This window comes from Nuphar pumila, chromosome 16, assembly GCF_984573655.1.
Source record: "Nuphar pumila chromosome 16, dmNupPumi1.hap1.1, whole genome shotgun sequence".
In the NCBI taxonomy this organism is placed as follows: Eukaryota; Viridiplantae; Streptophyta; class Magnoliopsida; order Nymphaeales; family Nymphaeaceae; genus Nuphar; species Nuphar pumila.
The window spans coordinates 86,006,784-86,078,872 of NC_143264.1; the positions used below are offsets into that span (position 1 = coordinate 86,006,784).

At 37.2% G+C, this 72,089-nt stretch overlaps 3 protein-coding genes across 4 annotated transcripts in view; 2 read left to right on the top strand and 1 right to left on the bottom strand.

Annotated features, from left to right (window-relative positions):
* Nucleotides 1-6,699: 6,699 nt before the first annotated feature.
* Nucleotides 6,700-15,569, top strand: LOC149813971 (casein kinase 1-like protein 10). 2 transcript variants are annotated; one of them, XM_089992190.1, is made up of 15 exons: nt 6,700-6,834; nt 7,023-7,517; nt 7,766-7,806; nt 8,462-8,531; nt 8,611-8,759; nt 8,897-8,992; nt 10,507-10,577; nt 11,211-11,272; nt 11,375-11,438; nt 11,552-11,636; nt 12,210-12,336; nt 12,453-12,526; nt 12,608-12,677; nt 12,778-12,917; nt 14,898-15,569. In XM_089992190.1, the coding sequence occupies exons 2-15, from the start codon at nt 7,442-7,444 to the stop codon at nt 15,183-15,185; spliced, it is 1,413 nt and encodes a 470-aa protein (XP_089848316.1). In that variant the 5' UTR covers nt 6,700-6,834; nt 7,023-7,441; the 3' UTR covers nt 15,186-15,569. The 2 variants fall into 2 exon arrangements, with proteins under 2 accessions (XP_089848316.1, XP_089848315.1); XM_089992189.1 differs by having other exon boundaries at nt 6,703-6,883.
* Nucleotides 15,570-16,232: 663 nt separating this feature from the next.
* LOC149813972 (vacuolar protein sorting-associated protein 2 homolog 3-like) lies at nt 16,233-31,310 on the bottom strand. The gene is made up of 11 exons (XM_089991746.1): nt 31,163-31,310; nt 30,831-30,875; nt 30,329-30,363; nt 30,193-30,243; nt 29,825-29,929; nt 29,653-29,724; nt 29,364-29,435; nt 17,947-18,027; nt 17,834-17,869; nt 17,689-17,744; nt 16,233-16,463 (listed from the first exon to the last, which is right to left on the bottom strand). The coding sequence occupies exons 1-11, from the start codon at nt 31,194-31,196 to the stop codon at nt 16,412-16,414; spliced, it is 639 nt and encodes a 212-aa protein (XP_089847872.1). The 5' UTR covers nt 31,197-31,310; the 3' UTR covers nt 16,233-16,411.
* Nucleotides 31,311-57,945: 26,635 nt separating this feature from the next.
* LOC149813973 (serine/threonine protein phosphatase 2A regulatory subunit B''beta-like) overlaps nt 57,946-72,089 on the top strand; it is a 22,766-nt gene continuing 8,622 nt past the window's right edge. The window contains exons 1-12 of the mRNA XM_089991260.1: nt 57,946-58,554; nt 59,781-60,026; nt 60,121-60,226; nt 60,319-60,418; nt 61,941-62,046; nt 62,226-62,316; nt 64,883-65,024; nt 65,602-65,749; nt 65,866-65,975; nt 66,898-67,054; nt 67,134-67,259; nt 67,397-67,552. Of these exons, the coding sequence (XP_089847386.1) occupies nt 58,405-58,554; nt 59,781-60,026; nt 60,121-60,226; nt 60,319-60,418; nt 61,941-62,046; nt 62,226-62,316; nt 64,883-65,024; nt 65,602-65,749; nt 65,866-65,975; nt 66,898-67,054; nt 67,134-67,259; nt 67,397-67,537 (1,623 nt within the window). The 5' untranslated portion in view covers nt 57,946-58,404 and the 3' untranslated portion in view covers nt 67,538-67,552. The remainder of the gene's footprint in view (nt 58,555-59,780; nt 60,027-60,120; nt 60,227-60,318; nt 60,419-61,940; nt 62,047-62,225; nt 62,317-64,882; nt 65,025-65,601; nt 65,750-65,865; nt 65,976-66,897; nt 67,055-67,133; nt 67,260-67,396; nt 67,553-72,089) is intronic.

Genomic DNA, 72,089 nt, shown 5'->3' on the forward strand with positions numbered 1-72,089 from the left:
TAACGATGGTAGTCACTAATTCATTTTCCCCATATATACCATCATTAGGAGTACTAGTTGGGAGAACCCACTAGTTTTTAATATTTGAAAAAATATTTTGTGGATCAAGCTAAAAATATAGTCTATTACCACCATGGTGGTTACCCGTAAGCTGAAAACCAGGATGGAATCTGGCTGGCGCATGGGGGCTACCGTTGCTTTTTGAGGGTTGGAGCACATAAGGCTGGGTGGTCTTGTCCTAAACTCAAAGTTTTACCTCGCAGGGAGTCAGGCTCATTAAGTGACCCGGTTCTCGCACGCGGGATTCTTTCTTTATAAATAAATAAATAAATAAATAAATATATATATATAGTCTAATAAGTAAATATTTCAGCTCAATTAGCCTTCTCGATCAATTGTTCGAATGGTTATAAATCTGTCCGCTAAAAAAAATTTGGTTGTACATCTAATAAAGTGAACTCGTTGGCAATTGCTGGCAGCATCTCATTCTTGCATAACATCAATGGCGTCCACTAGCATTTGAACACTATATTGATTGCCCCTTATCTCCAAGTTCAACAAGAACACCTTTTATTGTGTAATTTGTGATTTTTAAGCGAGATTCTAAGAGCATCAAATCTGGGATGCACCTAAAACTTTATGTTTATTGAATTAGGTTTTGTTATACCTGAACAGCTTGTCCCCAAGTATTTTTTTGGATTTATAAGCCTACACAAAGGCCGGCTCAGCCTGCCATACCTACGGTGGTCATGCCGACAGTGTAAAACTTCGAGGCTAGGACCTCTGCCTTCGGTAACGCGTTGGCTTGCACAGAGGAGAGACGCCTGTGAAAATCGAACCTTGAACCATGCAGAACACATCTGTGAGGCCAGTTGAGTATACCGAGTTCGAACTTTAAAGCTGAAATTTTCTGCTAGACATTTCAGTACTATCGATGATAGCACAGCATTGTTCTAATGTATGCATGTACTTCACATGGGAGGGACACGTTCATAAAAGGAACCTACCGTTAGAGAGGATTGTGCAGTGATAGTAGTACTTGACCCTGACATAACTCTTTTTTGGACCACTCCCAAACAACTCCAAAACAAAATGGCAACATTTGCAGTTAAGCAGCAGCACACACAGAGTGAATATAGGACCGTGCCAAAATAATGTAACAGTGAAGCAAGCAAACAAAACTTTGCAATATGAGTAAAAAGCAACAAGAAGAAAGCTGTAGTAAAATTGAAAAGAAGGAAAATTGGTAAAATTACCAAAGCCGACTTGAATCCCAATAAATGACCACATCGTTCTTTGACCTTGAAGCTAGTTTTTTTTTTTTTTCTGACAGTTAAGCTGGGGTTAGACAGACCCCTATCAGATAATCTTTTAAGCCCCATGTGGCAGAGAGTTTCGAACCTGGGCCTTCAGCTTGACACAGGACCCTGCTTACCACATGGGATACCACCTCGGTGGTAAAAGCAAGTTGGTATACAAGTATACAGAGTTTATGATCATGATGAAGTTGTTGCAATTGGTAGGAGCTGTCAGTGCACATCTCCTACTTTGCAGGTTCAATCTCAGTGTGGTACCTTGAATAATAACTGGTGGGGTCTGCTTAACCCCAGCCTGCCTTTAAAATAAATAAATAAATGAAGTTGTTGCTAGTACAAAGAGTCAAAGACTATCCATCGAGAGCAGCCAAATCACTTTTAGAAAGTGATTGAGCATCCTCATCGTCCACAATGTACACAAAGGCCATGAGGTCCTTGTGGGATGAAGCAATGAACGGTGCAGATGTCAAATCACTTTATCAGGGTATGAATTCCTTGCTCCAAAGTCGAAGCCAACAAAAAGCTCTCTCCGTTGGGCAAGGTGACTGCTTGCAAGGGCGTAGCTAGTGGGGGGCAGGACTGGGCTGTAGCCCAGCCCTGATTCCATATGAAATAGATTTTTATCCATTTTTGTATCCCAATCCAGTCCTAGCCCAGCCCTGACTGCAGCAAATAGTTTGATTTGTCCATATGAAATAGATTTTTATTAATAATTGTAGCCACTTTTTATTTTATCTCAAAAAAAAAATTTCGGGGCGCTGCCACCGAACCCCCGACTATCACACAAATAAATGTTTTTTTCCTACACCCCTGTTTGCCCCCCCCCCCCCCCCCCCCCTCACATGAATCCTAGCTACGCCCCTGAGTGCTTGTGAAGTTTTCCACTGTGAACACCAAAATAATACCAATGGTTAATGTCTCACCTTTTGGTCCATAGTGGGACATCCAAACCATAGCAGTGGTTTCTTCAAAAAAAAGGAAAAAAAGGCTACCCATCATGTTGCATATCAAAAATTGACAACATGACCTGGTTTAACCAAGGTCCAACCGATTAATATGAGAGACTCAACTAGGCTCAAGTGGGTTCAAGAGCAGGAAACCTACTCGACTCTGGTCTACACAAGCTAAATTTGGTAGGTTAATTAATTCAAGTCTAATCATAGCACCGACTCTCAACACGTTCTATGCCAAATTCGGTTCAAGACACTCAAGCCCTTGATTTCACAGTAGAGTATTGATTTACTCGAGCTGTTTGACTGATTGAGAGGATCTAGTGGACACGATGATAACAAGTAATTTGGCCAACTCTTTGAAGTTTGGATTTGCTATACAAAGAATATATAAAGAGTAGCAAAATGGTACAAACAACCTCTATCAGCCCACCAGGATTTGCTTCCTTGGCTGGTATTCAAACCTGTGACAAAGACCCCAAGCAGTCGTTACCTGGCTCAACAAATAAAATATTCCAAACCCCAATTCAAAGATAATCTAGCCCCAACTGTTTGGCCTACCAAGATGGGTTATGCTTGAAACATAGGCTGGCTCATTAAATGGGCTAGCTTTGTGCTGACCATGAACTTACCTTAACCTTCCATATCCTAACACCCTTAGGGTGCGTTTGGTTGTCACGGAATAGGGTACCACCACACCCCTCCCGTAGATTCCTCTGCCGCGGAAACTTAATCGGATCCCCCCACAGGAATCGTTTTCACGGAAAAGGGGGTTCAGTGTGTAAAATGGCACACCTGTCCAAAAGTTTTCACAATGTCATGTTTGTTTTGGCATTGTGAGCTCTGCAAAAGCGCACACCCATCGATGTGTTTTTACAAAAACCCTAGATTTTTTATGACACTCAAACGCCCCCTTAATGTACTTGGATCCATGAAATTGAGTGGAATCCAATTCCATCAAAATTATTACATAGAGGAAAAGAAACTTTTGATGGAATTGGATTTTGATTCCATTCGATTCCCAAGATCCAAAGGCACAATGTCTGTGCAGTGATTTTTCTTTTCACGAAAGAAAGTAAATTGCCAAAGTGCCAAACTTGTTCATGGTGCTAACCAAACATCATCAAAGAGAGTGTGAGAGAAGGAAAAGTAAGGGTTGTGGAGAGAATAATTAAAGAGATAAAAACAACTAAAAATTAACATACTTTACAATAAAGATGATATATTTTTCAAAAAACCCAATAATTTTTAAAAATCTTCTCGATGTCCAAAGTCACAAATGTTTGACTTCATAATAACCATTTTAACCTTCACACAACAGACCTCCTAAGTTTCGCATGATATATCAGTCTGCTCGTTGACTATTATAAACACAAACTTAAATGTAGATTCACATGTTTTTTGTGGACCTCACAAAGTTCACATAACTATATTTGCCAACCTCCTGTAACTGAAACATATGAAAGTTCACAAATATTTCATTAAATTCGTATATATTGTACAAATATCACATGACCAAATATGTGAACTTTCAGTAACTGAAACCTTAAAACTTCATAAATATTTTATTAAATTCACATATATAGTTTTAAGTTTGCATAGCATCGTGCATATATCATTTGAGTAATTGCTTCTCAAAGAGATCCACAAATAAGTGGTGATTTGCGCATATAATACATTGCAAAGTTTTGTGAAATTCACATAGTAATTGAATCATATATAAAGTCATTTTTGCTTATTTTGTTTTTTTTTCTTACTTGTTTTTTGAAATAACCCTAACCCTTTTTCCTTTATAACTCTCAATATTTTCTCTTTTTTCTTACAGTAATTTCAGTGAATTTTTTTATTGCATTTTGATGAGATTATGCTTAAGATCTCTTTATTGATGTGCACTCATTGGCTTTCCATGACACTTAAATCCGGTGATTCATGTCATATCCTCCAATTTGATAGTCATCTAAATATCTTCAAACTGAAATATGTTAGTTGTTGGATTTCAAAACTATACAATGACCATTAAGAGATTTTGATTGATGTTTTATTTTGTAATATCCAAGAATTTTTAAAATACATTTGATCTAACCAGTCTTTTGCATCCTCGGCTAGTATTATGAATCACTCATGTGTTTGGAACCAATAGAACAGATGCATGCATCTTGTTGGATCCTCTTATCCTTGAGATTGTAGATCCTACAATCATAATTAATTTTGATAAAACCAATCTAATTAATCATTTAATTATACACACTGATATAACATTTTAAATATTGAAGTGCAATATATATATATATATATATGTGTGTATGTGTGTGTGTGTGTGTGTGTGACAATTTTATCATTGATTGAATATAAAATTGACAATTGTTGCAAATATCTTACAAACATGTACATATAAAATAACAAATGAACAAAGCATATATCCACGAGCACCGAAACTTGTTCCTCATTGTGACCCTCTCCTCGAAGCACCGAACCTTGTTCATTGTTGCATTCAATCTTGTGTACTCTTTACCGTAATCTCAACCTTTGATTAAGCATCTGATCCACCCACTTTTACTTCCCGAGGACCCTCACTCACCTCCATTTTTGGAGAACCCTCCATATTAACCTCAATCTTAGGGTTCACATCAGTGACCACATCTTCAGCTTCCTCTATCTAGAGATTGTAGTTAGCAACAACCCCAGAGTCAGCTAATGAATGAAACTTCTTCACCATTGAATCTACCTCTCTCTTCCTCCTTAAATGTTTCTACAATGAGAGACAAGACGGTAGCTACATGCTCATTAACAAATTTGTTACATTCATCCTTAGATTTAGACAATGCTTTAAGTGCTTGTTGTTGTTTGGCATGTATTAAAGGCGTTAGTTGATGTGGGTTTGAGCGTAGAAGTTTGGGTCTCAATTTATCGACATTACATTTTTTATGAAAAATGTCAGACACCCAGACTTTTGGCCATGGATCTGGCTTCCTCTCTACCCTTATATCAAGCTTACGTCGTACTTTATAATATGAATTATCACCCAATACATAATTTTTCTTCATTTGTTTTTTTCAGTTATGTTCTAACACTATCAGATGTTGTGGGTATTACCCCCTTCGAGTCAATATTCTCAGTCTCCATATTAAATAAATTCAATTTTTTTTACAATAATGATATAAAAAATATAGATAAATAAGCCGATAATAGAAACATGGCATAAGCCATTGATAAAACACTGTAAAAAAACAAACAGAATAACCTATAAAAAAAATCAACTCGTTAAGAAAACAACCAAAAGAAATAAGGAGTGTTGCCTAATTGTATTTATAATACAATATACACAACATATAATCACATAAACACTCACATGCAAATGATTTAATAAAAAAAAGACAAATTGTGCAAAGATAACTCAAAAAACATGTAATTCTTTCACAACATAACTAACTCATGCTAATGTTTCAAAAAACAACAAATTTGAGCCATTGTCTAAAAAAAATAGGTTCAACCGTTAAACATATGCTTACCAAAAAAAAATCATTGTCGATAATTTCTCATCGATGAAATATTTTTGATGAATCATCAAAAATAATTGCCAAAAATTATTGTCGAGGAAAAGCACACTAGGGACCACTGGTTGAGAACTACAAAAAAACCCTAGTTTATATAAAAATATCCCTCATGTGTGACAATCGTTTTTTATGCAATAAAAAAAACCACATTTCATGCTCGTACAGAAAACTACAAACAAAAATATTTGCAATGACATGAATTGTGAAGTTAGTACCTAATTTATGGACTTTTTGAGGATCATATGCGAAGTTTATATTATATATATGTGAAGTTAATAAAAATATTTATGATGTTATGATATATTAACACGAGGTTCACACTATATCTTACAAATTTCATGTTATATATGTGAATTTAGTATGATATTTGTGAAGTTTATAAGTTTCAGATTAAGATTAACATGAGGTTTGCAAATATAGTTATGTAAATTTTATAAAGTTTATAAAAAATATATGAATTTACATTTATTTTTGTAAATTTATGTTATATATATAAATGTAGTGTGATATTTGTGAAGCCTTTAGGTTTCTATTCAACAGGAGGTTCGTAGAGATAATTACGTGAACTCCGTGAAGTCAGAAAAAAAAAATATATGAATCTACGTTTAAGTGATAACGCTGTGCAAAGGTTAAAATGATTTTTTGAAACTAAACAGTTATTATTTTGAACGTCTTGAGAATTTTGAAAAATTATAAGATTTTTCAGTAAGCACATCATTTTTGTCTTATAGCATTGTCATTTTCCGTAAAAAGCAAGGCATGCACGTTAAGGGAGGGTTTGGGGCATCACCTGCTTAACGTGTCCCCCGGTTTCACCAAAATTGAGATCCGAGTGCTTCACCCTCGCAATTAGTCATTTTATCCAGTCCCCACCTGGCCACTAGGGTACATCAACAAAAGAAATTGAGAAGATCCCCCAATCCCCTTCTCCCCAACATCTCTCTCTCTCTCTAACCCACCACTCACCCCCCTCTCTCTCTCTCAATCCGCACCACCACCACCACCATCACCAGGGTACAGCAACAATTCTATGCACTCACCAACTCTCTCTCAAGAATAATTAGTGGGCATCTATTTTTTCATTATTTTCCTGTTCTTAATTTGCTAATCATTATTTCTTTATTCTATCATCACAAAAAATCAAAATGCAAGATCGCATGCTTTGTTGTGGGGTTTAACTTTCGATTGCCTTCCGTTGCTAGATTTCTCCCCCGATATCCCTTAAACCGTTATCTCCCGATGATCGTTCGTGGTTTTGGCGTCCGATCGTGATTCTGTGGCTCCGATTCTTATGGTGTTTCGTGGTTCGGATTCTTCGTCGTCTGTGGAATTAGGGTTTCGGTCGTCCGGTGGAAAGGAAAGTTAAGGTTCTGGACATGTCGGTGATGGTTGCTTTAAGGTTTTGGTGTCTTGAAGAATCGTGATTCGGGTTTCTTTCTGAGCGTTTGGTATCGTCGGTGATCATCGATGGGCGGAATTTGATGAGTCTTGTGGAATTAGGGTTCCTTGGTGGTGAAAATTTAGGGTTTTCTGGTTGGAACTCGAAGGGAGAGCGCGTGGTGGAAAAGAGGGTTTAGGTGTTTCGAGCTATTTGAATTAGGGTTTTGTTTCCAATTGAGATATGGAGCATGTGATCGGTGGCAGGTTTCGGCTCGGCCCTAAGATTGGAAGCGGATCTTTTGGTGAGCTTTATCTGGGTATGGCTTCCATCCTTGTTCTTTAATTACGCTTATTTTGTATTTCGTTCTCTGTTATTGGAGTTGTTAATTTCGATTTTCTTTCTAATCCTGTTTCAATTTCTGATTTTTTCTATTTGTTTAAAAGCGCGATTTTTTCTCTGGGATGAAAATGCTTTCTTAGATTATGAGTTTTTGCAAAGATTTTAGATTGTTGATCATTCAAAAGCCTGATATTTCTGGGATTTGTGCGATTGAATTTGTTACAGGCCTTAATACTCAAACAGGAGAAGAAGTGGCTATTAAACTGGTACGTCTATTCTTTTGTTTTTTTTTTGGTGGGTGGTGTCTGTTTGCGTTCTGAAACCATCCATATGTTTTTAAGCTGAATTATTTGTGGGGGGGGGAACTGTTGCTAGTAAAGAAATTAAAGATTTCCCATTGCGAACCTGGTTGCTCTTCATTTTGGTGTTTTTCCTGAAGTTGTTATGAACGTTTTATTGGCCATGGAAAAGGTTGTATTCAGTTTCCAAGCGTCATTTTTAGACGTCAGAAGAACTTGGTTGTCAATTTGATTGGCAGAATGGCATATTTTCCGAATTTTACCATGTCAATGATGTTCAGGTTCTCATTAATGTCTATCTTAGGAAAAGGAATAATTAAAAGAAACGTGATCATGATTATGACATTTATAATTATATCTAATAATGTTGTGGACTAATATGCAGCTCTACTTTCATGTATACTATGAATTCATTAAGTGATCGCTGGCCTTGGAGGTTACCCCCAAAATTTGTTTCAAAAACTTCAGGCATTCTGTTGAGGAAGTTTCCATATAGAGCTCTTCTGCTCCCTTTCTGCATATGTGCAGTATGATTATGAATAAAGTGTATGTTTGTTGACTGTCTTGTATGAAATCTTATGTGCTTCATCTTTTTAAAAGAGTTTTTTCTTGTATCTTGTAGGAATCTGTGAAGACTAAGCATCCCCAACTTCACTATGAATCCAAATTGTATATCCTTCTCCAAGGAGGAAGTAAGTATTGTAGCACAGCTATTTCCTTTAGCAACTCTAGTTCACAACCATATGACTTTGTGTGCTTTTGCAAATGAAGCCGGCATTCCCAACCTGAAATGGTTTGGTGTGGAGGGTGAGTACAATGTAATGGTCATTGACCTCCTTGGACCAAGTCTTGAGGACTTGTTCAACTATTGCAACCGGAAGTTCACATTGAAAACAGTACTGATGCTTGCAGATCAGTTAGTAAGTAACTGTTCTCTTGTACCCTATAGATAATACGATGTTAAAGGCAGTGGGGAACTGTTCTTTTCTGACTTCTGGACTGTTGCTGATTTTGTCTGCATGACTTTGAATTATCTGTCATATTTATTTTGATTTAGATCAACCGAATTGAATATGTTCATGCAAAAGGTTTTATTCATCGGGATATCAAGCCAGATAACTTCCTCATGGGCTTAGGGAGAAAATTAAACCAGGTAATGGTCTTACAAGCCTTTTAATGCATTTCAAATTTTCCCGATTACCCTTTCCTATCTGTTTATATCCATCCATCTGATATTTTCAGATACTGTCTTCTTGTTTGCCTTTTGAATGTTATGTGATCTTTTATCATGGATAAGATGTTATGTGTCGTGTTCGTGTAAAACCAAGGGCCACAACTAACAGATTAGACAACAGATGCCCTGGGTGTGAAATTATCAATTTCTATAGCGTAGATAAGTCTATTTCCTTTTAAGTGAATACCTGCTGACTCTTAGTCAAAATTTGTCACTGGTTAGCAAGGGAATTTCTTGGGAGATTTAAAGAAGTTGGTTCTCATCAGAAAATATTAGTGAAATAGAGAAAGTCTATAAAAAGCATATCTTGAAAAAAGCATAAAGAATTGAGTTTCACCAAGTTATTGTTAGATATGATGATGCTTCATGTGAGAATCTCACTTCAGTGATAAGCCTATTTTTACTTAATATTTTGATCATAAATTTATGTTGAAAATATCTAGTAAATGTCCATGGGAAATTCAACTCTAGGCAGTGATTGTGATACGTCATCATATCTTCATTAATGAAATGCATATTGCTATTCATGCTTTATCTCTAAGCCCTAACAACACATTATTAAAAGTATCGCCGGTAGATCTTATGTTACCTTTCTCAACGCCTGGTCATTATGAAGCCATTAGACATTTCATTTTGTGAAAAAACTCGTATACTCAAATCATGCTGAGTGTTTTGCTAATTTGATGAAGAATACTATTGTCTGATATGTGTTATTTCCTTGCTTTGGTTATGAACTTGTGACCCCACTCCATCATATTTGATTGCTGATTTTCACATATTTGTGTATATGCTTATATCCAATGAGTAAGCATTTGTTGTAAGTGAACCCACAAAGATTAGTAAGCTACAATAAAGACTAAACTTAGTGATCTCAAATTGATACATTATTCCTATAAAAAATGCACTTGGTCTTGCTTACTGTGGATATGGGGTTCTACATCTCCCTCTTTCCTTGGGATTGCAATCCCATGTTGGTATAGTGAATATGCCATCATTAGCAGAGCACCGGATTTCTTATAAGCAAACTAATAGATTGCAGATCCATCCATTTCTCATTTTGCAGTTTTAGTTGTAGATGTGCTGGTAATTCTTTTAAGTTTCCGATGTCTCTGATTGTGCATCACTCCTTGCGCTCATTGCAAAGCATGAATAGTCTTGTTGTTTGGTATGCTGATGTTCACCAGATGATGCTTTTACCCTGGTCTTTGTGTTGTTCAAAGGGACATAAATTTGTTGCTTAAAGCTTGGCATGGTGTTGTAGATTGTTTTGTTTAATCTCTAGTAAAACTCTATTCCCATTGTAATTCCAGTATTCTTTTTTTTTCTGAACCATGCAAGTTTGGTACTTTTTGATGGCCAATATGCCAATAGAGTTCCGTATGAGGTTTTGTGGTATGTCATAACTATCTTGGTCAATTTGCTGTCTGATGCAGGTATATATAATAGACTTTGGCTTGGCAAAGAAGTACAGGGACCTCACAACCCATAAGCACATCCCATACAGGTAAATCTGTTTCCTTTCCCCCTTTTTTCTCATTGTACATTTTTTTGTGTTTTTTTTATGATGACTACAATGCCGTGCTTTCTATATTGTATTTTTTCATCTATGTGTTTTTGTGTGGCTCATGTAAACATTGTTGGTTTTGGGAAGTAAAAAATTAAAATCCAATTTTTTACATGTGGCTGTGTAGTTTTTGGAATGACATGTAATTTTTGTTCTCTTTTCATGGAGAAATTTTCTATTGAAATAAATTCGGATGGTTAATGCCTGACAAGTTTGAGAGAAAAATCTTAAAGGCCTGACACTGACTTACAGAAAAAGATTTTTGCCTTTTATGTTGTGCTTGGTGATGTGTGGGATACTGTTATAGTGAAAATAGTTTCCCTCAAAAGTTTCTTATCTTGGCGATTGGTTGGGACACTTCTTGCGATAGAATAGGCATATGAAAATGCATTTTGGTGTAAATAGAATGTGGATCCCTCTCTCTCTCATCTGTTTGTTTATGTTGAGGACAAAGAAAGATTTTTAAGGTAAAGTAGGTTGTTGTTGCTTAGTCTGTCTTTCGTATTTTGTTGTTCCTTTCTCTTGTTTATGATTTCTCCATCGTGAGCGTAGGGATTAAATCATTCTTTGCAGGGAAAACAAGAACCTCACTGGAACAGCTCGCTATGCCAGTGTTAACACTCACCTAGGTGTAGGTGAGTGATGTGTGATCATACTTTGATTTTTTTTCTCTATATTTAGCTGTTATTCATTTGTTTTCTTTGTCATGACTTGTCTTTGCTTTTTCTATGAATCAGAGCAAAGTAGGCGAGATGATCTTGAGTCTCTTGGTTATGTGCTTATGTACTTCTTGAGGGGAAGGTCATTACTGAAATCTAGCTGTTGTTCTTTAGCTTGCTTATGGTCCTTAAAGTTTGATGAACAAGCTCTTTGTGCTGTCTTGCTTTTCTCTAAATTATTGTTTTTCATATCAGCCTTCCGTGGCAAGGTTTAAAAGCTGGAACAAAGAAGCAGAAATATGATAAAATAAGCGAGAAGAAGATGTTGACGCCTATAGAGGTATGATTTCTGAATTAGCACGATCCATTTGTGTGCTTTCTTGGGTATCCTTTGTGGAGAAGGTCTTAGTAGCATAGGCAAAATGTGTGAGTTGATAAAACCTAGTCTAGATTTTGAAGTTTAAATTGTGAAAATAACTCAAAGATCTGAATGGGTTAAAATGCAGACTGGGTTTGTCTCCCACGGCCTAGCAACTTGGCTTATCATGCACATTAAGCATGGTGAATTTGCTAAGAGAGCTACCTTATCCTGATTGTTGAGTCTCATTATCTGGATTGATTGGTGGCATGCTCAAATTTATGTGCACTAGCAAACTTTAAAGTCTTAATCAGATCTTATGTCCTTGTACACCATCATGAAATTTTCATGTGATTGCTGGGCAGTTTTTTGCATCTTATCCATGGAATTTGTATCTTCCTTCCCCCGTGGATAGGTTTCCTGGAGTCCCCTCATTGCCTAGATTGATTCATGACATGCTCAAACTTGTGTACACGGGCAAATTTCCAAATCTTAATCAGATCATCAGTCATCAGTTGTTGTGCACCATCTTGAAATATCCGTATTGCTGAACAGGTTCTTTGCAAATCCTATCCATCAGAATTTATATCATACTTCCATTATTGCCGGTCCTTGCGATTTGATGACAAGCCAGACTACTCATACTTAAAGAGACTTTTCCGTGATCTCTTTATTCGGGAAGGTAATTCTTGATATGGTTGATGCTATTTGTTTGTCTATGTGGTAGTGATTCCTTGAAACTGTAAAATGGTTATTGGTATGATCAATCAAATTGCTGATGATGTTTTGATAGTGCAGGCTTCCAATTTGATTATGTGTTTGATTGGACAATACTGAAATATCCACAGACTGGTGCAAACTCAAGAACACGTGTAAGTGCTTGCAACCTCTGAGCTGGTGTAATTTTTTTTATTTATCTTCTGGCTGAACTTATTTTATTTGTCCTTTTGCAGCCATTGCAAAACACTGGAAAAAGTGGTGCAGCTGTTGGCCCATCGGCTGAAAGAACAGAAAGGACTTCAGGTTTGAACTTCATTCAGCTTCTGCTTCAACTTCATGGTTAGCAAAGTTTCACTTTGTATGTTTCACAACATGGGGATCTGATCTTGTCTTATATTTCCAGTTGGACAGGAAATTCGTGATAGATTTTCAGGTGCAGTTGAAGCATTTGCCAGGAGAAGTAGTGGAGCTTTGGGACAACATGCTGATCATTCCAAGCAGAAGGGTTTGGAAGTTGAAGTACCTCTAGGTTTGAAAGATGCGGTAAGAAAAAAAAAGATGTATGTGTAATGTAATGGAGACCTTCAACAAATGCTCACAAGTGTCTATTAAAGACACATTAACCACAACCCACAAAAGGGCACAAATGAGAAGGCTCAAGAGTAAAATAATAATCTTTATTTAATTCACATAAAATGCTTAAAAAGCATTAATACAATGAGGGGAATCACCCCTATTTATACACATGAGAGGGAGGAAGAAGTGGGCCTTGAAGAGGCTCAAATAGATTAGTTGGATCTAGTCCAATGGCTATATTTCTAGCTGTTGACTAGTTTGAGTCTAGTTCAAAATGAATTAGACAAACTAAAAGAGAAAAATAAAATAAAGAAAATGAAAAATATGTAAATATACATAATATATATGTATGTATGTATATAATATGTGTATATACATTGGTATGTACACATGGTATATATATTACATATATATCATATGTATAACTATATATATACACTTTTTAACAGTATGGAAGGGAAAGATCACTCTCCTTTCACTTGTTTCAAGTTATGAGCTTGCATGGTATTTGGTGGTGTAGGATGTAGGATCCTAAGATATTTTTGTTTTACCTAGTTGTAAGTTCAGTAATTTGCGGCAGTCAAAGTTCCCAAGTTGTGGTCAAATTGCTAAGTCCTAGTTATAAACTCATTCACCAAGTCCACCAGTTTGTAGCTAGAGTTTTTTGTTCATCTATTGGTATGGAAAAATCTTCAGTCATGTTCCTAAAAACCTGTCTTATAGGTGGTGGGTTGGCAAAACTTTCAAACCTTATCTTAATAGCTAGTCTCCATTACAGATTAGCACGGCAACAAAAAGACTGGAAAAAAGTACCTCTTTTTTACCATTATAACCCTCTTAGCTGCCACCAACTTGTGAGATCTGAGTTGATTAGCCTTTGTTTATGGACAGCGTGCATTTGGGATGAGCTTTTCAAATTTATTGGTTAGTCTGATGATTTCCTTTTTCCTTCATGTACTGATGTGAAATTGGTACCTTGTAAGGTCTTTGGTTGGCAAACTCTCCGGGTAGACCTAGTGTGCCACCAGGTTTTTTCATCCTTGAACAATTGTTTTGTGTCCATAACCATGAACATGGAATTGGCTGATCCTTGATTCGTTCTGATGACCATGGAATTCATGGTTTTGTCCAATCTCGTCCCAGTTGGAATCTTTGTGTTCTGGTGATTCTTGTTCTTTTGTATTTTCTAGCATATTCTTCATTGGATGCCATAATGTGATGATGCATACCATTACACTATCAGGAGTTCTCTTTGTACGGATTTTTAAACCGAGAAGAGAGGCAAAATCTGCTTAGGAGTACATGGACCAATGTCACATTGAAACACATAAAGGGCACGAGACACCATTTTTGTGGGGTTTCCATTAAGAATAATAAGGGGACGCAATGCGGGGTTAAGTTGGAGTATTCTCTGTCTTGCTGTTTCTCTGATAAATGAAGGATGCTTATTTTGCTTTCTTAATAATCTTTTACAAAGTTTGCGCTGCTTAATGGTAAACTTATCTAGTTTTATCATGAGTTTCTGTTTTATTCAAATACTACGACAAAAAATGTTGCATGCCCAAGTTCTGGAGTCATTCACTCAAGTTCCTCATCATATGCCCACTGATCCAATCTTAAGTTTCAGGTTTGCCATGTATGGTGACCCTTTAACTTTTCGGAGGGGGGGGGGGGGGTATTAGCCTAGATAAGTGTCTGCATCTTTCAGTCCATAGCCTAGAAAAGTCTTGAGTTGTTGGATCCCTGTTCGGATACCTTTATCTCTCTTATTTCTTATTGAAAATTCCATGGTGTTACTTACCTCTTTCACACTACTGATGATGCTTTTATGGCTCTATTAGTTTGTTTTGCAATGTATTACTTGTCCATTTCACACTGCTGATGGTACTTTTGTCATTGCACTTGAGCCATCTGATTAGATACTGGAAAATGTCTCAAAACTTTCAGGCATCAGATGCTGAAAAAGGCCGTGGCTCTTCATCCAGAAATGGCAGCACCTCAAAGAGAGCAATTGCATCTAGCAGCAGGCCCAGCTCCTCAGGTGATCCTGGGGACCACAGCCGGACAACATCCAGGCTCATTTCCAGCAGTAATGGCTGTCCATTGACAACACAGCGTGTCCAACCTGGTTACGATGCAAAGCCCTCGAGCCTCTCCCGGGATCTGGGGTCAAGGACCAGTCGGGATGAGCTGAGGAATTTCAAGCTCCTCTCCGTAGGTGATAAGAGAAAGTGAAAAAAATAAAAATGAAAGGGAAAAATGGTGGTAAGAAACTGCTCTGACTTATGAAGAGGAAGTAAAGGCCCACACTAGACTAGATTTCTGTTACTGCTCCGAGTTTGAGCACTGTCTATATTGTCTTTTGCTTAAAAATGCTGATTTACATATGTATATGGGGAAAAATCCAAAAGATCCTGTCGTGATATATCTTTCACAGGTGAAATGGTCCTCAGTATCATTGACAGGTGGAAAGGGAGGTTTCAAAGACCATCACACCTTTGTGCTGAGGGGGGTCTCCATTGCTATTTGGTGAACACTGTCTTCTTTCTTCGTTAATTTTTTCCACCACGAACGATTGTGATATACGAGACTTTCTATTATCAAATCATTGTTCTTATATTGCTGATGTTACTAACACTAGGGTGAAATACCTGCAACTGTTGTCGCTCAAATAAGGAACAACAATGTGCCTGCTCTGAAATTTACTTGTTTTGTTATTTCTATCATCCTATGGTGTGGTTGCCTCTTTTCATGTGTCAGAGAGAGAGAGCGACCCAAGTTCGTATATTCTTTAATGTTCATGGTTGAGAGAGAGAGAGAGACCCAAGTTCATATATTCTTTAATGTTCATGGTTGAGTATAGCTTTCACACGACTGCAAGTGGCAATTGCAAAATCACAGCCGACTTCAACAGGGTTTCACATGGATATGTTAGGCAATTGTTACATGCCTCCAACACTGGCAGGATATCTCTTTGCAGTGAAGAGTCACTAAAAAAATAGGGAAACTGCCATACTGTTATGGGAGTGGATAAATTGGCTGAACGGCTGGGAACGTTGCTCAGACCCGGAGTTGTCTGGTAGTGATTTTAAAGTACCTATCTTTGGCGATAACGTGACTTCTCAAAAGTTGAATGATGCCAAAACAAAACCTTTGTCCATTACCCATCTCAACTGGCAGGTTTTGATAGGCATATTCCGGTCTATGGGGCCCTTATTGCATCATTGTATCGTCACTACCAGTTCATTCTTCCATGTGATGTATCGGGAGAGAGAGAGAGAGAGAGCAAAGTAGTATTAACATATAAACTCACAGTTTATCAGTGTTTCACAAATGTTTCTCGATGCTTAAACATGCAACATTACTGAATATACTGAAGGTCAGCTGTTCCTGAGGGCTCACATAGTTGACCAGTGTCGCGCAAATGTTTGCCTTGCTTCGATATGTAACACTACTGAAGGTCAGCTGTTCCTGAGGGCTGACAATCTCTTCTCCAGATCATCCACGTCCGAACTACAATGTAGAAGATATATTACTTGAGCAACAGACAAAATAGCACTACCAACATCAAATTACTCATTTGACTCTAACTTCTGCCTAGAAGAGGTGATGCAAATGACTGATACCAAGGGTATGTTTGGTTGCATTCAAATGTGATTTGGAATCCATTCAAATGAGAGAATAAATCTAGCTTGCACGGCTAACCAAACATTTGATTTGGAGGTCTCGTGCAAATGAGAGAACGAATCTCATTAGCTCAACTAACCAAACATGTGATTTGGAATCTCATGCAAACGAGAAATGGAATGTGATTTGAAATCACATTTGAAGTGAATCTCATGTGATTCCAAATCACATGGTTGAGTATGTGATATGAAATCATGACTTCAAATCACATTTGATCCCATCTCATGTGATCACTCTTTGTTAACTGTTGAATATCATATCTTGCATATGTTATGTATATGTTAGGGGTGGCAAAATCTGACACGACCCACCAACCCGACCCGCCAACCCGCTTCTTAGCCGGGTTCGGGTTTGGCTTAAATGGGTTCGTGTCGTAAATGGGTCAACCTGCCTAACCCGTTTATTAAACGGGTTGGGTTCGTGTTAGGGGTATGCCAACCCGCCAACCCAGCTGACCTGTTTAATAAACGGGTTAGGCGGGCAGGTCAACCCGTTTACCCGAACCCGACCTGCCAACCCGTTTACCCGACCCTGATCCGCCCGCCAACCCGTTTACTCGAACCCGACCCCGACCCGCCCGCCAACCCGTTTATTAAACGGGTTAACCGTGTCGTGTCGGGTTACCCGTTTAATAAATGGGCCAGGTTCGTGTTTGCCACAGCCGACCCATTTAATAAACGGGTCGGGTTCGTGTTGAGGTATGCTGACCCGCCAACCCGACCAGATTGCCACCCCTAGTATATGTTATGGGGACAAATTTCATCAAAATGATTTTCCCTATATCATGCGGCTGTACCCTATCCTCACCAACCATCAGATGAATACTTTGCAAATTTTGAAGTTCAAAGTTTCGACGTGTTTGGGTATGCCTCTGCCTACAACGGCTGAACCCTGACCATGTTAGTAACTGTTAGCAGTGACTAGACATGGTTGCTTAAAGCTCTCCAGGGATTGTCACACATCAAAATCTGAAGTGAAACATAATCTCCCCGGCCAGAACTGTATATGAAATAGAAATAGCTCTTTATTATGTCTAACTAAGAAGGCTTACCTGCTAGCACTTTGAAATGTCTTTGCTGCAAGTTTTCCTTTTGGGGCTGAAGACAACTGTTTGGAAGCAAAAATCGCAATCAACCATCAGCACCTGGAAACTGTACATGTAATAAAGAAAATGACATATAATTTAAGGAACACACCTGTGAAACAATATCGATTCCGATTTCATCAAGCACCTACAAAAAAATTATACAAAAAAGTCAGAGAACAAATAATTGTGTTAGCTACACCTGACTGCTGCCCAGAAGTAAACCTGGTTAGTCAACTCTTCGGATTCCTCCTCAGCCTCATCATCGTCTAGGGCATCATCGATGGAGTCTGACATCATCTCGCTCTGCATCTCAGAAGAACACACAAGCTATAAGCAACCAGTTACAAGACAAAAATCATGTAGCAACTAGATGCAGTTATCTAAATCAACCATGACTGTATCACATACATGCACACGCAATACCTGATGCTATGCACAGACTAATTATATAAGTAAAAGAAAGTTTTCACCGTCTAGGGATTTCTTTCTATTCTTTATTTGTATTTTATACCGTGCATATATAATTTTTTGTATTGTCATTGTTTCATCCTTTTCTACGAGTTTAGGAAAGAATGGATGACCGTTGTCTGCTACCACCTGTAGAGTTATCAAATTTTCCAAACCAAAATCTCCTTCACCTTTATTCAATTCCAGAGATATTCCTGCTTTGCTACAACTGGCAGCCTCGAAGGCCGTTTGGGAAGGAGATGTGAGCTCGTAAGAGCATGATATATCAACAAGGATGAATCTAAATCATTTGATAAAGTACACATCAGATAATCGCTAAAATATGGATACTGTTGAGAAAAAATTAGACCAAATATACAGAACTAAAGTTCTAAAATCAATAAAATAACCACTACAAAGAATCAGAGGTCTATCTCAACTCGTAGGATATTGTTGAGCAAGTAATATGATTAAATTGGACAAATTAAAAGGAAGAACAGTTGGTCACTAAGCCTGATGGCCCACTGCCCAGACTTAGCTAGCAGAGTATGGAGCAAATCTGTAAGCAACGCGCAAGAGTGCTTGCTGGCACTGGTAGAAAGGTCTTTTCTATCTACAATCCCCAGGGCAAAGAAAAATAATAATCTCACTGTAAACACCACAAAAAACATTTCACAAAACCAATAAGGCTCTCTTTGGGAGCCTTGACTCAGAGGGATGTTATGGTTTCCGCCAGCACTCTCATGCTCTCTGCTGTTTAGGAGCAGCAGTGTTGCCAAAACACTGCATTGAGAATGGAGTTGGCAGCCCCAATACCACATTTCTACAACATTCACAAGAGGATGTTTTTGACAACTCCATCCTCAAAAACATATTTTGGAAACACATGGAAATGGTATTTCCATCTCAACGAGGGATCCCAAACAGAGCATAAGATACTTTCTTAAGAAAGCCAGCAAAGGTTCCTTGTACATGCCCATGCAGACAAGTCTCAATGAGAATATCAGCCACAATGAAGCACATGGAATGGAGTGCTGGATATCAGCCCATTCTTTAATTACAATCCATTCTCAGATTTTCTTTATCACCAAACCTGCAGAACTGAAAGGTGCTCAGTCTTAACTAAGTTACAGTTACTTAACTCACTGCTTCCTATTGCACAGATATGGTGAAGAACCTACTTGCCTTCGAGCATCTAAAATCACCCTCTTTTTGCATGTTTTTACAGTATAAAAATCTAACCCCATTCTACCTACTTAAGCAAGCTGCCAAGTTGCTAATTTCATCATAGATTACTTGAAGAATAATAGAAGTGTGCAACCAGTTTCATTGTGACTGCATAAAACGGCCACATGAACACTGCTTCTTTCTTCACAACGGTCACAAACAATCTGACAAAACCTTCTGCTTAAATTCTCTTTGCTGAAACTTGAAAGCCACATGAAATTTAATGCATGCCTGTAGTTAATTGAAATAACTGAACCCTCATCTTTCACAGGATTCCTAATCCTATGAGAAACCTAACATTAATTCAATATATTTCCCCATAGTTCATTCTGTGACAATGCCAGGTTCCAGCTTCCAAAGATCTGGGACGCAGAAAGCACTTGAAACTTGGAAGCCCAAAACCATAGATAACCTTTCATTTTATTTGCTAGTGACAGGTACTTGTCTTTCAACAATAAAAGCTAAAGTAGCCCACCTTGTTTTTGAAGGATGAAGAATGATTTCAGCACTCACACACCTTGGCCCAGTACAACCATAGACAGATGTCACATTAGCTTTGCAGATAGAAATTAGACCAAATTAATAATGGATACGTATAGGATACATAAACTGCATAGATGGTGTGTTTGGATGAACCCATATATCCAAATAGTTGGGATAAGCTGGGATTGCACTATTCTTCCACTATATGTTTCCAACTCAGTATCCATATATATGGTGCATCACAAGGTAGATTAGTTTTCCTTGGTGAAAATCATTATTTCATTTAAAATAGACAAAGCAACTGGATTGTATCAAAACATGCTTAGACATGTGATTGTTAAAGCATGAAGCAGAAGTGCATGATGATGGATTTAAATTTTCAGAAGAATTGAAAGTGAGAAGCAGAAATAAAGGAATGAGAGGGAATCATTTTAAAGGAAGCAACATGAGGAATCAATTTGAAAGGAAGCAATGCAAGCAATTATTTGAAAATAAGCAACATGGAGAATCATTTGTGAAGTAAAACAAGATTTGTGTGAAGTGATGGAAAAGCAGAATTTTAAGAAGTGGATATTGTAATCCATAAGTGGTATTAAGACATATGTAGATCACCTGATTTAAAAGAACATGAAAGTACACATCTAACATTAAAAAAAAATGGGTATCCTATATTTGAGACTAACATGATGCATGACAGTAAGCATATTGTATGCCCCAATGTAATAAATGTAATAAAATGGTGGTCCTTCACAAATGCACGAAGAACTCACAAAAAGGTGTCTATTGGAGACACTACAAGCATGACCCTTGAAAGGGTATAAATGAAAGAACACTTAAAAAATAAATAATATTTTACTCATACACAAAATGCTTAAGAAGCATTGATGTTTACAAAGGAGGGGATCACCCCTATTTATACAAGAAGGAAGAGAGCTTGGAAGAGCTCTTCCAATAGAGTCGTTGGACCTAGTCCAACGGCTCTATTTCTAGCCATTGGACTAGGTCCAACGACTAGTGGTTTAGTCAAGATCTAAATAGATCTTGTCTATGTAGTTCAAATTGAACTACAAAAAGAAAAAGAAGAAAAAGAATAAAAGAAAAGAAAAAGAAAAGAAAATAAATATATATTATATTATCATTTTATTATTATATATAAATATATATATTACATGTTTACATTTTAACAATAAAAAAAAAATATTTTTTTATAATACATATTCTATACTGTCTAGTAACACATTTAAGTAAACATTATAAGATATGATGATTCTTTTTATCAAATAAAAATCTAATAAATCTATGCAACATCTAATTGAGAAATTCCAACTCCTATGCCAAAGAATCATTATTTACAGTAATAGGAGTTGTAATTCCTAACTGTTCCTATTCATTTGGAAGTGTGTTGCTTCTTACTTCTAAATTTTTTTACAGGAAGTGGGCTTCCTACTCTGCCTAGGTGCTTCCTATAACACTAGCTTAGACAACTGAAAGATCTATATTAGTATGGGAAGCACATGATAGTCAACCTCAGTGTTGGAAAAAATCTTAAGTTACACAGAACAACTCCTAGACATCTGGACATGTTTTTAATTCATAGGACAAAACCATCAAAACTTGAGTAACAAGGACACCACTATTTGATGAGTGAATACTGAATACCCTAGATCAGTAATCCACATATTTATAAAACCTTATTATAGTCTTCAAGGATATAACCCAAATAGTTTCTCACAAAAGACCTATTAAAACTGCCTCCAATGTTCCAATTGTTTAAGCAGCATTTCTTTGTTGTTTCACTTTTATGTTATTGAAAAGCAACTTAAATTAAAAACTGATAATATGACTCTCAACTACTCGTGTCTGGAACAAAAGGCAATTGCATTGATATTGACTAACCTTTTCTGTATCAAAAGAATAAGCAAAAGTAGCTAACTGACAGGTGTCTGAAAAAAGATTTGATATGACTATGCAACCTTATAGCTGTACAAATTAAATCCTTATTTGAACATCCATGAACAATAAATTTAAAAAATTAACAAAAGTTGGTCAATTATATCTTTATTATGATCAATGTTGTTAAAAATGTGCCTCAAGGCGCAAAAGGCACGCCTCGCCTTGGGGCTCTAGCCTAAGGTGTAATTGCCCTGAGGCATACGCCTCATACGTTATGAGGCATGCGCCTCAGGGCGAGGCGCACCTCATATATATTGGGTCAAATGGGGGTACCTCATATATATCGGGTCAAATGGGGGTCAAAGCCCCCATTTGACCCAATTTTGGGGGTAAATAGCCCTGCGCTTTCGTCTCTCGGTCTCCCTATCCCTCCTCTATCATCTCTCTCTTTTGCAGTCTCTCTGCCGAGAAGAAGAAGAAGAGGAGGAGGCTGACAGGTACACTCACTCTCTTGCTCATCTTTCTCTCTCTCTTCTCTCTCTCTCTCTCATCTTTCTCTCTCTCTCTCTCTCTCTCTCTCTCTCTCTCTCTCTCTCTCTCTTTGTTTGTCTCTCTCTCTCTCGTCCCATTCTTCTTCTTCTTTTTGAAAGGCAAGCTAGACTGCTAGAGTTAGTCAGACCCCTACCAGTTATACAATTATACCATTGGGTTTTGAACTTGCAATGCCCCAACATAAGGTGATGTGCACTAGCTGCTCCTACCAGACAAGCGGAGCCCCTATTGGTTAGAGATGGATCTTTCCTTATAAACTATTTTTGGCCGCTTTCTAAACATATTCATGATTGCCTTTGATTTTAGCCTCCCTTACTTTAATGCTTTCTTTGTTAGCAATACATTCTAAAAGTTTACTACACTATACCAAATTGCAATTTTTGTGGGTTCATTTGAAGTTTGATTTTTTTTTCATTGACAATCAAAACCTTGTCAAATTATACAGATAGCCATCCTATATTTTTGGATTTAAGTATGGTATCATAACATTATCTTTTAATTAATCATAAGCTTAATCGTATCATAAATATGGCCATTTTGTATGTCACTTTTTCATTCTTCAATTCAAAAGGCATCACTATATAACAATAGGTGCCCTAAGTAAGAAGTCATAATTATGGTTCTCAGCTATTGCATTTTTGTTTATATTTGAATTTATTTGGTTTTATTTGAATATCAAAATAATGCTATTTTTTGTTGTTTAATGTACAATCAATATCGGCAACAGGGAGTCATTCTTTGATGCGACTGCATTAAGATCCCAATTTTTTTCTGTTAAAACTCATTGTAATATATGTTGAATATGAATTTGAATTCATTGGATTATATAAAGCATTGACTTAATTTTTTTTAAGGGTGCCATGTGACTCTTTGAGTTTGTATATATTCCTGTGTTAATATATATTTTCTTATATGCATTTTTGCAGTTGAACAATAGGAAAAGATGTAGGATGAGATCATGGAGCTAAAGTTCTAAATCCCAGTAAAGATCTCAAACTCACAGGACATGTAATTTGCAATTATTGTTATAAAGAGACTACATGAGGCATTAACAGGTTGAAACATCACTTAGCTGACACGAAACATGGTGCAAGCTTGTGCGAAGATGTTCCACCTGATGTGAAAAGGTTTTTTCAAAATCATCTAAGGGATCAGAAGTAAAGAAAACAAAAGGAGAAACAAAACAAGTTAGAAATTGAGATGAGTGCTTATTTTGGATCATCAAAAGGTAATAATGTGAACAAAGAAGCCAATGGATCATGAAGTGTTGCAAAAACAAGTACAGTTGGTCCCATGAACCTCTATGTGAATAAAGAAGCACAACAAACCACAATAAACAATGCATTCAAAAAGGATGAGAGAAAAAACATATGTTGTGTCATTGGTAGATTTTTTTATTTCAATGTCCTATCATTTAATCTTTGTAACAGTCCATATTTTAGTCAAATGGTAGAAGTTATTGCAAATTATGGGTGAGAGTCCAAACCACCTTCTTACTATGAGATCAGAAGATGGATTTTGAAGGATGAGGTAGATTGTACTCAACTTCAACCTGAAGTTATGAGTAGTTTTTATGCTTTTGTTGAAAAATTGATTTTTGATGCAAATATTCAATTGAAAATTACAACACAAATCGATGCATTTAAAAAGGCAACGGGGTTGTTTGGTAGAAAGGCAATCGTTACAACAAGGAAATTAAAAAGTCCTGGTAAGTTTGCAATTATGTTGTTATTTATTAATATTTTGTTTATGTTTTATTTTTTTTTGTTAATTATGACATTCTTAATGTTTTTATTATTTTTTATTGTTTTATTTGAATGCAGTTGATTGGTGGAGTTAATTTGGGCACAAAAATCCTGAATTGATGAATTTTGTAATTCGATTTCTAAGTTTGACGTGTAGTGCATCAGACTGTGAGAGAAATTGAAGTACCTTCACATTGGTTTGTGATTTTGTATTTTGTTTTTGAAATACATTTGTATAAGTTTAATTATTTTATAATTGATTATCAAAGATTTGAAATTATAGGTGCATACAAAACAAAGGAATAGACTTGAACAAGAGAAGATAAATGCATTGGTTTTTGTCATATACAGTATGAAATTAATGGAGAGAAATATGAGGAGGAGGGCTACCAAAGACCCTATATGTCTAAATCATACACACTCAGACGATGAGTGGATTGTGGAGAAGGAAGATCAAGTATTGCCTAGCGATCCCAATTAGTTGAAGGATTCATGGTTGGACCCGAACTTCAATATAAACACCATTGAGAATGTGCCTATTGAAAAAGTCACTTCACATCATGATTCACAAAGTGGTTCTAGGCAAGACCGGTCTTTAAGAGATCTAGGTAAAACTATATTTTTTTTACCTTGCTATGAATATAAATATATTTTTTTAATTAGATACAATACATATTTAATATATGATCTTTTACTGAATGAAAAAGAAAAGCAAAAAAAGTGACTAAGGATGTGGAAAAAGAAAGTGCATATAATGAAGGGTCATAGTGATGCAGAGCAGACTCGGGTCCGGTCCCTACAGAATGACCCAAGAGGTGGACTGGATTTGCACAAATGGAATCGATGATCGGATCCAAGTGGTGGATCGGATCGGATCCAAGTAGTGGATCTGATCCAGTTCACTGAACTGAGGCACGGAGATGTCCTGTTCGTACCTACCTCGGGCGAGCACGAAGGGCACGAGTCAGACGCCCCAGATCCAGTAGCAATCAGCATTTGGATCGGGTCCAAGGACTGGAGCAGAGAACCAGATCCAGCCCGGCATTATTGATACTCTGTCTAGGGTTTCGTGGAGGACAGATTGGAATTAACGCAGCCTCTCTTTTCTTTTTGTTGGTTCCTGTAGTTTTTCTTTCTTTTCAGCAGCCTTTATCATTCCCTTTCTTTATTTTATTTGTAGCCTTTCTTCTGACAGCTTTCCCTTTGTAGCAGCCTTTTCCCTTCTTTGTTTTCCGTTTCCTAGTTTAAATACTTTAGGTTGTTTTGCATTGTCTTTGGTGGTATTATCACTTTGTGTTGTTTTCTTCTACCAGTCTGAATACTTATTTACTGTTTTGTCAGTCGTACGTGAGTATTGATTTATTTCAGCCCAGTGTTGTTGCTTTCCAGATCTACGACTTCTTGTCTTCTACTAGTGGGTCGTTTTCTTGTAATCGTTACCAGATTCTTAAATAAAACTATTGATATGTGGACCGAGCCTTCTGTTACTTCACACTGTCACTGCAATATTGATATCCCATGATTGCAACATGGGAGGAGCCTCCAACGTCAGTCCAGCAACCCAGGAATGTCGATCCTTTCACTACACTAACAATCTTCAACGTCTACACCCTGTGTGAAGGTTGTGGTTCGGGTTCCCTCGCTGCACCAAAGTGTTGACCTGATTTCCGTGTCTTCCACATCTGCCATTGAGTTGTTGTGGTTGTACACTTGAGCACAGGAAAAGCAGCCCCCTCGTTGCCAGCCACTTTCGTTGTGTCACGTGCAATCCGATCTCTTCACTGCAGCACGTCGACGCCCATTAACGTAAAAACTTCGAGGCCCTCTCGCTGCATCAAATAGTATCAGAGCTCAGCCCCTCCTCCTTCGTCAACGACATAACGCAAGGGGCGAGGAACGATCCTACGAACGGAAAGCCGCGAGAGGAGATCATGAAGCGGATGCTCGACATGGTGACGAAGATGCAAGAAGATATGCTACACCTAGAAAATGAGGTAGCTGGTCTGTCGGAGCGTATGGATGGAGTCAAAGATCGGCTTGCTGTCCTAGAATCGATAGTGGAGACGCACCCAACGTCCACGTTGAAAATGAGTGGTGGATTGGGCGTCGATGTGGTTGGCCACCCGAGTGCGGTGACAGTCGACCCATGCCCAGCGAACCTCCAACTGTCGAGCGTGCCATCAAAGTCCATCGAAGCGAGCCTGCACAGGGATGTCCGATGCACGATGCTCCAGCAAGAGGCATATGCAATGTTTGATAACCAGTTTGAGAGTCGCCTTTTGCATCAGAAATTGTTTCAACCATTCAATGACCAGCAGCAACGACAATTGCAAGAGGGTAATGAGCCATTTCATCATGCAAGTAGTCAACAACCACAATTGTCCTTTTTGTTTTCCTTATGCCAAAAGCCTCTGTCTGCATATTCAAGTGATCTTGCGATGGCTGAGGGCCATGTTGACATGTTCGTCATGCAATTTACTACTTCTAGGTTCCAGAATCCTATGCTAAGTGGTTATGGTTGTCTTGTAAACTCACCAGGAATTCTTCAAAATTCGAGACTTGACCCACCTGACCAAACATTTATGAAGGTTTACGAATCTGGTTGTGTTGGGCGATCACTAGACATTACTCAATTTAGCAGCTACCATGAGCTTTTGACTTCGTTTGGGATTGCTTTTGGGAACAAGATCCTGGATGGGTATTCCTCTATGAACGGTGAGCAGAGCCACTATGCAGCCGGGGCAGCTATAGTGAAGTTTTCAGAAGGTGGTCCGGTTTTTTGTAAGCATGCTTGTATTGTTGGTATTCTAGCCAAACCCTTAAGACCGCGTGCTGGAGGGACAGAAATTCAGCCTGTGCCTCCATGGGGTGACATAGCAGATAGCACAAACGGACAATTTCAAAACAAATCTACAAGCTTTGATTTGGAGTCGTCTAGGAATATAGATACATGTTGCCTATCATCAATGTGTCTGATTTATATACATATCGTGGTGACAACAAGTCGTCAGAGCCAACTTCTTCCCAACCAGGGGAGAATGATGCAGAGCAGACTCGGGTCCGGTCCCTATAGAATGACCCAAGAGGTGGACTGGATTTGCACAAATGGAATCGATGATCGGATCCAAGTGGTGGATCGGATCGGATCGGATCCAAGTAGTGGATCTGATCCAGTTCACTGAACCGAGGCACGGAGATGTCCTGTTCGTACCTACCTCGGGCGAGCACGAAGGGCACGAGTCAGACGCCCCAGATCCAGTAGCAATCAGCATTTGGATCAGGTCCAAGGACTGGAGCCAAGAACCAGATCCAGCCCGACATTATTAATACCCTGTCTAGGGTTTCGTGGAGGACAGATTGGAATTAACGCAGCCTCTCTTTTCTTTTTGTTGGTTCCTGTAGTTTTTCTTTCTTTTCAGCAGCCTTTATCATTCCCTTTTTTTATTTCTTTATTTTATTTGTAGCCTTTCTTCTGACAATTTTCCCTTTGTAGCAGTTTTTTCCCTTCTTTGTTTTCCCTAACCTAGTTTAAATACTTTAGGCTGTTTTGCATTGTCGTTGGTGGTATTATCACTTTGTGTTGTTTTCTTCTACCAGTCTAAATACTTATTTACTGTTTTGTCAGTCGTACGTGAGTATTGATTTGTTTCAGCCCAGTGTTGTTGCTTTCCAGATCTACGACTTCTTGTCTTCTACTAGTGGGTCGTTTTCTTGTAATCGTTACCAAATTCTTAAATAAAACTATTGATATGTGAACCGAGCTTTCTGTTACTTCACACTGTCACTGCAATATTGATATCCCATGATCGCAACATGGGAGGAGCCTCCAACGTCAGTCCAGCAACCCGGGAACGCTGATCCTTTCACTACACTAACAATCTTCAACGTCTACACCCTGCGTGAAGGTTGTGGTTCGGGTTCCCTCGCTGCACCAAAGTGTTGACCTGATTTCCGTGTCTTCCACATCTGCCATTGAGTTGTTGTGGTTGTACACTTGAGCACAGGAAGAGCAGCCCCCTCATTGCCAGCCACTTTCGTTGTGTCACGTGCAATCCGATCTCTTCACTGCAGCACGTCGGCGCCCATTAACGTAAAAACTTCGAGGCCCTCTCGCTGCATCACATAGAATGAGGATGAAGGATAACCTGTTTATATGGATTCTTTAGATGATGACATTGAAGACTTGGATATTGATGATGACGAGACACAAGAAGAGCCTAGGCCCTAATTCATATCATAGGACTATGACATTTATATATTTTTTTGAGTCTTTCATTTGCACTTGTGAATGTTAACACTCTCATTTTGAAGAGTTTTGAACAAATATATTAACATTTGGTTGTTAGTGCCAATATGTATTTTCTAATGATGACATGATGTCGTTAATGCCAATATGCATTTAGTTGTTAATGTTAATTTTTTATTGAATGAATACTCATATTTTATTTCTTAGATACTTATGTAGATCAAGTTGTTGCATTAATGTTAGTTTTACATGTTAATCTCATATTTTTCAGTATTTATTTGAGATTTTTTATTTCTTGTTGGTTGTTGCTTCATCAATAAAGCATTTTTTTATTTATTTGTAATTTTAGATATTTTTTTATAGTTTTTTTAAGTTTTCAAAAAAAAATTGAGGCTTACACTTTACGCCTCACCTCAATTTTTGGTGGAACGCCTCCCTTCGCCTCAACGCTTTTCACAACATTGATTATGATTCCATATAAACAATGGAACCAACTTGACTGTCATGAGAGAATTTAAAGTGGAAATTTGGAGCTGATCAGAGCCACCAAAGTAGATATTATCTTGCCATTAAGTATGCCATAGCTACCAAAATAACAGCAGTGATGTGATACTCATTACAGGATGGATATTTGTTCTATTGTAATGAGGAAGGTGAAATTTGTAAAATATTCCTACTACAACTTAAAAGCATTGACGTGGTTTGGTACAGATTATAGAGTGGATGTTTCTACTATTAGCTTTGGAATAGAAAATGAAAGAAAGATACTTGTACTGCAAAAATATTGATTTTGCAGTGGAAAGATGATTCTTGAGACTAGTCAAAAGTAATAAATATAATTTGAGAACGATTAGCTTTGGAGATTCCATCAAGCTCATACAAGTTATATTACAGAAATTATTGTACAGGATCAAGGGAGTGCAACAAGAAATGGAGCATGGCAGATTTAAAAGGCAGATTTCACAAGATTTAAATTCTAATACACCGACGCAGCTGGCAGCTAATATAGCCCATGCAAAACAAAGGGAACCATTGTAGAATCTTACCGTCATATCCATTTGTGCTGACTGCCTCTGGAAATCTTGCATAACCTTCATCTGCTTTGCAGGTGCTAATTGCTGCAAAACAAAACACACGCACAGACAACCATCAAGAGTGGAGAATGATCCAAAAATCAGACAAGAACTTGACTGACATGCCCCAGATCTAATCCACAATAAACAAACATTGCGAACAAAAGAAACCCACTTCGCTAAGCTCTTTATAGGAAGTTAACTTCATTCAGGAAAAAAATAGAAAGTTGACAAGAAATTGGCATTATTAGTAATTGCATACTTTATTCATGGATGTCATTGCTTTGGTTGCACCTTTCATGCCAGCAGCAACTGAAGTGGTGGCATACATTGCCTGCAAGTGGTAAAATCCTATGCGATAAGGAAACAGGTTCCTGTAAAACTTGAAAAAATAACAGAATAATGCAATAAGTGAACAGTTGAGTTGTTTGCACTTGAGTGTGGGTTGCAATCCCTCTCATCTGTGCACGGCTTCCTTGCAAAGCGGCAATTTGTTGTCTCAGCCTTACGAGCTGTCGAGCCAAAACTTTAGTTGCAGCCTACAGATTGCACAAAATACATCCTTCTCAAACAACAAAACCAGACAGAAAACTCCTTATTCAGAATAGATTGTGAAATACAGATAAAATGATGGATGCTAAGCCAGAGAAATCTGTACCGATGCAAAAATATAGTTCCACTTGACAAAAGACTAGAAACGAGCAACCAAATTCCAGACAAACAGAATTATCAAGTTGGTATACATAACGGATGCTAGTTCAAAGTTTAAATAATCGAAACAACATAATTAGAGAAGCCTCGCCTCATTCCCGGTCTTAGCTGTCCGCTTTATCTCTGTAACGAGCTTTTTCTCCTGCCAACATCCAGCACTGAATTAGCTACAAAACAAAACCAAATCTTGAAGAAGATTTTCTCTTTTTTTTTATATCATAACGTACTTCTAATTGTAACCCTGCAATCTCCCTCTCAATACCTGAAACAGAACAAAGAAATCCTAAGAGAAAAAACATAATTTTGTTTTGATAGTCAAGTTTGACGATCAATTACCAGAAACACAGTCCAAATTCCAACAAGAAGAAAAAGAAGAGAAAAGAAAAAATATTGGTGGACAAATCCCACGACCATGTGAGGTTGTAAAACACTTGAAGAACTAAAGAAAACGATCATTCTTCTTTAAATATCACAATTTAAGTACAATCCACGAAAACTATTGACACTGAAAGACAAGATAACTGTTACAATAGTTGTAAATAAGAAAATCAAAATCCATCGAATAACTCTAAATTATGGTAATCAGAGATCAGCAGAAACCCTAATTATTTAATATCCACAGATCGTCAATTCAACTATAATCTTGAAATTTTTAAAAAAATGCAAAAGAATAAAACTAAAATTCTTCGTAATTCATCTGTAATTATAAAATTCTGAAGAAATTCTTACCTCTCGTGGCGACCGCCATCTCTCTCTTGCTAGCACGCAACGCATCTGCAATCGAACATAGAATTCAAACAAAAAATAACGAAAAGTCTAAACTAACTAATCGCGAAAAAGTTAGAAATTCAATAAGATCGAATAAGAGAAAAAGACATAAATCAAGATTGAAATTATAAATGAAAATAATAATAAAAGTAACGGAAAAGAAAATTTGATGGAGAACAGCATCAATCAACAGAATTATAAACCAATCGAACAAAACAATAAAAAGAAGTTGGAGTCTTGAACTTGATCTTATGATGAAACAGAGAGACAAAAATCACGGAAAATTTAAAGACCTTTCGTCGTCGGCTTTTTCCCGAAAATATTCATCGTCGATCCTGAAAGAATCAACTGAACAAAGAAAAATGAGAAAACTTTTGGCTAAATATCAGGAATTCCGATCACCGATTGGAGAAAAAAACTAGGGTTCCTCGATCGAGATCGGAGCTTGAACCGATCGCAACGTATCGGGGTGTATGCCTCGGTTTTGACTTGGTGGACATCGGGGTAGGCTCCGCTGGGTTCGAACCAACCGAATCCCGGCCTAGCTTAAGCCTGACAAAAACCTAGGCCGAGCTTTCAGCAGGCCTAGGTCTGTGTTGAGCCTGTCGGGCCCTTAGGTCATGTTTGATGGCTTGTTCAGGTTTGGACAAAATGAACAAAAAGAACTAAGCAGAACATTGGTTTTGTTCATTATGTAACAATTGTTCTAAGTTCAAGGTTTGTTTGGATTACCTAGATGCATGTCTATTGTTTGATGACGATGTGCAGACAACTTGGATAATCATGGATAATGGGTCAAATTATTTTGTTTTGGATCGTATGACCTAATTTGTACATCATTTTACATGTTTTAACAAGTTCATTATGGTTTTTTGACCGAATATAGATCCAATTACGAAATTATATTTAAAAATTGTGAATGGATTTTTGCCCTAAATATGGATCTCAAATGAGATTTTTGCCTTGAATATGGATTTTTGCTCTAAATATGGATCTCAAATTGGATTTTTGCCTCAAATATGGATCTCGAATTAGATTTTTGCCTTGAATCTAGATCTTGAATGAGATTTTTGCCCCGAATATGGATTTTTACTCTAAATATGGATCTCAATTTGTATTTTTGTCTCGAATATACATCTCAAATTGGATTTTTGCCCCAAATATAGATCTTGAATGAGATTTTTGTCCCAAATATGGATTTTTGCTCTAAATATAAATCTCAAATTGGATTTTGGCCTCGAATATAGAACTTGAATTAGATTTTTTCCCCAAATATGAATCTCAAATTTGATATTTGCCCCGAATATAAATCTCAAATTGGATTTTGCCCTGAATATGGATATCAAATTGGTATTTTGCCCCAAATAGGGTTTTTCAAAAACTATTATACATTGTGCTCATTTATCAAACAAAAAAGGTGAAGAAGATTTTTACAAGAACATTTTTGGATTACCTCAAAGTCTTAAAAATAGTAAAGAAGATTGAAAGAATCTTTCAATTCATAGTATTTGTGGAGGCACCCGCAAGGTTCTTGTTAGTTGTTTTATCCTTTTGTCCCAATGGGTTGACCAAAATTAGCTTAAAACTCTTTTGGGGATATATCCTTTATGCATATGCATTTGTCTTTATATTTTGCAGTTCCACTCATGATTTAAAAATAGAAATAGTGTGTGATCTTTGCCATCATATTCAAGAAGAATTAGACATGTAATTTAGATCAACTTAGCATTGACAATTTAGATCATTTAGTGAAAGAGCAGTATTAATAAAGATGTATTACTTCATGAAAAGGTCCAATTGGAAGCCTGAGACTTGTTCTAATATGGAGTAATTTTACCATCAAACTATTTTATATCCCATTATAAGCATCATTAAGTTGAAAGGTTTCAATCCTTGTCTCAAAAGTTCATTTTCATGAAAAAAAAATAGAAATATTTGAGGTTAAATGCACATGAAAGTAGCATCAATTGAATTATTAACAAAAAAATAAAGCTCAAAGATGTAAAACTTATTACCATGCACTTAGCTGATAGCATGATCAGTTTGCTGATCAAAATACATAACAGAAAGCAACACAGAGATGTAGTTTGTTGCAGCTGTCAACAAATATCACAATGTCAACTTTGAAATCAACAGGATATGATTATCTCCAACCTGACTTGATCAAACATAAACTCTATGCTTCCAAATCATTGTGATGAGCTAGACCGAGCATCTCTGCAATTTCATAAATGAACTGTATTTACCTCTACATAACAAGATCATGAGAAGTCTAGGTTAGTTGCAACCACCATCTACATTAGCACCTCATTTGCTTTTGTCTTTTCTTTTTTTTCATTCAACTACCCATTAATGTTTGCTCTTATAATTCTCCTACTAACTAATGTACAGTCTTTAGTCTTTTATATCCGCTCAAAATACCAATATGGAGGGGTATGTTAAGGAATTTTAACAAATTCTCTTCAGAATCTTCCTGAAGGCACTAAACCAAGGATTCCATAAACATTCTAATGTTCTCAGAATCATGCTCATATTCGACATACCTTTGTGGCTTAAACAGTCGGGAAAATTCAGTTGTCTACCTGCTCTTATGAACCTTTTCTTTGGTCAATTTTTCAAAGATCTTTTCACATTCTAGATACGGATTGATAAAGAAGAATTTGTGCCTGCTAAGTTTCACCCAAAACCTTCAATCCCACCTCAACAACAAGCCCACCTTGTGACCTCAACCATTGAATGACCCTGTATCTGGGAACAATCTGTTTCTCAAGATTCACACCCAGTACTCTGGAACTTCAATCAGGGCACTGATTGGGAATCTGATTTCCACATCTGCTAAATCACAAATGAGAATTCTAGGCTCTCTCCACAACACTTGAATGCATCTCTATGATTCAACCCGTGTCAACCAAGGCAACCTACATTTCAAATTCTTCAACAGATTCACACATCTACCCAATTCCCCCCTGCTTCAATCCAAAAAAATTGTGGGTTGTTGACAGTGTCTTCTTAATCTCAAGAAAACCAAAACCCAATTCCCTAAACTCTGAAACTAGAGGTTTTAACCTGTCCTCCACCCCCAATTCAAGAACCCCTGGGAGATTGTCGATAATGCGATCAATTTCTTCGCTTCTAAATCCAATTTCCTTTAAATAATTGATCCTCGATGCAATCTGTCGTGCACCCAATTTGAACAATTTTGAGAAATCCATCAAAATCCTTGTTATGGCTTCGTCTCCCATGCTGACATCCCTCATAACCCCCACTCTTGGTTCCAATTCCAACCGTCGATGCAAGAAAACCAAACGCCCCTCCACCGACCGCCGCCCAGAGAAAGCTCATCCCTCGACCTGGTTGCCACCCCTTCGCCAGCCACTGCTGAGAGAGAGTGCACCGCCCCTTTGGCCGCTACACAGGAGAGAGAGAATGTCGAGCATCCGAGAGATGGTTCGGCATGCCCGCTACACAGAAGAAACCCTTCTGGAGGAGCGACTTCCTCTGAAGACGCCCTTGCAGGAGGAGCAGGTGGTGCCTGAGACCGAAGAGCTCATGGGCGCGCCCGTCGAGAAATTTTTGTTCTCCTCGTCCCTGTTACTTTTGTAACAAGGGGGAGGGTGGAATGAAAAAACCACGTATATATGGACATGGTGGAGGCGCAGAACGCCGTCCACCGCGTCCAACATTTGTTAGAAAAGGTTGTTCTCAGCGAGATTTTCGTCCAAATCACGCTGGGAACGACGCATCAAACATTCCCTTACGGCCTCAATCCTCCAGGTTCGAGCAACATGGTCATGCCAAGTACTGCAAGTAGGGGTGCAAATGGGTCGGATTCTTCCCAGATCCTACCATATCTAAATCCAAATATGAAATGCAACCAGTAGATTTCAATCCAAATTTAGTGTGGCTATAATCTTTTACACATTTAGATGAAGCGGATTTGTTCATGCTATCGGTAGAGTTTGTAAGACCACGACTAATCCTTAAAGGGAAGGGAATGAACAAAAAAAACAGCATGTCGTACTACAATGCTTCAGATTCAGGCATATGGGCCGAAGTTCTAGCATGAGTTTATCTTTTTTTTTTACTAAGAGAAATTGTAATACATGATAATTTTTTGAAAATTTTGGGCAGATATAAATATTGAATGTAAGAGATATTTTTTATGATCCATTTATGATTTTTGAATGCACGATTGCCACCGCATCAAAATTTCAAAAAGAATGAAAGTGATTTCACCAAAATTCGAGTCTTCACGAAACATGTTTTACAAATTTAGGGACACATTGGTAAATTTTACCCAAATAAGGGCATAATTGGAAGTTGCAAATATTTGAGGGTATTTCTGGAATAAAAAAATAAACAAGATTATAATTATATTTATTTATTATCATACTTTGATTTAATTAAATTTTTTTTTAATAGTTAAGATAACCAAACTAATCTAACTAACTAGTTAAGTTACATTAACTAAAGAGTAACCTAAACTAGCTAGTTACGTAAGGGGGAACTGAATCTGAATCTGTACCAGATCCAATCCCCAACACCCCCATCGTACCTTGTTGTTTTTACCCTTTCATGTGAATGGGTAGGGGTTGCCGCTTGGCAACACCCTACAGACTACCACCCATCTTCCACTATTTAAGGCCCCTCCTCCTTTGTCCTTCAGCCATCATCGAGTCTCACTTGAATTCAACGAGTTCTCTCGCTCCACATCTCACCTCACTTCTTCACCTCCTTGTTTTTACTTTCCTTTCTCATAGTGATGGTTACACCACCACCTGCAACCACCTTCACACCAGCCATCACCCATTGGCCGACTGCCACCTTCCAGCCCACCTTGAACCACCTCGGTGCAGACTGCCTTCCACCCGAGCCTAGCCTTCCACGGAGCCCACCTAGTGCCACCATCCTTCATCTTCCTACTTATCACCACCATCCTCACTATTGGTGCTGCTACTGACCAGACCACCCTCCTTGTGTTGAGCTCACCTTAGCATAACCTCCCTGCAATCGACCACAGTTTGGTCTGAACTCCTGTGAACACCCCAAATTTTTCAAAAAAAATCAAAAAAATTTGTTTTGCCCCTGACTCCATCTTCTGAATAATTGGGTCAACTTTTGATCAATTTTCATTCATTTCTCGGATTCATTGGTTGAAGATCCAAAATCCAAATTCAATTTTCATATTTGACCCAATCTCAAATCCAAATCTGATATCTGAATCCAATTTTGAGCCTGGATCTTCTATTTTTCAAAAATTCAAAAAAATCAATTTTCTATATTTTCTTAGGTATTTTATTTGGATCCAATCTCAATTCAAGATCCAAACTCAATATTTTATCAAAATCTTGGATCCAGACCCATTTCTGAAACCTAATTTCTGAAATTTTACCTTGTGTTTTCACAAAATCTTTTTTTGTAAAAACCTCAATTTTCCAAAACAAATATTTTACAAAAATACTCCAAAAAACCTCGTTTAGACCCCATTTCCTAAAAAAACCTCGTATTTCCCTCTTATTTTTAGAATCTCTACAAAATATAAAAAGATTTTAAAAAATATAGCTTTTACACTATTTTGAAAAAACTTGTAAATCACAACCTTATTTCTAAAAAATTTAAAAAATGAGGGACCACTTTTGTAAAAAAAACCCAATGACCTTCTGTTATAAGAAGAGCCGCAGGGGTCGATCAAAATTCATTCGTTCTCACCTCTCCATTTACTATCTCATCACTCTTCACCCCTCTATTTGCCCATTTGCCTTCTTCTTCCTCTCTATCCTTCTTGTATTTCCCTTGTCTTCTCCCTGGTGCCTTCCCTCTAAGCGACCGAAGGAATCCCAATTTTAGTATAAGGCCATGGTAAGTATCCTTCCTCTTCTCTCTTTTCCTTTGTTTTCCTGGTTTTTCCCATTTTTTTATTAAAGCACCCAAGTAGGGTCGATTTGCATATAGCAAGATCGATCCACACATGTGCAACATCATTGGAATTCTCATATTCCAACATTTTCCGGTTGTCTTTGCAATTCTATGTGATTTTCATGCTTTGATTCTTCGTTTTTACATTTTGATGTTGCATTCTATATTCTTAATTCAGTTTGAGACTTGCATATGTTCATGTTATTATCCTGTATTCATCTGTTCTTTTGTTTACTTTTTTATTTTTGTTGCATCGCATAACAACATTGTGGTTCATTTACTCATCTATATTTCATTCAGATGTTTTGTTTCATTTCTTTTAACATCATCATTTCCATTGGATTCGATCCAGGATTAGGATCATATCTTTTGTGGTGTTCGATTCCACTAACCATGTAATCATCCACGTCTATCTGAATCAGCAGCTCACATCGGATCACCTGCGATTCCAAGTTTGCAGGTGGTCATTGATGTTCTTTTGCTAAAATCATACTACATCCCCTACATAACTTGTTCATTGCATACTGTCATAGCATCGTAAGTCCAACCCAGATCTTGCTTCATTTTAATTTCCTCTTCATATTTTGATTTCTTGTTTCCCCCTAATGCACAGTGACATTTTAATCATCGGTTTGTATTTTGGATTCCTCTTTTGGTTCGATTTTCTGTACGCATTTTTTTCTGATTGTCGATCTCTTATTCTGCTTTGAGTATATATTGATTTTGATTATCCGTTGTGTCCTGATTTCTTAAGTTCACCTTGATTTCCAATCTGCAACTACATTGTTCACGGCATGTTTGTTTATCATTCATATGGGTCACACAGACCCCATGTCATTTTCTTAAGTTCACCTTGATTTCCAATCTGCATCTACATTGTTCACGACATGTTTGTTTATCATTCGTATGAGTCACACAGACCCCATGTCGTCATCTGATTTAGTGTTAGCCCAGCATTTTATCATTTTATTAGTTAATTCACTTGTTATCAGTTAGCATATCATTTGCATGTCATACTTAATTTCTGCATCTCATTATGTATATCAATCTCATTCTCAACATAGTATATTACAAAGCTTCATTTCATGAATCATGCATTTCTGCCCATCATCATTGGCACTCATTTGTTGTGTGTCTTGTATTGCATTTGTGTCGTTAGTGCTCCTGCATACGTCAGCATTCCCTATGCTCTACGGCATCCTCTTCTCCTGTATGTTCTGTAAATCTTTTGATATGCAATTGTGGGGAACAGACTGGATGCCCCTGCTCTCAATGCCATAGTTGCCATCACTGCTGGTACAATTCTCATAGGCTTAGGTACCAAGTCTGATAGACTAACAGGGGTTAGCAGGAAACATTATGTCCTAGATTTTATATGGGACATCCACGGGTCTGTCCTTCATGGCTTAATCTTCACCCTTTTAGAATTATCATCGGTGAAAATGCTCGGAATAGATCCTCTCATGTGGAACTGGAACGACAGATAATTGTTCCACTGTTTTCTTTTGTGTTCACCATAATTCAGGCTGGTCGTGAACACAGTTTTTTGTGCAACGAGATTAGAAGCTAGTAGTTTCCAAGCCAAGTGCCCCACATTTCCTGCTGCGTGAACAAAAAGAACTGTATCGGTATCCAGGTGGTATATATTGCATGTTTAAACATATTTGATGGCATTCTATTATTTAAGAGGTAGATGGACCTATAAGCCCAATATTATTGAAGATGCACGTCTCTACATTTTAAGTGAGGCATGTCGTGCCTTGTGGGTGGCATTGTCTCCCACATCTTCGTTCATATCAATTTCCAAAAACCTTTTTGTTACTCTCAACATTTTGTGCCTAAACTTCTTAAGTTCTCATAGTAATGTTATTTATCAATATGTTATTAACTATTTCGTGCCTAATCTGATGTTGCGCTAAGAATTCTGCGATCCTGTTTGAATCATTTAGAAGAACAAGGTATCGCTCAATCTTGTTTGTTATAATTCATTTACGAGTACTCCTTGTAACATGGGTTGTGCATTGGAGATCCTGAAGTTATATCTACATGGTGGAAGAAGGCATTTTCCAGATAGTCTTAGCTATAATGCACTATTCAGTGGACTCACAGCATGTCACTTGAGGCTATTATAGTGCACTGATGTATATATATATATATATATATATATATATATATATATATATATATATATATATATATATATATATATATATATTTACAACACATCACTAAAGGTTTTCACAACACTTCATTGTCTCACTGTTTTCCTGCAGTGATGCAACACCCTACACTTCTTCACAGCATTTAACTCCCTCTCTTCTCATCATTTATGCACCTACCATCTTCAACACAGCAATACCTGTTGCACATTCATTTAGGCACCACTATTGCGCCTACCACTTCACCTTTGCACTCTTGCGATTGTCTTTTCCTGCATCATTTACAACCTCCTTTGCAACACTTTCATAAGCACCTCCCACACTTAGACATACAATCAGCCACCTGCATCTTTGCATTTTCGCATAATACTCCATCCCTGTTGCACCTGTGCACATCACTATGCTACACTCACCTGGCACACCTGCTGCACCTATGCACAACACTATCCTATACATCACCTGTGCATTTTCACACCAACACTTGTGCCCTTGCACAACCCATACCTTACCATTTTCACAGTATCACCTATACATTTGTAGCCTTTTGCATATGAACTTTGCATCTTTCTATCACCACTACACTGACACTCCATATAGCACCAACCATATCCTTGCTTCACCTGCATCCACACCCTTGTTGCACCTGTATGATCACCTTTACTTTCTCCAAACACTTGTTGTCATCACAGCATCATCTATTGCATATCCCTTGCACATCCACTGAATCATCCTTACCTGCATCTATACATTCACTATCACTCCACTACATTGTTGTAACACCTTGCCATGTACACCTACAACATCACCACCTCCTCACTAGTATTTCACTGCATGTTCAACTCCATCACTTGCAGCATACCTGCACTTGCACACTCACACTACCAAACTGCTACATTTCCATCACCATTTGCATATATGTTTCTCATTAGGCATATACATCTTCTCATTAGCTCAATGCATCACGTATACATCCTAATTAGCTTAGTGCATTACATATGCATTCTAACATATGTTTTCTCATTAATATAATACATTGTATATGCATTTTTACATCTATTGCCTCATCAGTATAATGCATTATATATGCATTTTCATATAGATTCTCTCATTAGCACTCAGGCATAACATATGCATTATTCATTAAAATAGGTATAATTATATGCATCTTTGTTGTCAATATAGTACTTTCCATATTTTGCATTTTCACATTGTGCTAACCCAGTTTTGTATGAAAAACATGGAAAATGTTAAATTTCTTTTCTAAAATTAGGAATTTTATATTTCAATTTTAATTTAAGATTGTAATAAGTTGATATTAATGAGGATTTCTATTTTTTCAGCTTAGAATAGAATGTATGAGCATATAGTGGCAGTTTTAATTCTCATAATTGCTTGTAGCATTTCATTTCCCTTTATTTTTCAAAAAGCACCATGGGATAACATGAATGGCACGTGCACATTGCTAATAAGAGCTAAATAATTCTAAGTAAATGATTCACACTTATGGTCATAGTCAAAATGTGAACAATGCTTAGAATTTTATCTTTTATGAAATAACATTTGATTTCCATCATATTTTTCTGAAATATTCTTTTCTTCCTTTATCAGAATTTAATATGGAAATTATTTTGAGATATATTTGTGGCCATAGTCATGGATATATTAAAAGTTAATTTCATTTTAAATCCTATAGAGGCACAAAATTTATTTTATTCTTTGTTAGAGTTTAAATATAGATTATATTATAATCTATTTGTAACCATAGTCATGAATGTATTATAATTTTAATCTTATTTCAATTCTATTAAAGAATAAAATATGCTTTTAAATTCCAATCTTTAACTAAATTTCAAAGCATTCATCATTTAGGATATAATTGCATTCCTTTTAAAATGATTTTCAAGTTATTTTTTAAATTCCAAGTGATTTTGAGATAAATTTTCAATATAGTTTTCATTTCAAAATTTGAAATCATTTTCAACTCTTATTTACAAATTCAATTTCATCTTTTATTCTCAATTCCCTCTTATTTCAATTTTCCATTTTCAAATATTATTTCCAAATTCTCATTTGTGAATTTCACAATTTAAATTCCAAATTTTATTCAAATTCTTTATTTCTATTTCAAATTTTCAAATTCCATTTCAAATCCTGAGTTTAATCTTTATTTCAATTCTAAGTTAAAGTTTTGAAATTCAAAATCAAATTTTGAGATTGACTCTGAGTTTCTAAATCGAATTTTCAAACTCAATCTTGATTTCGAGAAAAATTTCAAAATCAATTCAAGATTTCCAAAATTCAATTCAGTTTTTAAATTCAATCCTGATTTCAAATTTCAAGTCTAAATTCAACTTTTATTCTCAATTTCAAAATTCCAATTTCAAGGTTTATTTTAAAGTTAAAAATTTTCAATTTATAATTCATTCTTTAAATTCCTATTTCAATTTCAAATTCAAATTCTTAATTCCAAATTCCGATTACATTTCCAAGATCAAATTCTGATTTTGAAATCAATTCCAAAGTCTCAAATTTATTTCAAATTCCAAGCTTAGATTCAAATTTCAGTTTTTCAAAACTAGTTCACTTTTTGAACTACTTCCTCAAGGATATTTCCAAACTTGTTTCAAAATCACTTGGAAAATCTAAAATTTCTGGAGCATTTCTCAAAAGCATACATCTTTGCATTTTCATAAGCACAAGCATGATTCAATGTGCATTTTTAGGATTTTAGAATAATCACTTAGACGAATTTAGGCAAAGCAAAAGGCATTAATTCGATCATTGGTTCAATTACCTCTAGTAAAGGCGCTAGGAATAGTTGAACCTTGTACCGACGAGCGAATCCCGTCTCTCCTTTTTTCCAACAAATTTTCAAAAATGAAGGCGAGTTAATTTTCAAAATTCTTTTCAAATAAAGGTCAAGTGAGACCTTGCAAAAGAGTTTTTTTTTCTTTTTTTCTTTCTTTCTTTCTTCTCTCTCTTCTTTCTTTCTTTTTCTCCTTCAAAAAAGTGAAGAAAGTGGAAAGGAAAACGAAGAGGAAAAAGAGAAAAAAGAAAAGGAAAATTTTTGCAACGATCACAACTCTCCACCTGGTTCGCCTTATCAAGTGCACCTGAACCTGCCCCTTTCGTAGCAAGCTCACCCAATCCCTTTGTTGTTCAGCTATGCCCCTGTATTACTCAGCTAGACTGAGCTGAGCTCAGTTTCAGCACGATCACTAACCCGTTTTTTTTTCATTCGTTGACCCAATTCTCACACTCTCAATGACCTAGTTCTCTCTAACGGGTTCCTTCGAGCAGCTCGATTTGGTTCTGTCGCTGTCATCGCCACCTCAACATGATCCTATTCTACACAGTCCGCAATGCGTCTCACTTCATCTTTGTGCACCAAAAAAATTACTTTGGATGAAAAATTCCTTAGGGACTTTTGAAAATTTTTCCTATCTTATCAACATGCTTTACAATGTAGGTTCCTATTGCCAAATGTGCATAGATTCTGAATGTTTAAATATATTTTGTCAAGACCTTATGTTGGATTCGTTAAGCATGAAATGATATTGTATTCATCTCATAAATAAAATAATATATATATTTATGCATGCATTCAATATATATGCATTCATTGTGCTTCAAACAAAATAATTTTGCATGCATCAAATAATATATATATATATATATATATATATATATATATATATATATATATATTTATGCATGCATTATACTTCATACTTCAAATGAAACAATATATATACATAAATTGTACTTTGAATAAAAATAATAATTTTGCATGCATTATACTCTAAATAAAATTATATATATATATATCATACTTTGAATAAAATAATAGTTTTGCATGCATCATACTCTAAACAAAATAATCTATATATGCATGCATTGTACTTTAAATAAAATAATAGTTTTGCATGCATCATACTGCAAATAAAATAATACATGCATTGTACTTTGAATGAAAGGATGGTTTTGCAAGAATCATACTTTGAATAATATACATATTTTTATGCATGCATTGAACTTCGAATAAAATAGTCTACACACTATTGAATAAAAGAGATAACTTATGGCCTAAAAGAGGCCAATGTTAGAAAAAACTTTTCTGGTGTCACAAATACATAGTAGTGTGTAGAGCATATAGTAGTGTGTAGGGCATATTTTCATATTATCATTGACTCGGGTATGATCCCAAAATAACATAAACCCTTGAAGTGCAAAATAAGACACTATTTGATAAATAAAATATATAGATACACAAACCTAAGATTTGAATCTGCCTCACAGGCGAAGTGCTCATGGATATAAAACAACTACGGTTTGGTTCGGGTATACATAATTATGATTATTACCTTAAAAATAGGTACTTGGGTTACTAAACTCCATCATGTCCTATACAGTGTAAGGCACATAAAATAATCTCTCTAATAAAGATAACTCTTCAGACCCATTTTGTTTTATTACCTTGGAGAATATAAATGGTACAACCACGAGTGGTTTTGTTCTGATTTTTTGTAGTGAGGTGTTCCATTGGTCTCCACTCACTCGTAGGAATTTAGAGGTTGAAGCTATCCATGTATCCTAGGTGATAGATCCCCAACTACTGCAGTTAATTCATGACGCATCCTATTTTTTGTTCTGCTTTAGCAATGATTTCTTCCCAGTCATACAATGTCCTCTTTAGGTCTACTACAATCAAGCACCTAGGTTTAAAATATCTAAGAATAATGTACCCCCAGAATGCTTCGACTATTGATAATTGTCTTCCCTTATATACGTGGGTGGTTAATTATTGAAACAAGGACCTTTTGAATAACAACTTAAAATAAAAATATGTCATAATAATGCAAACAATTATGTTTTGCATTTTGTTATACTTTTATGTAAAAATGCTCTATGAATTGTAACATCTGAGTTGTCCGAATATGTTTTAATATTCTAAAATACCAGAATTGGTATAGACTTATCAGATTGTATCAAAAGTCTGACCCTTTAATAGGGTTTTGTTCAGGTATAAGACAGTGAATGCTGCGAGGCATGAGTGACATCAATAACTAGCACTCTTTGAAGGATCGAAGGTCCAACTTGGGATTTTGTTTATAACATCTTATTTCTCAAGTTTGTTGTTTTGAACATTCTTTATATTTTTGTTAAAAATGATGTAAATAATATTTTGGTTTTTACTCTGATAAATGCTTAGTGTCATTGCACTCCTGTGGCTCTCCTAAAATTGTCGAAACCCAAACATAACATAAAATCATTTTTCGTTGTCAATATTAAATATATATATATATTTAATTTTTAATAAATTTTAAAGTTTTAAAATTTTAAAGCATCACATAAACCACCTCAATCACATAGACCTAATCATGCTGACTCGTACTTACGATCTCTGTCAATGCCGACGTAAAACTATGAGGGCTTACCCCTCGACCCCAGGTCGGGTTGCCAAGCTTTACGCAAGGGGTGACACCCATGGGATTTGAACCTAAATTGCCCGTCAAACGGTCTAGGCCCCCATCCCACTACGCCAAACCCCTTGGGTCTGACTGGAGTTTATCTTTAACCATATGGTTTTCATGAAACATAATCTCCTATTATGATACCCAAAGGTGTCGGATGATCACTTAACTCCTTTGCAGTTAGGCCAATCGCATGGCAGAACTACGAGTGGGTCTCACATAAAGCACAGCCATGTGATTTGGCCATTATTACACAGGAGATTAAAAAATAAGTTATTTGAGTCAGACTTATAAGGTTCAATTAGCATATATGGAGCCAGGTACGGTACAGGAAATTTCATACTTTGACCGAGTTATGATTAAGTTCTGCAAATTTTCAATGTAAAAATAATAAAAAATATAATTTTATTAGGTCTGATCTATGTTGAGTTTATGTTATTCTTATAGGTCCAAGGCATGGTTTTTGCCTATGATAGGTTCATTCGGACCTGGACCTGGTACCAGTACTTCATAGCCGGATCCATTCCAAATTCACCCAACATGTTCAGGCTCCTAGTTTGCCATACCACATTTTCAGAGATGAGCATCTACATTTGTAGAATAAGCTCTTAATTTAGACCAATGTTGTAGGTATGGGAATCGGACCTGTATTGTGTGGCCAACGATTCAGGTGAATCGGCCGATACCCATTCTCAAGTGAATCATTCTGAATCGGCTAAAAAATAATTAAAAATTATTATGTGTCAATCAAAATTTGACATGTGTTAAAGCTATTAAAATAATGTTTAAAAAATAATTTAAAACTATTATTATATTTATTAAAAATTAGCTTATTCAGGTCAATATCGTATCGATTTTCTGGCGATACGTTATTTAGACCCTTGAGAATCTTACTATGACATTAGATGATTATTTATCTAGTTATTTGCTTATTTAAAAGTTTGATATAGCCTCCCATGTGAGACAATAACCAAAGGGTTAAAGAATCCATGAGTCCGCTATCTAAGGCTGTTAAGGGTTTTGGTACGAGCTGATCCCCAACCCATACGTGTTCCAGTAAGGTCAAGGTTTGGTAACAAGAGAAGGGGTTCAATTGATTATCCGGGTCAGACCATCAGATTCAATACCAAACTCTGGCCCAACACAAATTCCAACCAAGATCCACCATTTTTTTAAAAGGTATGGTTGCAAAGCTCATATGCAAGGCCCTTTTTTTTGGTTCCTCACAAGTTGAACTTTTCCATGAAGTGTTCGAATGCCTCAAAAGATCCATGGATTCGTAGTCCGATGTCAGATCCATGCCTTTAGATTCGGGGATCTCAAGATCCAAACCTCTCTGCCCTTAGGATTGGATTTGTTTGTTGGTTTGAGTTGTTTGATTGTGATTAGCATTGCGATCCATAGGCCCACCTTGACACTATTAGTGGTGCAAATGAATCATGTTTGAACTGATATATATATATACAATTCAAGTCTGGCACGTCGTTTTCAAAAAAAAAAAGATCTTAAAACAGAATCCAAAGCGTAGTGTCAAATTGGACTCAGATTCATGTCATTGGATTTTTCTGGATTTAGATTCCAAATTGGATCAGCATGCTTTTGTTGAATTTGTATTCGAATCCAACTAAAATTCTCTGTCTGCACGTGAAAAACCATGTTTCCAGTTCTCTTTTCTTTTTGGGAATCCAGTACTATTGTATAAAAATTGGATCAGGATTCAACTCTACTACATTGAATCCAGTTCATATTAGACTTGACCAAGCCATGATCCAGCCGGTATCTGACCTACTTGCAATGAGCAGCAGATAGTCTGTTTTGTAGTTTGATGGTTAGGGTTGCAAAACAGTCAGATACGGGTCAGATTTGGCTTGACTCAACATCGGACCTCATTTTTAAACAGCAGCTTTGGTTTCAAACCTAGATCTGACTTGGGCTCACAGTGAAGTTTTGGATCCACTCAAGATATGATTCCCCATAGTACTGCACAGAAACTGGGTAAAATCTATTGATTTTTAAGTGAATAAATGATAAAACCCGGCTCATATGCTTATCCAATTTTGACGTGGATCTGAATAGACTCGACTCGGTCCAATAATCTGGGTCGGGTCAGAGTCATTGCAGTATATGGCTAGGGCTGGGAAATGAAACAAGCAGCTGGACGTCGGCTTGGCAATCTGAACTACGAGCCAAATTGTTTAGGTAAATGAGCCGGGTATGAAAATTTGCAAGCTTGGCTCATATAAGAAGCAGATTAGGTCATGCTGAACATGAGTTTCTTTTTCTCATGCCAACATCGTGGCCGTCTCTTTTGTATTTTGAAAAGTTAAAAAAGTCAACAAAATAGTTATATGCTAGATGGCATTCATCCAAAATGCAAACAGACGGCCACGATGATGGCATGAGCAAAAAGCTCATGTTCAGCATGACCTGATCTGCTCCCGCTCATATAAGGTCATTTTACCTATTATATTGTTTATATATTATATATGTTATACATATAATATATATATATATATTATATTTATTAAAGATCTATATGTATTATATATTATCCAGCTTTAAATAACACTTAATTTTTTTTATATAAAATAAGTCAGCTTGTGATTGGCTCCCACAGCTCGGCTTATAACAAGTTTGGGGCTCCATGCGGCTCTGACAAGCCGGAGCCTGAGTGCACCCTTAACGAGCCGAGCCCGAATAGTCCGAGCTTGGCTCTTTTATTAGCCTTGGGTATGGTCCAACTCATCCAAGATATATATAAGACTGTTTACTCCTCTCACGTACACGCTTGGTAGGCCCAAGAAATTAACGTGATGTACGTTATCTACTACGCAACACAAGTGCATAGCGTCTTTGACTACTCGGTGGTATCACGCCTACTACACCTCAAGAATCGTTTTCCAAATTTGGCTTCATGTGCATGGGCACTGATGCAGATCATGACCAAGTTTAGGAACTCCAGTGACCATATCATTATTATCATGATCTCGGTTATGAGTTGGCATCACATACCGAAAACCGCGTAAGGGAAGAACTTAATTGTCGACTTGAGACACAACATATATGAGATAATATATGAGATACCAAAAGACAAACATTTACTTTTGACTTTATGTGTGGTGAAAACATATTACTGTCAACCACAATCTATAAACTACCTACTACCGTACTGGATAGGCTCATCGAACATAGGGTATTAAAGTTTGGCTCATGGTTGTAGTGAGCGAGTCAAGCTCCAGCTCATGTCAAGCAACAATTAAACTAGTCAAACGTATTATTCCAAAGCTGTAAGCAATAGGATTTCAACTCTAAGGGCATGTTCGGTCCCTCTCAAAGGGCCGAGACAGTGATTCTAAAATCTCGTGTTCAACCAAATATGAGATTTCAAGCAGCCTGTGATTTTGAATTATTCTGATTCGAAAGTCCTCGGAAATCAGTTTGATTCCAAATCAGAGTGTGAGTTGAGGGGCCGAACATAACTTAAGAGTATGTTTGCAATGTCCTATGATTCTCGGATTTTCTCAAGATCTAGTGATTGGGATTGCAAATCATATTCACAAGGGTTTCTCAAGGTTAGTAAAACATGATAAAAGTAAGTTCTATATTGTGAAAATTGATCACAAGATTGACCTTGTGATCAACAATCACAACTTTTGCTTTCTCTTGTTATTGTTCATCCCCACCTCCACCTGTGACAAAAAAAAAAAGAAAAATCCCTAAACTTATTGTTGGCATGCCAAACTTTCATTATTTGAGCAGATTGAACACAAGTATTCTACATTCTTAATCAATTCAAGCTCAGAATCAAGTCAACCTTTGACGAAGTCTCTAAGATCTATAAATTTTCAGCATCTTTCTAAAGAAATTCACGAGACATTTTCAAGTAAAAATAGCATCTGAATTCGAAATACGAATCAAATCGATTTGTATGAGCCAGTTATACTTAGGATATTTGTACCTTCATGAATATATGCTCAAACACTCTGAAAGTCATAACTTCCTACCTGAATAAAATTAAAAGATTTTCATGAGCTAACTTTCTTAGTTACGTCAATACGAAGAGAATGACGTACTCAGAATTTTTCAGAAAAAAATCACCGAAAACCAAAAATTTTTGCAGGACCCACAAAAATGTTGGTGGAACCCATAGAAATATTCCTCAGAAAATATCTGGTGGGACCCATAAAATATTTCATGAAAATATCCAGTGGGACCCACAGGATAAGATCAAATATGTCATCTGGATAAGATCAGTGAGTCATCTGGATAAGCTCAACTTGGATATGAGAAAAAGCTAAGGGCAAAAGAGTAAAGATGAAACTTAGGGATCAAGTTTCAGAATCTATAAATAGAGGTGCACTCCTCTCTCTAAAAATCGTCTAGCCCTCTCTCTCTTCTCCTTTTCCAAACCTCTCTTACCTAGCCTAGCCCATCTGAGCTTGCATGACCTAGTCTAAGCCTACATGACCTTGTCTGAACCCACTTGACCTGGTCCAAACCTAGTTGACTTGACTTCAACCTAGTTGGGTTTGAAGTCAAAGTCATTTTTTGTCCAAAGTCTCAGATTGATTTTTTGAACCCAGACCTAGTATGACCTTTTGAAGGAAGGATCGAACCTCGTTTGAAGCAGTTGGAGTATTTCAGAGTCGTTTCTTCCTCGATTTGAAGTAAGTTCTCTTCGTTGATCCATCTCTCTCAAGTATTTGTTTGTTTGTATATAGCATATAATTTCTGAAGTAGTATCTGATCGTAGTTATTGGTTGAGCCCTCTATGACACTTCGGTGTTCACGCGCTCACCTCGTAACTATAGTTAGATATATATGTTCAAATATGCAATATATGTGTTCTTAAAAATGGTATTTCGCTCTAGTTTATGGTTGAGTCATTCAGGACACTTCGGTGTTCACTCGCTCACCTCATAACTATCGTTAGATACGGATCTTATTGTATATCGTCTGGAATTGACTGTCGCATCTTATATTGCCAAGGCTCATGTAATTTACCTTTATCGTCGCATCGTATGATGCCAAGACTCCTTGCATTTTGTATTTTTGATTTTGTACTTCCGATTATGTATTTACTTACGTCGTCGCGTTGAATGATGTCAAAGCTACTGCTTTATGCAAATATATATAGAATATTTCGTTCGGTTACACACCCCGAACAATAAGTATATGCATTTCATTTACGCCACCACCATATAAAGCACAACTTTCTGCTTATATTACATATATAACGCGTAAATGACCGTTCAAATGGATATCAACTCCAAATCACCGATGTGATTCCCTTACCGCTCTTCGTTCAAGATTCCGCTTGACGAATGAAGCCCTATTGGAAAGGCTTTGCCTTTGCGCAAAACTACATTTTCGTAAAGACTAAGTCAATTGTGTACGGCCTGGCTATGACCCAAGGTTCCAATTAACCTTGATGAATGCAGGGTAAGCACAACTGTGTGCATCCATCCTCGAGTTAAGCGTAGCTATTTCTCTGCCAAAGAGGGGAGATGTCGCTGAAATGGTTAAAAGAAACGCATACTTTCTCCATCAAAGAGAGGAAGTGCTGTTGAAATTTATGAAGAAGCTAGAGATAGCTCAGAAAGAACGTAGCAGGTTACTCCATCATAATGAGAAGTTGCTACCCAACTCATTGAATACCTTCTACAACGTAAAAATGATCATCGCACTCCTGCCATTAGAGCAGGAGAGGTGCTGACAAAATGGTTGGCAGAAGAGCTGCCATAATCAGTTAAACGACACAACGATGCCTGTTGTTGGAATGATGCCTGAATTACTCGTATTCCTGATACCTGTAAGGGCACTTTACTCATAAGGGTCGTTGTGCCAGAGTAGTGACTACGCCTTGACAAGGTTATATGCTCGTTGCGTAAAAATATGCCGAGTGATTGATCTGTTGAGATCGAGTCATATGCATGCTCATTGAGAACTGTTATACAACCAGACTCGTAAGGCCCGCAGAGCCAGAATGCGCTATTTTCACCTGGAAGAGGTGAAATGCTCGTGATGGCCGCAATGCCGAGAGCAAAGTTAAGCATGCATATGAATAAGACTTAAGGTCACACATACCCCACAGTTGATGATCGTGTTAGGGGTTATCCCCCTTGGTTGATGATCGTGCTTGAGGCATACTGAATGAGGTCGGGTACATATCCCCACAGTGCTGAGGCACGAGCGACCTAAATGGCATGCAATATCTGACCAAGCAATCGTAAGACTGACAAACCCCTTCAGGAATTATGCTCATTGTGGAATGACAGTGATGATACAGCCTTGAGTGACACGTATTAAACTTTGGACCTGATAGAGTCCACGATGGCCTCAGTCACTCATGGGTTTTGGGGTCGTGGTTATCTTTGAGATCTAAGAATTAAACTCACCTACTGCAAATAGAGGATGCATCTAAATATGGACCTAGTAGGGTTCTCCCGATTGAAACACACCACCCTACTACGGATAAGGTCAACAAGCCTCTAGGGTATCTAAAATACATAGAATAGTCAACCCCCAGAATGTCGAGTTGATGCTTGGACAATGCTTCGTCTGCATACCAAGGGTGGAAGAGGTTAAATATCGAAACAATGCATTAGCTCTAGGCTCAGCTATCCTTGAATGTATAAGTGAATAAACGTTGTTGAATCAGTCATGCATAACCTTTGTGAATGTGTCATGATCGGTATACAACTGAACTGACTGAGCAAAGACCTGTGTTGTATACGCATGACTAAGCGAAGCTCGAGGAACTGTCCTTAGATGCGTGGAATACGAATGTGCCAAGTATAAAGACTTGAGCTAGTCATCCTTTTGAGACCCGGAAGAAGTCAAGGCTAAGTCATGGAGACTTAAGCGGTTATTCAATCACAACTCGGAAAAGACTTGCGCTAAGTCATGAAGACTTGAGTGGATGTTCAACTCATAGTCCTGAGGAGGCTCTTGCGATATACGCTAAGTCGTGGAGACTTGAGCGTCGTTATTGCGAACTGCGACCCTTAGTAGTCAATACATGTACTTGAGTTGAATGGATGCATGACTGCTTGCTTACCAGACCATTAGTGGTTCTGACTATATTTTATGGGGATTTCAGGTGTTAGACCTGCGTTGCGATATGCGGAGCAAGGCGACATCGAGTTTCAAGGTTTCTCTAGACAGAGTTGTATTGCTTCCTTTTATTAAACCTATACTAATTTTTCTAAGCAGTGATGTAATAAACATGTGGTTTTCAATAAAATGAAATACTTTGGTAGTCAATGAGTTGCTTTGCTATATACCTGTAATGTGCCCAGAGTTTTCTAAAACTGACGACTCATTATCGTCCGATTCCGCTGGTAAAAGCTTTTGTAAGTTCAGTTGCAAAGGAAAAAAAAAGAAATTCATGAAAATTTTAACTTAGCTTTGTTTTGGAAATCTGGGGCGTTACAAAATTGGTATCAGAGCCTGTGTTTAAGAAACCTGGTTCGAGATTCGTCATGTTCACGGTATCGCACTGCAATTATAAATTTTATACTTTTTCTGATTTGGGTGCATATATGTGAATAGATAGATGGATCCTATAATGAAGAGAACTTTGATGAGCGAGGAGTCCCATACACAGGGGTTTTTGTTAGAGACACTCAATAATCTGGTGACAGCTATCCGTGAAACGAGGAAAGCACCAGCCCCGCCTCACAATGAGAACCTTTGAGGAATAACTTATGAGAAGTTACTCAAGCTTGACCCACCAGTTTTCATTGACAGAGCCGATTCAGAGCTTGCAGAAAGCTGGATCGAGAAGATAGAGCGTGCCTTCCTGGTATTGGGAGTACCAGAAGAAAAAAAACACCAACTTTGACACATATAGGTTGAAGGATAATGCACGAAAGTGGTGGGATATCACTAAGATTGTCCAGTTCTCACATCACGAAGTCATTCTTTGGAATAATTTTCGGAGAACTTTCTTGGATAACTACTTTCTGTTGCACTCCAGAAATAAAAAAAAAAGATGGAGTTTCTGAAACTAGAGTAGGGTGGTATGAGTCTCATCGACTATACTACCAAGTTCCAGAACCTTCAGCGATACTACTTCATGTTATTCGATACTGACTAGGAGAGGACTGAAAAATATATCAACGGATTTCGGAAAGGGCTACGGTCTCGTGTAATGACTAGCATGCCCCCAAACACTCCAGGCTGTTGTGGCAGCATCTTCGAATATTAGCGTGGACTGGAAGCAATGCAAAGGGGTCGTAGGAAAGAGACCGGTAACCAATAATGAAAACAATAAGAGAACGTTCCCAAGTGACCAGGAATCGTAATTGTATTTTTATAAGAGGGATTTTCAAGAGAAAAACTTTACTCTACAGGTCGAGCAACCATTACAGATGGTAGAAGTCAATCAGTCATACCAACAATCTAATTTTCGATGTCCGAGGTGCAGCTCAGATCACCCTGAAGGGGTTTGTCCTCGCGATACGGGAGGTTGCCTATATTGCGGCAAACCAGGGCATCGCATAAGTGAATGTCACAAGATGACCTCAGATCGTCAATAGAGGAATATGGGATCTAGAGGACCCTCTCAACAAATACAACAACAATGACTGCCACTACCCAGAGCAGAACATAAACCTGTGACAGGTCGTGTTTATGCGATACCAACCGAACAACTCACGGGTAATAACCATATCAAGAAATCTGAATACATTGATAGATAGAGTTGTAATGGGTAAAAAGCGATAGAAAGACAATATCCAATGAATGCTTGAGACAAGAGGCTCATGACCTTGTGTACGATCATCTGGATTGATATGTATCCTTGCTCTCTAAAATAATTTTGGATTGGTCAAATTGAATTTTATGAGCTTATACCCAAAATTAATGGCTATAGGCCCCATGATTGAGAAATTAAGTTTGCGTAATTAGAACGCTAAAAGTCACTTAACAAAATAAGTCATCGAGAAATTGTTCCCAAGAAGAAAGTCCTGTGAGGTTTTATATATTCAAGATCAGATAGTGTAGCCAGGGTGAGCCTGTGAGGGTATACAGCTCTATGCGAATGTATAAGTTCCAAAACCAGTAGCTTTGCTAGTATGACTCTGTGAGGGTGTACTGATCTAATATCAGGTAAGTCTGACAAAGGCGAATCTGTGAGGATGTATGTTTTCAATACCAGGTAGTCTGACGAGAGACTTGTTCCAAAATGGTAAAATCCTATTAAAAATGATCTCTGTGTATGAAATAGTTACACAAGATGGCTATGTTGATAGCGGGTTGGAAGAACATTGATTCAACAAAATTACCGTGGTTGTAGCGTAATTTAAACTCAGATATGAGAAGCATACCTCATCAATCATGATATGAGGTTATGATTGAAATGAATACGATGTTTAACTAAGTGAATAACATTATGAATCTAACATGTGTGAAAAATATCCTGGGTTACACACTTAGTACTCTTAACAGAATTTCGCAGACGAAATTATTTTAAGAGGGTAATGATGTAAGACCCACAATTTTTCAGTATCTTTTTGAAGAAATTCATGAGACATTTCTAAGTAAAAATAGCATCTGAATCTGAAATATGAATCAAATCGATTTGTACGAGCCAGATATACTTAGGATATTCGTACCTTCGTGAATATATGCTCAAACACTCTGAAAGTCATAACTTCTTACCTAAACAAAATCAAGAGATTTTCATGAGCCAACTTTCTTAGTTATGTCGATACAAAGAGAATGACGTACTCCGAATTTTTTAGAAAAAATTCTCTGAAAATCTAAATTTTTGCGGGACCCACGGAAATGTTAGTGGGACCCACAGAAATATTATTCAAAAAATATCTGGTGAGACCCACAAAATATCCCATGAAAATATTTGGTGAGACCCACATGATAAAATCAAATATGTCATCTGGATAAGATTAGTGAGTCATTTGGATAATATTACTGAGTCATTTGGATAAGCTAAACTTGGATTTGAGAAAAAGCTATTGGCAAAAGAGTAAAGATGAAACTTGGGGCTCAAGTTTCAGAATCTATAAATAGAGGTGCACCCCTCTTTCTAAAAATCGTCTAGCCCTCTCTCTCTCCTCCTTTTTCAAACCTCCCCTACCTAGCCTAGCCCACCTGAGCCTGCCTGACCTGGTTTGAGTCTGTCTAACCTGATCCTTGCCCACCTTACCTAGTCTAAACCCACTTGACTTGGTCCAAACCTAGTTGACTTGACTTGAACCTAGTTGGGTTTGAAGTCAAAGTCAATATCTTTTTTTGTCCAAAGTCTCGGTTTGATTTTCTGAACCCAGACCTAGTCTGACCTCTCGAAGGAAGATTCGAACCCTGTTTGAAGCAGTTAAAGCGTTTCAGAGTCATTTCTTCCTCGATTTAAAGTAAGTTTGCTTCATTGATTCATTTCTCTCAAGTATTTGCTTATTTGTATATAGCATATACTTTCTGAAGTAGTATATGATCATAGTTCTTGGTTGAGCCCTCTAAGACACTTCAGTGTTCACACGCTCGCCTCGTAACTATTGTTGTATATATATGTTCAAATGCGCAGTATATGCGTTCTTAAGAATGATATCTCGCTCTAGTTTCTTGTTGAGCCATCTAGAACACTTCAGTGTTCACTCGTTTGCCTCATAACTATCGTTGGATACAGATCTTGGTGTATATCGTTTGGAATTGGCCATCGTGTGTTATATCACCAAGGCTCGTGTAATTTACCTTTACCGTCGCGTTCTATGTTGCTAAGGCTCCCTACTTTCTGTATTTCTGATTTTGCACTTCCAATTATGCATTTACTTACGTCGCCGCGTTGAATGACACCAAGACTTTTGCTTTATGCAAATATATATGTAGAATGTTTCATTCGATTACACACCCTGAATGATAAGTACATGCATTTCATTTATGCTGTCATCATATAAAGCACAGGTTTTTGCTTATATTACATATATGACGCGTAAATGAGTGTTCAAATAAAGATCAACTTCAATTCACCGATGTGATTCCCTTACCGCTCTTCGTTCAAGATTCCGCTTGACGAATGAAGCTCTATTGGAAAGGCTTTGCCTTTGCGCAAAACTACATTTTCGTAAAGACTAAGTCAATTGTGTACGGCCTGACTATGACCCAAGGTTCCAATTAACCTTGATGAATGCAGGGTAAGCACAACTGTGTGCATCCATCCTCGAGTTAAGCGTAGCTATTTCTCTGCCAAAGAGAGGAGATGTCGCTGAAATGGTTAAAAGAAACACATACTTTCTCCATCAAAGAGAGGAAGTGCTGCTGAAATTTATGAAGAAGCTAGAGATAGCTCAGAAAGAACGTAGCAGGTTACTCCATCATAATGAGAAGTTGCTACCCAGCTCATTGAATACCTTCTACAACGTAAAAATGATCATCGCACTCCTGCCATTAGAGCAGGAGAGGTGCTGACGAAATGGTTGGCAGAAGAGCTGCCAGAATCAGTTAAACGGCACAACGATGCCTGTTGTTGGAATGATGCCTGAATGACTCGTATTCCTGATACCTGTAAGGGCACTTTACTCGTAAGGGTCGTTGTGCTAGAGTAGTGACTGCGCCTTGACAAAGTTATATGCTCGTTGCGTAAAAATACGCTGAGTGATTGATCTGTTGAGATCGAGTCATATGCATGCTCATTGAGAACTGTTATACAACCAGACTCGTAAGGCCCGCAGAGCCAGAATGCGCTATTTCCACCTGGAAGAGGTGAGATGCTCGTGATGGCCGCAATGTCGAGAGCAAAGTTAAGCATGCATATGAATAAGACTTAAGGTCGCACATACCCCGCAATTGATGATCATGTTAGGGGTTATCCCCCTTGGTTGATGACCGTGCTTAGGGCATACTGAATGGGGTCGAGTACATATCCCCGCAGTGCTGAGGCACGTGCGACCTAAATGACATGCAATATTTGACCAAGTAATCATAAAACTGATAGACCCCTTCAAAAATTATGCTCTTTGTGGAATAACAGTGATAGTAAAGCCATGAGTGACACATATTAAACTTTGGACCTAATAGAGTGCACGATGACCTCAATCACTCTTGGGTTTTGGGGTCATGGTTATCCTTAAGATCTAAGGATTAAACTCAACTGCTGCAAGTAGAGAATGCATCCGAATATGGGTCTAGTAGGGTTCTCCCGGTTGAAACATACCGCCCTACTATGGATAAAGTAAACAAGCTTTTGGGGTATCTAAAATACACAGAATAATCAACCCCCATAACTTCGAGTTGATGCTTGGACAATGCTTCACCTGTGTACCAAGGGTATAAGAGGTTAAATATCGAAACAATGCATTAGCTCTAGGTTCAACGATGCTTGATTGTATAAGTGGATAAACGTTGTTGAGTCAGTCCTGCATAACCTTTGTGAATATGTCATGATCGGTATACAACTAGACTGACTGGGCAAATACCCGTGTTGTATCCGCATGACTAAGTGAAGTTCGATGAGTTGTCCTTAGATGCGTGTGATACAGATGCGTCAAGTATAAAGACTTGAGCTAGACATCCCTTTAAGACCCGAATGAGGTTAAGGCTAAGTCTTGGAAACTTGAGCGGTTATTCAATCACAGTCCAGAAGAGGTTTGCACTAAGTCATGAAGACTTGAGCGTATGTTCAACTCATAGCCTTGATGATGCTCTTGCGATATACGCTAAGTCATGGCGACTTGAGTGTCGTTATTGCGAACTGCGACTCTGAGTAGTCAACGCATTTACTTGAGTTGAATGGATGCATGATTGCTTGTTTACCAGACCATCAGTGGTTCTGACCCCGTTTTACGAGAATTTTAGGTGTTGGACCTGCGTTGCGATATGCGGAGTAATGCTACATCGAGTTCTGGGGTTTCTATAAACAGAGTTGTACTGCTTTCTTTTATTGAACATATACTGCTTTTTCTAAGCAGCGATGCTATAATAAATATGCGTTTTTCGATAAAATGGAACACTTTGGTGGTCAATGAGTTGTTTGACCACATACCTATAATGTGCTTGGAGTTTCTAAATCTGACGACTCATTATCGTCTGATTCCGCTGCTAAAAGCTTTTGTAAGTTCCACTGCAAAGAAAAAAAAATCATAAAAATTTTAACTTAGCTTTATTTTGAAAATCCGAGACATTACAAAGCCAGAGGAAAATTTGGACCCATGAAACAAATATCATCCATACAAAGAAATTTGGGTATGATTTTTTTTTTCACATTACTTTGATGCTTGATAACGTTTTGTCAATATTTTCTAAAAAATAGAAGAGTTTCGATTTATAAGGAAATATTCCATCTCCGAGCAAATCCTAACACCCAGATCCGTGGTGCGTTTCGGACCCTCCAAACTCGGTTGTAGAAAAGCTCCGACCCGAAGTACAATCTGGGTATTAGAAAGTCAAAGCCGAGTCTCGTCCGTGACCAAAGGACACCGAAAGGCTCCTGTCAGATGTCCGTCTTTAAGGCTAAAATAGTATTTTCCTTGTTCAGATATAAATACTCTGTAGCACCACTTCCCCCTGACTTCTTCGCCGTGGTTTTCTTTTTTCTCTTCCTCTTCTGCGAAAAGACGTTCCTTCGAATCCGATCGCTCGCTCGATCGAAACCATCGTCTCCTCAATCTCTCTCCGAACTCTGATTCTCTTTCCCTCTTTCTAATTCTCGTTCCGATTCCTCTCCTTCCCCTCTTTCACCCTCCATCGATCGAATCATTTTCTCTATTCTTTTTCTCGCTCGATTTTGGTGCCCGAATCGGGATAGTCCTCGATGGTTCTTGCGGAGAGCTGGAGAAAGGATCTAGAGTTAGGCCGCGTTTAGGCATCTTATTTGGATTCTTTGGGGGGTTTCTTCTTTTTTCGGTCGCTGGTAAATTGTCTGAATTCTGCAGAGGAGCTCGTGAGATCTAGGGCGTTTTGACCACCGTCTGTTTTTTTATGTGGAGAGTTTTTGGAGCAATTGGGCCGTGTAGGGTGGTTTGATCGGATATGGAAGTGGAATTATCGGGGGATGTTGTGTCGCTCGATCCCGACTTGCTGCAGTTGCCGGAAGTGTCGACGATCGCTTTGAAGTCGAATCTTTACTTGGCGGATGAGCTTTTCTCGCAGTTCCTGTCAATCCCAGTGACTGGTCGCTTGGTATAGTTCTTGGCGCAGTTTCTTTTCGTTCTGAACTTTTGCTTGTTATGGCCTAAATTCGTGGTGGCTCCCAGAGGTTTTTGGTGCATGCTAGTGTCGTTTTAGGGTTTTCCGAGTTTAACATACCATAAATGATGGTTTATGGAGGATGACATTCTGCCGGTGAAACAAAGATATTAGAAGCATATTCTTTCATCAAATCCTTCTTGCGATTGTGGGCACAAAATGGGTGTGAAAATAACAAAACAATGCTAATCTTGAGTCAGAATGTATTATTTCCTATTACAGAAATGCTAATCTCAAAAGCACGATTTTCTTTCTTCAAACTGCTTATGCATTTTTTATGTTCCCTGCTTGGTGCCATGCATATGCTTGGTTATGAAGAACTCGCCTCGTTTGCTCTTTTGCATTCCGCTGACCGCGTTCTTTGTGTCCGTCCATATAGCAAAGCTGGTCGACGCCTGCTGTTTTCACAGTGGTGGAAAATAGTGGGGCAACCAACACCCCTGTGTGAGTAGCTCCTAAACAGTCTTATCTCTTAAACCATCCTAAATGGCTTTGAAGACAAAGTCTTAACTCTGTCTTGTGTGGTGAGTGGGGCTGATAAACAAGCCGAACGAACTGAACTTGGATCGTTCAACGTTGGCTTGTTTTTTGTAACAAGTGGAGCCAAGCTCAAGCTCATACAAGTTGAAGCTAAGCAAGCTGAGTACGAGCTGGCTCATTAAAAAGCAAAACACTGTTTCAAAGTTGATCGAAATATGATTTGAACTTTAGACCTATTGAGCCAAGCTCACGAAACTCTTTCAACTATTTATTGTACACTATATCATGTGTTATAAATTATATCTAAAATATATTCATTACTACTTAATGAGACTGTCTTAGCTGAGCTAAATACCTGTTCTTTGTGGTTGGCTTGCCGAGCCTATTTTATGAGTTTGAACAACCTCTTTATGAGCCTAGAATGACCTGCGCCACTAGCACTCTTCTCCTTTCCTAGCCCTAATAACAAGGTGCAGGTTCGTGTTTTGTTTGTTTTTTTTTTCTTTTTGAATTGTCAGCGTGTATTGTTGTTACACACATTTCCTTAAAAAGTTGTAAAAATTATGGGCATTTAAACTCTTTTTTAGGAATATAATGTTGTTTAGGATAACATTGTTTAGGCTAGTTTAGAGGATGCGTATTATCCTTTTACAAATTTCTCACATATTCAAATAACACAGGTAAAATCCTTGCTTGAGGATGCAAAGTCTGGTATGACTTTGAGCGTTGCAGGCACCTCTATTAGCTCGAGTTCTTCTCCAACAAATTCTTTGCCATCAATATTTCCTGCTGGTAGTGCACCACCTCTTTCTCCAAGAAGTATGTCTGGTTCTCCACGTGTCTTGAAGCGCCTTGGATCTGGGCCATCTTCTCTAGGTTCTCCACTCAAATTAGTTATTGAGCCTATGAAGGAATTTATACCTCAGGCATGTACGGTCTGTTGGTTACTTTTGCTTGGAGCTCTCAAACTCCTTTTGCTGCCTGACAAGGGTTTTAATATCTTGTCTGAAATACTTGTAGTTCTATTTCAAAAATGGGCGACCACCTCCAAGTGAATTAAAAGAACAATGTATGTTTAAAATCAATCAACTTTTCTATGGTCATAGTGATGGAATTCAAGTTCAAGGTTTGAAATTTGTGCTATTTTTTATGTTTGATTATTCTGATATTTGTTTTACAATTTGCTTTACTGGCACCTTCTCTTGTTTGTTATGTCAGAATTTAGATATTTGATAAAGGAGGTATGCAAGCTGCCATCTTTCTTTTCTAGGGCCCTTTTTAGAAAGATAGATGTTGAGGGCACTGGCTTTGTGACTAGGTATGGAAAATTCAGTTCTGAAACTTCTCTTATATCTATTTGTTGTCTTCAAAGATTTCAAGGAATGTTTTTTTAAGGATCTCTATGCTTAATTTAGTTGATGAAATGATATTTGAACTCAATAACGTCAAACAATCTCCTTTATAATATATATGTTGTCCCTTCTATTATTTGATGATGGAAGCTTTATAATTGGTTCCTTATTATGAGAGTTGAAGAAGCATAAGGGTTTATGATTAGAGTGTTAAAAATGTATATATATATATATCTAATTTGTCTAATTGACTAGGTTAGTTTTTTGTTTTTTAGTTTCTTTTCAGCCCAAAGAGGCATTGGAGAGAGAGCCCAACGGCTCTATCGGAGCTGTTGGGATCTCTTCCAATGTCTCTTTTGGGAGACCTTTGGCTGGGTATAAATAGGGGTGAAACCCCCTCTCATTTGTAAGCTTCTTCTATGGGTTGACATCAATAAAAATATTATTTTTCATTTCTAGTTCTTGTGCCCTTTAGTGGGTGTTTGTGAGTGAACCTATTTGTGGTTCTTTGTGTGTTGTTGTTGCTATTTTGGTGGAACTCTTTTGAGTATTCATTTTTGGTGATTTAATTGAATATCTTCGGAGGAACTCATTTCCTTACTTATAGTTACTTTACTTTAAAATTTACCTGCCCAAATATTTTAATTCATTGCATAAACATGTATTTTTAATGAGAAAATGCAAATCTTTTTTTGGGATATTATTGATTTCAAGTATTTCATTTTAAAGGTTATTATTGATTTCAATGTGCTTCTTATATGGTCCTTTCTGTAAAGTTGTTTTATGTTTGGGAGATTCTATAATCACCTGCTGGGTTACAGATTAACCTACCAGTGCGTGTTGTGTCCTATACCTCAAGTTGGGTGTTTTTGTCCATCTAAATCTTATATTTTAGTATCTAACATTTGTAACATGGTATCTGTGGTTTGCGGTTTACACCCCTGTTTTTGAGTTCCCAATTTTTTTTCAAAACAGTATCTATTATTAAAATTCTAATACAATTTTGACAGAAACTAATTATATCAAAACAAATATTCTTAAATACAAATAGTTCCTTCAGAAGAAGAAATGCTGGAAAGACGAAATATCAAGACATCACCTGTTCAATTAAGTTCATGAATAATATTTGTTTTTTTCCTATATGATTACATGGATGTGACTTCCTTTTTTTTCATGTGTAATTTTTAGTTGGGTTTTCTCTCATATGAAAATTAGTAATTTCTGAAGTCTGGTTCTTTAAGTTGTTTCTATCTCCAAGGTTCTTATCTCCTTTTATTTTTCAACCTGATTAAACTAGCAGATGACTTGTGGCCTTTATTCACTTTTTTTTATTGTAGTGGCTATTTTTTTTCCGGGTAGTTGGGCAGCCAGGGGTGTGTGGTGGTGCTTTGGGGGGGGGGATGGATAGGTGGGGTTATTGTTGATTGTTGTGGATAGATTTTTCATTTATAATAATCAGCTAATGTAACATTAGGAATGTGGTTGCAGAGACCAATTTATTGATTACTGGATCAATAACAATATGTTGACAATGGATATGGCTACGCAGATTTATAAGGTTCTAAAGCAGCCTGGTCAGAATTACCTTACTCAGGTTTCTACTTCCTCCTCGAGTGATTATATGCTTTGCCTATTGTGTATATCTATCTGAGCCTGCTTATTGTGTATACATATCTGAGACTTTCTTGTATGCTTATAATTTTGTTTTTTGTTTAACTTAAATGTTTTCTTGTATGGATTCTAAATCATTCATACTAATTATTCCTGATACAGGAGGACTTTAAGCCAGTTCTTCGAGAACTTTTGGCAACTCATCCTGGTCTGGAATTCTTACAAGGCACACCTGAGTTTCAGGACAGATATGGTAGGTAAAGATTTGGTGCCTTGTTGGTTTTTGTTTTGTTAGTTTCATAAGTAATTATGGTAAAAGTTGCTTATTGGGAAGTGTGGAGAACTATTTTTTGCTAATCAATCTCTAGGTTTCTGTGTTTAATTTGAGTGGCGTTCTTTCTCAGTGTGTTGGCATTATTTGCTTTCCTTTTGTTTTCTTGTGGATCTGAACATAGTACTTGCTTTGGTAGAACCCACAAGCATGAATGAGCAGCTTCCTTGCCAGAAATCTTGTGTGTGTTGTAATCCTCACAAATCTAGTTATTATTTGTCTGTCTTGATAACCGTTCTTCAATCAAGGGGTCTATCCATACATATTTTTATTTGAGATAAATTCATAAATGTTTGAAATGTGTACTTTCCAATTACAGACATTTGTAATTGACCCAAAGCAAAAAAAATTATAATTTAATTTCTGGCGACGGTGTAACATTGTCCGACTGTATGACTGACTTTGAGGCCTGTTTTTTCTTATCAAATCTGAACTAACGTTTTGTTCTCTAGTTAACCTTCCTTTCAAGTAAAAAATAAAAACAACAGTTGAAAAGGAAAAACTTTAAGCTGAACAAAGTTGAATAGGTATATGATAATATAAAGATAATTAGTTGTAGTCCAGTTTCTATCACAACCTCAGAAAATAATGAATTGCCAGTCATGCCATGAATCTATAATACATTGTACAACTTGAGGGAGGCTATCGGGACATGATATGTGTTCTGGATTCAGATCTGGATCCATATTAGATCCAGATCCATTGTAAAAGACATTATGAGTTATTGTATCTTATCCGTCCATTTTAACCCCCATTATATGTGTTGTTGTATATTAGAGATTGGGGGCAGTATTGTACATTTGCACTTGTAATCAGTTATAGATTCCTAATGATAAAAGAAAGCAACCCCACATGTCCTGTCATTTTGATGTTTTAGGCTATGTCACATAGGTGCAGGTATGGGTGTGGATGTGGCGATGCAGCACTTTAAAAAAACTTGGGTGTGGGAGTGCGGGGAGTATATATATATATATATATATATATATTAACAGTTTTAAGTTAATATTACGTGTATGTGCATTTATGTATTTATATATAATATAGATAAAAATGGACTTGATTAGGGTTGACTGAAACTACTTTTGGATAGAAATGGACCTCAGTGTAGTTGACTTCACCTAACACAAAGGAAGCTGTGTCCAAGTGTCGCACCCGCTTGGGTGCAGGTGCGACGCGGGTACGGTGCCCTGTTAGAAGTATCCGTGTTACATAGGTTTTAGTGTATTAGCAACAGCCTCTCTTCTCTCTATTCTTCTTTTCCTCTCGGTTTCTCGGTGGATGAACTCTGATTTACAAGAAGCACTCCATCTCAACTGCTTTTATGACAATAGCACAGTCAATTTGAATGGTGAGTGGTTATGCTTGATGTTAAGGAAAAAAAAAAGACAAAACTTCAATACATTAATTTTTTTGTTCTGTTTATTGAACTTTTCTTTATGATTTTTTTATAGAAATGTAAATGTACTTGTTTGCTATAAATTTGGAAAGGAATTTAAAGCTTCATTTGGTATTGAAACTTGATTGGTTATCACCTAATTGGTTAACGTTTTTTCTGAAGTTGCCATTTTGTTTTTTCCTTTTCAAAATACTGGTTATTGTTTCTTCATGTACTTTTTTTAATAGAAAGAGATTTGAAAATGCATTAAAGTTCTCTACCTGGTGTAATTATGCATGGGTACAGAAAATAGAAGCTAAAGCATGAATTCTTTTTTTTTTTCCTTGTAACTACAATTTTTTTTTTTTTTATACTTTGGATTGTATGCTTTCTTTTCTTGACTGAAATTGTACCACTCAGGTGGTGGGAGTCATCTTCTTGAACCTTTTTGGTCGTTAATTTTGCTTATGCACCTTCTTCATATAGTGTTGAAGCTGTGACTTGGTGGTTTTGGCTAATCAAGCGCATAATTGCTTTACATATGGAATGATTCACCATATGTGGAAGCCCTGATTTTTGTCATGATCTATGCAATTTGGTTCTTTTCTTTTGCGAAGAGTTTTCCAACCAGCAATCTGTGTGCCTGGGTTTTATTGTTTGACCAATTAGTACATTGCTGCAAGTGCAAAGATTGTGTTGCGTTGTTGTTTGTTGGTGTAGATTTGCTGTTGAAAGCTCCTTAATTTCTACCTAGAGTTTTTGGGTATGTTTGGTTGCATCTCATGTGATTTGGAGTCACATGTTATCTGGAACCATATGATTCCAAATCACAAGGTGAAATATGTGATTTGAAATCACGAGATATGAGTAAGTTCACCCAAATGTGATTTCAAATCACATTCCATTTCTCATGGCTCATTTTCTGATGTTTGGTTAGCTGTGAAAATGAGATTCATTCTCTTGTTTGCATGAGAGTCTGAATTGCATGAGGTGTTACCAAACATACCCTTTTATGTTATCTCATTCTTCACAAGTTTATTTATTTTATTGTTTTTTATATATTATTTGCTATTGTATATTCTAATCTTGTATCTTTCTGGGTCAATGTCTCAGCTGAAACTGTAATATACAGAATCTTTTACTATATGAATCGATCTGGGAATGGTCATCTGACTTTGAGGGAGCTGAAACATGGGAATCTAATTGCTGCAATGCAAGATGTGGATGACAAAGATGATATTAACAAGGTGTTGAGGTACAATTTGGCAATGCATTGCTATTGGGCTGGGGATTGTAGTGGGTCCTCTTTACTTTTAATAGATATTCTCATCTGTTTTTTATTGCAAATTGCATTTTATTGGTGAATTTTGTGAATATTAAGAGCTCTTCACATGTGAATTTTTCTTAATTTGGAAAATTTTAATGCAATCTGGGTCATTTTATCGCCCCATCTGTTATTTCTGCTGCTTATCTTTTGGGTTGACAAATAACTGCAGCATGCATCAACAGAGACTGCTTTCATTGCACTTGATTTTATTTCTTGAAATGATTATTGTTTTTAACCTGTTTCTGAGAAATGTTCATTGATAAATATTGGCCTACCATTGTAAAATTTTTTTGGGCTTCCCTTCAGTCATTTGACAATGTTTCTTGTTATTATTGTTGATTCATGTGCTTTGTAGATTTATCATTTTTGCTGTGTTTCCTTTTCTCTAATAATTTGTTATCATGCTTAGAAGTAACAGTGCAACCATAGTGCAGTACCTCATTTTTTGAATGCAAGTGAAAGCTAAAATTGTAAATCAGCTTCTAACTTCTTTCTGGTGTTCCAGATACTTCTCTTATGAACACTTCTATGTGATATATTGCAAATTTTGGGAGCTTGACACAGATCATGACTTCTTTGTTGACAAAGAGAATCTCATTAGATATGGTAACCATGCCTTGACATACAGGATTGTGGATAGAATTTTTTCACAGGTCTCTTCTCTTTAAGCAGAAAATGCTTTTCAAAATTCATGATGTGATGATATCTTCTTTGTGATTAGGCTTCTACTTGTTTGTCAGTTTACTTGTTTTCTTGTTGTTTACACTAGATTCCCCGAAAGTTCACTAGCAATATTGAAGGGAAGATGGGGTATGAGGACTTTGTGTACTTTATATTGTCAGAGGAGGATAAATCAGCTGAGCCTAGTCTTGAATACTGGTACTATTTCTCACCTAATTTTGGACATCATATGCTAACCATCTCAGTTACATCCTTCAGTTATTAGCATTCGCCTGCCGCAGAGGTAATTTGATTAATCAGCTTGGACTTTGTGATGTGTGCTGCATTTTGTTCTTGTCTTTCTGTTGAAGTTTGTGTTTTTTGCCATGATAATACATGGTTAAGTTTTTTTCAACTCAAAAGTTTGTGAACTCTTTAGCTAGTTAATGAAACAAATAAGTACTTTTTGTGAAACAGTGTGTAGAAGACTTGAACATTCAATTAACTAAAGCTGTAAGTGCCCAGAACTGCCCTTGTTGCTGAGTGCAAGACATGGGCGCCTGGCCGGTGGGAGTGTCTAGATAACATATCATATGCACAGTAAGTGGGTGAAAAACACATAATTTTAGAAAAGGAATAATATTAACATGTACTTAGTTATGAGGAGGAGCATTTATGAAAGTAAAATTGAAGTGATGCATAAAGTCACACATGCATACACAGTCATTTATTTGTTCACCTATTTATTACATTTTTCACAATAATATTGTTAATCTGAAGGTTTATTTGATTGTCAATTGCTGACTTCTAATGATATCTCTGAGTTCAAGTAATATGGTAAATCATTGTCTCCGAAAGGTATCCTAGGGCTGTAATCTCTGAAGTATTATGTATTTGGAATAGCATAGTATTTTCAATTTTATTACCATTATTTAGCTTTTTTGAATATTATCTTGATGTTTATGCACCATTTGAAAATGTTGCTTCCAGAAATTTTCAACATTATGTGGTTATAATTTGCAATAAAAATTAATATTAATTGGTATTTCCACCATGTTCAACGAAAATTGATATTTATGATCAAGATATATGAATTTATCCCAAATTAGTCATTCATGTCATTTAATTTCTATTTTTTCAGGTTTAAGTGTATAGACTTGGATGGCAATGGGGTGCTCACACGCAATGAAATGCAGTTCTTTTATGAGGAGCAGTTGCACCGCATGGAGTGTATGGCTCAGGAACCCGTTCTCTTTGAGGACATTTTATGCCAGATGGTTGACATGATTGGCCCTGAGGTAGTCTTATTTCTTTTAATTGTCTTCTGCTTTCTGACTTTTTGCAAAAGGTTATTGATTCTTTGTTATTGCCATTCAGAAAGAAAGTTGTTTTACTCTCAAAGACCTAAAAGGTTGCAAGCTTTCAGGAAATGTTTTCAATATCCTGTTCAACCTGAACAAATTTATGGCATTCGAAACACGAGACCCATTTCTTATTCGTCAGGTGATTTACAAAGGACTTCGTTCTCATTGCAATTTCATGTTCTCATTGTTTTTTCCTCCGAGTTTGAGAAATGCCTACATAACATTGAACTGTTGGTGAACTCTAAAGCTGTTATATGCTTCAAAATGTCCTAGCAGGAGCGGGAGGATCCAACATTGACTGACTGGGATCGTTTTGCACATAGAGAATATATCAGACTTTCCATGGAAGAAGATGGAGAAGATGCCTCTAACGGCAGTGCAGAAGTTTGGGACGAATCACTTGAGGCCCCGTTTTAGTTGAGATCATCCCAAGTAAGTTGCTCTCCTTTGCTGTTGCAATTATCATAACCCTTTTGGATGTTTTGTTTTCTGAATATAATCTCATTTCACCTACAATATTCATAAAATTAAATGCGGAACAATTACTACGTTGAGTTAGAATTCTCCCATATGGAAAGAAACCACCTTTTTTGGCGCATTTAGTAAGGGAATGCATAATATTGATTCACTTGCTAAGCTTGATATCTGGAATGAACCTGGGATTGATCCATGAATAGTGTCCTATTTTTTCTGCATTGTCACCATGTTGTACTTCATAACCTGCATGGAGGTGGTTGTCCAAGATGCGAGCCTAAGGGGGCATTTGATTGCGTGGACAGCAGCGTCCATGCTTTGTGTGGGCCCCATGCTCCTATGCAAACAGTGGATGCATGGGACACCCCGAATGAGTTGTTCCGCGGTGTTCCAGACTCGGAGCAGCAGTGTTCGAAACACCACAGACATGTTTGGGAAAAAAAAAGAAACCACGCCCGACTCAACCCTGACCCGTCTCTCTCTCTCTCTCTTCCCCTTATCCTTGACCTTGAGCTCTGATGCCTCTGTTTCTCGATGGTTTCCCTATTGGCAGTGACCGGTTTCAGGCGTGCTCCTCATCAGTGCTTCTCTCTCTTGAAAGATTGATCTCAAACCTCTTTCTCTGTTGCCTTATCTATCTCCCTCTCATCTTGATCTCGGTGGTTCTCCTATGCCAACTTTTCTGCATGTATGATTTAGGGTGAAATTTTGGGGTTTCTATTTTGTGAATGGGATTCCTTTAATGATTGTGTTTTGCTCATAAACACGCAGATTTCATGTTAGCTGACCCTTTGATTTAGGTTTTTGTCCTTGTGAATGGATTGTAGGGTTTAAGATTGAGGGTTTTTGTATAAAAATAAATGTATTTGCTTTCCATTGTGTAAATTTTGCTCATGAACATGTAGATTTCATGTGGATTATCCATTTGATTTAGGGTTTGATCATTGTGAATAGATTTTAGGGTTTAAGATCGTTTTGTGGATTTTGTGCTTGTGTCCATGTATGTGTTGAACAAATCAAATGCGATAATGTGGACAATCGCAAACTTGTCTGGTCAAGATGAATGCCAGACACAGTGACAGTCATACCCATCTTGTACAGTACAACCCTGCTCCTGGCCATGTTTGCACAGATGGTGTTGTTCTACACAATCTTGTCCGAGCAATCAAATGCCCCCATAAGGCCCCAGTTCATAGAGGTAGGGCTCTCACTAAGGGTCTAGTCCCTCACGGAGACTGCCAATTTTACACGGGATCTTATTAATCAGCTGAACAACGTGATGAAATGTGGCCTCTGGGAAATCCATTACTGCCAGTCCTTAGCAGCCAATAGCTTATACCTTATTGACATGAGTGAGGTCTTGGTAAAACGGGCTTGTGATCCTTCAATCAAGCAATAGTTATTGAAGAATTGAATGTTTTATAGCTTTTCTGCAAACTGTTATGCTGTTGTTCCTAATTGAAAATCTACTTCTTAGTTGTTACATGTTAATTAATTTACATTATTGCTTGGTTTTTCTGGTTGTAATTGTTAAAATATACATATACTGTAAACCGAAATACCCTTCGGTCCTTTTACTCCATAGGCATCAGCCCACTTTATTTCCTTTTTTTACTTTTGTCTTTTGCACTTTATTTCTTCAGCCCACTTTTTCTTTTTTTACTTTTGTCTTTTGCACTTTATTTTTTTTGTCCTTTGCACCTTTGCTTTTGTATTTGTGTGATTGGGACAACTCCATATAGCTGTTGGAGCTGCCCCAACTATCAAAAATGTGACCGTTGGGTGCAACCCCAACAGCCATATGGGGCTGCCCCCATGTGCCTCTCTTGTATTATAAATATGCCCTCTTAGGCATTGTATAGTGCATCTCTCTTTTGAGTATCCTTATGCAATAACATTTGTTAGTCCCCTGTGTGAGTGGTTTCTTTGATTCAATCAAGTATTCTACTTGATTGAAAGTAAGTTCTTGCATGTGTATCGGATTCAATCCACTTCATTACATCGTATCAGAGCTTTGGTGATCCAAAGGCATTTTTCTAAAAGAAAGATCGTGTTGATTTCAAGAGGAGGATCATGGGCTTAGCAGATACAACAAAACAATGACTATTGCATCGAGAAGCATGCCGTTTCTCAAATAAGCCTTGTATTTCTTTCTTTCTCTCTTCTTTCATTTCTCTTCACATTGTATAGAAATGGAGAATGAGAGAGAAGTTATAATCTCCATTCCCGTACGCCTAAACGATACCAACTATGTGATGTGGGCATCCATAGTAAAACACAAGATATGGGAAAAGGGATTATTGGGCTTGGTGGATGGTATCGAAAAAGCGCCCAAGCTCATTCTTACGAAAAATTGAAAATGGGAAGGAAGTTGCTCTTCAAGGTGAGGAAATGGGTAAAACCATTTCCGATTATGAGAAAAAATGAAAAGAGTGGAGAATGGGTCATTCCAAAATTATTGGATGACTCATTAATAGTGTAGATATTTACAAATGTTCTAGCTTAGCAAAATTTGATTTTGTTAGCGATGCTTGAAAATATCTCAAGGACATGTATAGTCTTAAAGATATTGTCTACATATGCAATGTCCAAAATAAAGTAAGAACCATGACTCAAGGAGAGATGAATATTAGATAATATTACAATGCTCTCTCTTTCCTATGGGATGAATTGGCTCTTCTTGAGCCAAAATGGCATTGTCCTCAAGTTGTAGAACTCCGTGAGAATCAAATTAAAACAAAGCATTTTTACCAATTTGTGAATGAGCTTAGGCCCGAATTTGAGGGAACTAAATCGGCTCTCCTTCATAGAGGAGGTGTGCCATCCATAGTTGAAATTCTTAAAGAATTGATTATGGAAGAGAATAGATTGAAGAAACCATCCGCTTCAAAGGATGAAGATACCGTACTTACTATGTCCAAGCTCGGTAATCATACTAGGACTTACAAGCCTCCTCACTTTGTGAATATTGAGAATGGGAGAAATCCCAACAACTATGAAAGAAGCGATAAAAGAGGAAATCATGAGTACAAAAAAGGTGGCAAAATCATATGCTATCATTGCTCTAAATCGGGACACATCAAGCCTTTTTGTCCCAAAAGAAAGAAAAAAGATCACCGTGATGATAAGAGGGTTGCTTTGGTGGAAAGAAATGGTGTAGACGACTACAAATGCATTGGCTCACTGTCTTTTAACTCAATTAATGGAGGCGCTAGAACCAATGTTCAAAGGTCAATCTTCTTCCTTCTCGGGGGTGGCCGTATCCACAAGTGGTAACCCTGGTAAGACTTCTTGGATCTTAGATTCTAGTGCCTCGTTTCATATGACTCTAAATGAGTCAATATTATCCGAATGTCATTCTAACCCAAATAGTTCTTATGTTTCAACCGCCGACGGAACATCTTTAAAAATCAAAAGTTTTGGAACTTTTAAAAAACAACCAAACTTCCACGTACCAAGTATTAGAGTTGTGCCAAAACTAAATTTAAACCTTTTATCAGTTTCACAAATTATGAATTATGGTTGCAAAGTTTTATTTTCTTCTAATGATTGTTTAATACAGGATCTCCATGTGAAAGTATCTTCAACAAGATACTTTAGTCGATAACGCAACAACCTTAAGAATAAATGTGTGAACATACACACCCAAGAACACTTGTGCACAACAAGCACAACACACCGAATCACAAATGTGCACTTGCACCCATAAGTTTCATAAACACTAAAGAGGTTGGGCTATAATCCCAAATCCCTTGAGAAAATACAAGAGGAGCTGCCCATATATATAGGGCTTGGAGGAGGCCTTGGGAGGGGCTCCACATAGTCGTTGGAGCCCCTCCAACGGTCACAAATGTGACCGTTGGAGGGGTCCAACGACTAGTGGGTTGGGCCCCTCCCAATGCTAGTACAAGCATTAAATGCGAAAAATAAAAAAGAATAAAGAAAAAGAAAAAAGAAAATAATTACAAAAACATATTCTTGAAAAAGAATGTGTAAAATTCCTAAACTACCCTTACTAGGAATATATATATTTTATATATATAATTGGTAAATACATATACATATATTATATATATGTATATGTATTACCTTATATATATAAAATATATATGCGAAATTATAAGTTTGATTACATAATTTAACACCCCCCCTCAAACTTAGGGCAAGATGACCGAAAGTTTGCCAAGAAGAAAGTTGAACCGTGGGGCGCACAGGGCTTTAGTAAAGAAGTCTGCCAACTGATATTCGGACGTGACATAGGGAAGATCAATAACTCCTCGGAGATATGCTTCACGAACATAGTGACAGTCCATTTCGATGTGTTTAGTCCGCTCATGAAAGGTGTGATTCTTTGCAATGTAGATTGCACTCTTGTTGTCGCAGCATAGCTTGGTGGGTCCTTCAATTTTGATCCCCATGTCTTCTAGCAGTTGGTGAATCCAAACAATCTCCATGGTAGTAGTTGCCATGACCCGGTATTCAGCTTCAGTTGAGG

Coding starts and splice junctions, on each gene's coding strand:
- LOC149813972 (XM_089991746.1), bottom strand. CDS start 31,196: ATGAATATTTTCGGGAAAAAGCCGACGACGAAAG. Junction 30,244..30,328: donor TTGCAGGGTTACAATTAGAA/GTACGTTATGAT, acceptor GGATGTTGGCAG/GAGAAAAAGCTCGTTACAGA. Junction 29,725..29,824: donor GGATTGCAACCCACACTCAA/GTGCAAACAACT, acceptor TACCACTTGCAG/GCAATGTATGCCACCACTTC.
- LOC149813971 (XM_089992190.1), top strand. CDS start 7,442: ATGGAGCATGTGATCGGTGGCAGGTTTCGGCTCGGCCCTAAGATTGGA. Junction 10,578..11,210: donor CATAAGCACATCCCATACAG/GTAAATCTGTTT, acceptor CATTCTTTGCAG/GGAAAACAAGAACCTCACTG. Junction 12,337..12,452: donor TGATCTCTTTATTCGGGAAG/GTAATTCTTGAT, acceptor TTGATAGTGCAG/GCTTCCAATTTGATTATGTG.